Genomic DNA, 72,089 nt, shown 5'->3' on the forward strand with positions numbered 1-72,089 from the left:
CCCTCTTGACCCCCCTCCCTCTTGACCCCCCTCCCTCTTGACCCCCCTCCCTCTTGACCCCCCTCCCTCTTGACCCCCCTCCCTCTTGACCCCCCTCCCTCTTGACCCCCCTCCCTCTTGACCCCCCTCCCTCTTGACCCCCCTCCCTCTTGACCCCCCTCCCTCTTGACCCCCCTCCCTCTTGACCCCCCTCCCTCTTGACCCCCCTCCCTCTTGACCCCCCTCCCTCTTGACCCCCCTCCCTCTTGACCCCCCTCCCTCTTGACCCCCTCCCTCTTGACCCCCCTCCCTCTTGACCCCTCTCCCTCTTGACCCCCCTCCCTCTTGACCCCCCTCCCTCTTGACCCCCTCCCTCTTGAACCCCTCCCTCTTGAACCCCTCCCTCTTGACCCCCTCCCTCTTGACCCCCCTCCCTCTTGACCCCCCTCCCTCTTGACCCCTCTCCCTCTTGACCCCCCTCCCTCTTGACCCCCCTCCCTCTTGACCCCCTCCCTCTTTACCCCCCTCCCTCTTGAACCCCTCCCTCTTGAACCCCTTGAATCCTTCCCCCTTGACCCCCTCCCTTTGAACCCCTCCCTCTTGACCCCCTCCCTTTGAACCCCTCTCTCTTGACCCCCTCTTTCTGAACCCCCAAGTCTTGACCCCTTTGTTCTTGACCCCCTCAACTATTGTATTGCTGAGCACACCAACAAAAGCTTGCAGCACAGAAAGAGGCCATTCGGCCCATCGTGTCTGCTGGCTCTTTGCTGGAGCAATCCCAAATTAACCCCACTGCCCCGCTCTCTCCCCACTGCCCCGCTCTCTCCCCGCTGCCCCGCTCTCTCCCCGCTGCCCCGCTCTCTCCCCGCTGCCCCGCTCTCTCCCCGCTGCCCCGCTCTCTCCCCGCGGCCCCGCTCTCTCCCCGCGGCCCCGCTCTCTCCCCGCGGCCCCGCGCTCTCCCCACTGCCCCGCTCTCTCCCCACTGCCCCGCTCTCTCCCCACTGCCCCGCTCTCTCCCCACGGCCCCGCTCTCTCCCCACGGCCCCGCTCTCTCCCCACTGCCCCGCTCTCTCCCCACGGCCCCGCTCTCTCCCCACGGCCCCGCTCTCTCCCCACGGCCCCGCTCTCTCCCCACGGCCCCGCTCTCTCCCCACGGCCAGTGTTGCAGGTTTTTTTTTATACATCAAACCCTAAACTTGAATTAGAACCAACACTTTAAATTGGGTGTTAATTTTTTTTCCTCCATATGTAACTGGAAGGATAGTTGGAGTTTGTCCTCGGTTGGTGAATTTGCATCAGACTCTGCAAATATTAAAATATAAATATTTCATCTTTTATTAATATTGAATTGGCAACTTCAGCCCTGTGAGCCGCTCCCATCAAAGTACCAGCTGTGCTGGGATATTACCTCACCCCAATGAGTGAAACACGATAGCACTAGCAGATTTACAAGGTTGTTTCCTTTGGAACAGAGGAGGCCGAGGGGAGATTTAATTGAGGCGTATAAAATTATGAGGGGCCTGGATAGAGTGGATAGGAAGCACCTACTTCCCTTAGCAGAGAGGTCAATAACCAGGGGGCATAGATTTAAAGTAATTGGTAGAAGGACTAGAGGGAAGTTGAGAACATTTTTCACCCAGAGGGTGGTGTGGGTCTGGAACTCACTGCCTGAAAGGGTGGTCGAGGCAGAAACCCTCATCACGTTTAAAAAGTACTTGGATATGCGCTTGAAGTGCTGTAACCTACAGGGCTACGGACCAAGAGCTGGACAGTGGGATTAGGCTGGGGATAGCTCTTTATCGGCCGGCACAGACACGATGGGCCGAATGGCCTCCTCCTGCGCGGTAAATTTCTAGGATTCTATGACTATATTTACCGAGCTAGTCGGAGGCTAGCTGAACTCGTCTGAACAACTGAAGGCACACGCGTTGGAGAAGGAGACTTGCCAAATGGAATTAGATTGGCTCGTCTCTGTCAGAGTGCGTCTGTACTCCTGTGTAATTATATTTGTGCCTGCTGATTGAGGTGGCGCTCCAGGGGATATTTTGCACTGTTAAAATGGTTTTGACCCATCGAGCTCGGGGATTATTACTTATTTATTTACTGTGAACAGCAATTGTTTATGCAACTGTGCCTTGCAAGGCCACTTAAGAGGGCATCAGAAGTCAGCCAGATAGTGTGGGACTGGAGTCATATGTAAGCCAGATCGGGTAAGGGTGAGAGGCTCCTTTCCCTGTCGGCCATTAATGAACCTGTAGGGAGTTTTCCTGCAACAACAACTACAGCTTGTATTTATATAGCGTCTTTAAAAGAGTAAAACGTCCCAAGGCGCTTCACAGGAGCAATTATCAAACAAAATTTGACACTGAGCCACATCAGGAGATATTAGGGCAGGTGACCAAAGGCTTGGTCAAAGAGGGAGGTTTTAAGGAGCGTCTTAAAGGAGGAGAGAAAGGCGGAGAGGTTTAGGGAGGGAATTCCAGAGCTTGGAGCCCAGGCAGCTGAAGGCACGGCCACCAATGATGGGGCAATGGAAATCGGGAATGCACAAGAGGCCAGAATTGGAGGAGCGCAGAGATCTCGGAGGGTTGTGGGACTGGAGGAGGTTACAGAGATACAACCTGGCTGGTTTCCCCCCGCCCAGCTGTTTCTAACCCACACATTTCCAACTTTATTGAATTGAAATAACAACAGAAAACGCTGGAAAAACTCAGCACGCCAGGCAGCATCCGTGGAGAGAGAAACCGAGTTAACGTTTCAGGTCGAAGACCTTTCGTTCTGACCTGAAACGTTAACTCTGTTTCTCTCTCCACGGAGGCTGCCTGGCTTGCTGAGTTTTTCCAGCGTTTCCTGTTGTTATTTCGGATTTCCAGTATCCGCAGTATTTTGCTATTTCATTGAATTGAACTTGCTTTGATGGGATTTGAATTCGGATCTCTGGCTTTGGCAGTCCAGTGCGGCCCGCACCATCCAATGGGTCAGGATCCCAGCTGGGGTGCCCTGTATCGGGACCCCTACAATGTGGAGCGTGCCACCTCGAACCCGAGGAGAGCATCCTCAGTGCACCATGCTACAGTCACCTTTCCTAACTGGAGGTGAGTTTCACTGCTGCGGGCGTGGATGCCACACGAGACCGTTCTGAACTCGCCTCCAGATTATACGGAGTTTTGGCCTCGGCATCACTGAACTTTGGGAGAAGAAAATAAAAATACGGCAGCCAGGGGGTCCCCACTCCTGATTGCTGTTCACTGACCCACAAGTGTAAAGTATAAAATTATGAGGGGCCCTAGTTAGAGTGGATAGGAAGGACCTATTTCCTTTAGCAGAGAGGTCAATAACCAGGGGGAAGGATTAGAGGGGAGTTGAGGAGAACTTTATTCACCCAGAGGGTGGTGGGGGTCTGGAACTCACTGCCTGAAAGGGTGGTAGAGGCAGAAACCCTCATCGCATTTAAAAAGTACTTGGATATGCGCTTGAAGTGCCGCAACCTACAGGGCTGGAAAGTGGGATTAGGCTGGATAGCTCTTTTCCGGCCGGCACAGACACGATGGGCCGAATAGCCTCCTTCTGCGCAGTAAATTTCTGTGATTCTATGAAGTCTATCTGTGGGTGTCAGGTGGGCCAGAGCCATGATGCTCTTCATGGTCAGTCTGACCCACACACTGCCTGGACTTGCAAAGGAAGGAAGGCCATTTGGGTGAAGGTGACTGTTGAACCAGCTGTTGATGTAGGAGCAGGAGGAGGCCATTCAGCCCCTCGAACCTGTTCCGTTACTCAATTGGATCACGGCTGATCTGTACCTCAACCTCATTTACCCTCCAGGATTGGCCGGGTGTCTAAAGACTAATATCCGTGACGCTGCTGCCAACAACACCAGGAGAAAAATCATAGGCACATTAAAAATATTTAGTTTAAAATAAAACTTTCTGAACACTTTGGTTATTAGTTATAAACATCTCTGAGATGGGGGAAAAAAGTGCTGTTTGACAGTCAAAAATCATCCATTCGGACAATGGAGAGCCTGTCTACTCTCCAATTGGTGTGGGAAGGCGGGTCGCCATGGGGATGGACGTGCCGGATGACCAATGGTGGGGGGTGTGGTGTTTGGAGGCAGGAGGCCATGTGATGACACCTCCAGCAATACGTCCAACCAGAGTTGGCAACCCAACTGAAGACCAAAATTGGCCACAATGTAATGGTGCATGTTGGTTCAGTAATGTTACACACACGGTCGCCAGCCCTAAGAGGTGGATTGAGCACCTGTGAGAGATATCCCAGTCGGAGCGTGTGACTGACGATGCCCACCGGGGCCTGGGGGAATGCTTTTCCTGGAAGCCCATAAGAAATAGGAGCAGGAGGAGGCCATTCGGCCCTTCGAGCCCGCTCCGCCATTTAATAAGGTCATGGCTGATCTTCAACCTCAACTCCACTTTCCTGCCCGATCTCCATATCCCTCGATTCCTTTCGTGCCCAAAAATCTATCAATCTCAGTCTTGAATATACTCAACGACTGAGCCTCCACAGCCCTCTGGGGCAGAGAATTCCAAAGATTCACCGCCCTCGGAGTGAAGAAATTCCTCCTCATCTCAGCCCTAAATGGCCGACCCCTTATCCTGAGACTGTGACAACATATATATTTATATATACACACAACGTCTCCGCCCCTCAGCGAATGTGGGTTTGAAATACTGTTACAGTGAGAGGTTCCCCACCACCACCTTCAGCTGTTACACACTCCTCGAACGTGAAGCAGGTGTCACTGATCTGGTCCCTCCCTCAGAATTTGGAGGAACTAAAATTAACCCCGGCTTCAGCGCGAGTCTCAGTGCACATTCCAGCCCCGGGCTAATTTTAGATGTGAGACGTCTCCCCGGCCTGCAGCTTGTCCTTGGCAGCACAGCCATGTCCTGGGAATCTGTGGCAGGCAGATACCTAACCTGACCCGTGCAAGTGCTGCCGTGGAGGCACTGCTGTGTGTTAGCTGGCAATGACCTTCACATGACATTGGGCCAGTGATTCCGGTCCCAACGCGTGAGTACGGACGGTGTACTCACGCGTGGGCCCGTTGGAAGTGCCGGATTTCAGCATGCACAGCGCATGCGCGGGAAAACGGCATTTCCTCCAAGGGGTTCAGAGGTCCAACGCGTGCGCGCAGGACTCTGCACGCACGCGTTGAACTTCCTTCTTTTTGACAGGTTTGCCCGTGTGCAAGGGCCTGAACTTTTTAGACATATAAAAAGGAGGCGTAAGGACTGGATTCTTGAAGGTAAGTGGTCTATTATTTAAAATTATAACATTTTTTCCACAGCTTTATTGTTTTTAAGGACTTTACAGTAAGGTAAGTTTATTTTTAGGCCCGATTTCTTAAAAAATTATTTTTTGCAAAAATTTGATTAATTGTTTAAAATAGTTTTTTAAAGTTATTTATAGTTTATTTAATTATTGGGATGTTTTTTAAAATTTTATTTAAAGTTAAACTAGTCTTTTGGGCGCCCGTACTTTTCATGAGTTTGACAGTTAGAAACATAGAGATAGGAACAGGAGTAGGCCATTCGGCCCTTCGAGCCTGCTCCGCCATTCAATGAGATCATGGCTGATCTTCGTCTGAGATCTTAGCTGATCTTACCAGTTCAGTACCCCGTCCCCGCCTTTTCTCCGTAACCCTTAATCCCCTTAGCCTTCAGAAATATATCCAATTCTCTCTTGAAAATATTTATTGAATTAGCCTTCACAGCCCTCTGTGGCAGGGAATTCCACAGGCTCACCACTCTTTGAGTGAAGAAATTCTTCCTCATCTCTGTTTTAAATGATTTGCCCGCTATTTTTAGACTGTGGCCCCTGGTTCTGTGCTCCCCTGCCATTGGAAACATTCTCTCTGAATTCAGCCTGTCCAGGCCTGCCATAATTTTATATGTTTCGATGAGATCCCCTCTCAATCTTCTAAACTCCAGTGAGTACAAGCCCAAACTATTCAATCTCTCCTCGTAGGTCATTCCCGCCATTCCAGGTATCAGCCTGGTGAATCGCCGCTGCACTCTTTCCATGGCAAGAACATCCTTCCGCAGATGGGGCGACCAAAACTGTACACAATACTCCAGATGCGGTCTCACCAGCACCTTGTACAGCTGTAGTAAGGTATCCCTATTCCTATACTCGAACCCCCTTGATATGAAGGCCAACATACCATTTGCCTTCTTAATCGCCTGTTGCACCTGCATGCTCTCCTTCAGTGACTGGTGCACAAGAACACCCAGGTCCCTCTGCACTTCCCCATCTCCCAATCTATTGCCATTTAGATAATAATCTACCCTCCTGTTTTTACCCCCAAAGTGGATAACCTCGCATTTATCCACATTATAGTGCATCTGCCACGTATCCGCCCATTCCCCCAACCTGTCCAAATCGCACTGTAGCCTCCTGACATCCTCATCAGAGCCCACCCCTCCTCCTAGTTTAGTGTCGTCAGCGAATTTGGAAATATTGCATCCAATTCCCTGATCCAGATCATTTATATATATTGTGAACAGCTGGGGTCCCAGGACAGATCCTTGCGGCACCCCGCTGGTCACTGCCTGCCACTCCGAAAACGAGCCGTTTATTCCAACTCTCTGTTTTCTATCCGCCAGCCAGTTCTCTATCCACGTTAATACTTTGCCCCCAATCCCATGAGCCTTAATTTTGCATGATAATCTTTTGTGTGGAACCTTATCGAAGGCTTTCTGGAAGTCAAGGTACACCACATCCACTGGCTCTCCCCCATCTATTTTACCAGTTACTTCCTCAAAAAATTCCAGCAGATTAGTCAAACACGATTTACCCTTTGTAAATCCATGTTGACTCTGTCCGATCCTTTCCCCATTTGTCAAGTGCTCCGCTATTTTATCCTTAATAATGGACTCTAGCATTTTGCCCACAACCGATGTAAGGCTTACTGGTCTATAATTCCCTGCTTTCTCTCTACCCCCCTTTTTAAATATTGGGGTAACATTAGCTACCCTCCAATCCACGGGTACTGTTCCCGAGTCAATGGAGTTCTTACTATCAAACTCATGAATGAAGTTTCCCCTCCCCTGATTGGCGGCACACTGCTCACCTGATCCCAGCGACACATCGCACTAACTACGCCGCTTGATCAGGTTAGCACAGTGCGCCGACATCTGAACCGGGCCAGTGACAGGAATTCCAAGCAGGCCCAGGCTTCAGATGTCGGCGCGCCGGGTGAGTGCACATCGGGGGCTTGCACGCGCGGCAAGCCCCCGAACCTAATTTCTGGGCCATTGACTTGCCACGTCAGGAGAGGAAAAATGGCCAAGAGGATTCCCGTTTAAAGCGAGATTTCAGTTAATGCCAAAGAAAGGACTTGCATTTCTCCAGCGCCTTTCACTACCACCGGACGTCCCAAAGTGCTTCACAACCAATGAAGTACTTTTTGAAGTGTAGTCACTGTTGTAATGTAGGAAATGCGGCAGCCAATTTGCGCACAGCAAGCTCCCACAAACAGCAATTTGATAAATGCCCAGATAATCTATTTTTAGTGATGTTGATTGAGGGATATTCGGATGCTAATTTAGAGTTAGAATGGTTCTCTTTTATGCATCTACCCCTTCCCCCAGACTCTGACCAACTTTCGTTTTTGATCTTATAGAATCGTACAGCACAGAAGGAGGCCATTCAGCCCTTCGAGTCTGCGCCGGCTCTTTCGAAGAGCAATCCCGTTAATCCCGCTCCTTCCCCATATCCCTGCAATTTTTTCTCCTTCAAGTATTTATCCAATTCCCTTTTGAAGGTTACTATTGAATCTGTATCCACCGCCCTATCAGGCAGTGCAGTCCAAATCCTAAACACTCGCTGCGTAAAAACGTTTTTCCTCATGTCGCCTCTGGTTCTTTTACCTTCAATCTGTGCCCTCTGGTTATCAACCCTTCAGCCACTGGAAACAGTTTCTCTTTATTTACTCTCTCTAAACCCTTCATGATTTTAAACACCTCCATCAAATCTCCTCTTAACCTTCTCTGCTCCAAGGAGAACAACCCCAGCTTCTCTAGTCTATCCACGTAACTGAAGTCCCTCATGCCTGGAACCACTCTGGTAAATCTCCTCTGCACCCTCGCTAAGGCCTTCACGTCCTTCCTAAAGTGTGGTGCCCAGAATTGGGCCGAACTGGTGTTTTATATAGGCTTAGCATAACTTAATACATGTTAGTTACATTCTTATGAGTTTGATAAAGATATACGTGGAGACTGGGAGGGCAGCTGGTTTGCACACTATCACCGTGGGGTTGATCCCAGCCAGTCTCCGCCAGCTGTCCTCATGCACACGTGCAATTGGGACATTCTCAGCTAGTATTTGATGGGCATGGGTTAGCAATAGAAAACTGCCCACAAAGGGACATTAATTTGCCAATCTCACTCAGACAAGACATAAGGATGGGTGGTGCAGTAAATGGAACTATTCACCAAGGTGCTCCCCCAGTGGTTAAGAGGTACTTAAGAGTGACTTAAGATAGGATCCCTGCTGATACTCCAACAACCACAGCAGCAACTTGCATTTATATAGCGCTTTTAACGTAGTAAAACGTCCCAAGGTGCTTCACAGGAGTATTATATGAAAAAAAAATTGACACCAAGCCACATAAAGAGAAATTGGGGCAGGTGAGCAAAAGCTTGGTCAAAGAGGTAGGTTTTAAGGAGCGTCTTAAAGGAGGTTTAGGCAGAGAATTCCAGAGCTTAGGGCCTAGGCAACAGAAGACACGGCCACCAAAGGTTGAGCGATTATAATCAGGGATCCTCAAGAGGGCAGAATTAGAGGAGCGCAGATATCTCGGAGGGAGGGGCTTGTGGGGCTGGAGGAGATTACAGGGACAGGGAGGGGGCGAGGCCATGGAGGGATTTGAAAACAAGGACGAGAATTTTAAAATCGAGGCTTTGCTTAACTGGAAGCCAATGTAAGTCAGTTCCGACTCATCAGTTCAGCTTGTTTTCTAGATGACACTGAATTAGAGAGAAGCCTGCGATTCAAAGCCAGTTCTTGCTGGAGTCGGCCAGCGTGGCTGCAGACACGTTCACCCCCTTTATTTGGGCAGGAGGAGCGCTTTTTTTTTGGGAGGGGGGAATTACCCATGATATTACGTAAGAACGTAAGAAATAGGAGCAGGAGTAGGCCAGTCGGCCCTTCGAGCCTGCTCCGCCATTCAATAAGATCATGGCTGATCTGCCTCATTGCCACCTTCCCGCACTATCCCCATATCCCTTGAGACCCTTTGTCTCCAAAAATCTATCGATCTCTGTCTTGAATATACTCAACTAAAGGGGCTATATTATACCCCTTATAGTACCATCAGTGTCAATAGCGGAGTGCATATCAATCATATCACTGTTGGTTACATATATCACTACTTGATGATGGTTATAGGATGTACCAAATACTTAAACTAATTTGATAACAATTAATACCTAATAAATAAATAAAAAATCTCAGGGGGCAGCGTGTGATTAGCTGCCTCACACTTTGAGCTTCTTGAGCGAAGTCTGTCAATGAGGCCAAGCAGGCATTACAGCACCGAGATATCCCAGCAACTGGCAGTGGCCTCAAGTCCCAGTTATATTTATCCCTGGCCGCTCCCCTCAAGCACTTTAACCTCAAGTGCTTTTCCTTCACCTCCCATATAAGGACTAGAGAGTTCCCAACTCCGATCAAACTATTCCTGAAGGTTTCATCACATGACCTCCGGCCGCCAACCCCCCCCCCCCCATTGGCCGCCCGACACGTCCGTCCTCGCGGCGCTCCGCCTTCCCACGGCCAATTGGAAAGCCAGCAGACTCTTTGTCACCTGATTGGATGATTCTTGCCTTTCAGTCAAACAGCCTCCCCTTCTCCCCCACCCCGCCATCTCCAATATTTTTATAATTAATCAAAAAGAGAATGAAAAAAACTCTTTTTTTAACAAAGAATTACACAGGATATACGGCACAGAAACAGGCCATTCGGCCCAACCAGTCCATGCCGGTGTTTATGCTCCACTCGAGCCTCCTCCCGTCTTTCCTCATCCAAATCTATCAGCCTAACCCTCTATTCCCTTCTCCCTCATATGCTTCTCCCTTAAATGCATCTACACTATTCGCTTCAACCACTCCCTGTGGTAGCGAGTTCTTTGGGTAAAGAAGTTTCTCCTGAATTCCCTATTGGATTTCTTGGTGACTATCTTATATTGATGGCCTCTAGTTATGCTCTTCCCCACAAGTGGAAACATTCTCTCTGAATCCACTCTATCAAAACCTTTCATAATTTTAAAGACCTCAATTAGGTCACCCCTCGGCCTTCTCTTTTTTCAAGAGAAAAGAGACCCAGCCTGGTCATCCTTTCCTGATATGTATACCCTCACATTTCAGGTATCATCCTTGTAAATCTTCTCTGCACCCTCTCCAGTGCCTCTATATCCTGTGTATAATATGGTGACCAGGACTGTACGCAGTTCTCCAAGTGTGGTCTAACCAAGGTTAAGTTTAACACCCATATGATCTTTCTCCCCGGGGTGTTGCTAGCGGCAGTGTCCTGGGGATTAAGCTTCAATTCCTGGAGACTCCAGGGCCAATCCTGACAGTCTGGCAACAATGTTCCCTCTTATTTATTTTTTTTAACACGCAGTCCCTTTAACTGGCTGCACGGCCCATTCAAATTTTCACAAATGCGCGGTTGTGAGCGGCCTGGGCGGGACCTCCAGACTGCGGCGTGGCTGCGCAGCTTTTAGCGGGAGCCTTTTTTGGCAACACTACACAGCACTCCCAACAAAGAGGCCGCAGTGTTGCGCCAATGCCATTTATTAACCAACTGGCACAGACCACGCTAATTCTTCCTTCTCAGTTCCTCTCCTGTCGGTTCTGTGCCTCCCCAGATACCTCTAGTTGAAACTAGGAACTCTCCACCTGAGGTGCCTCTGGGGTAAGCTTACAACCTCTGGTCAGCTAAGGTGGAGGGTGAGCGCTTGCTGTTGGGGTTGGAACCTCGGTTTCTTTAGTTTTTATTCATTCTCGGGGTGTGGACGTCGCTGGTATGGCCTTCATTTATGTCTGTAGCCTCCTCCAGCCCTATAACCCCCTCCCCACCCCTCCAGAACTGTCCATTCCCCTGGCCTCATGTGTCCATCTTTTCCTCTGCCCCAGTATTGGCAGACGTGCCTTACGCTGCCCAGATCCCCCACTCTGGAATTCCCTCCCTCTTCTTTAAAACCCTCCTTAAATCCTAATTCTCTGACCACTCTGGGCCGATACTCTCTGGAGTTTAGAAGAATGAGAGGTGATTTCATTGAAACATACAAGATCCTGAAGGGGATTGACCGGGTAGATGCTGAGAGGCTGTTTCCCTTGACTGGAGAGTCTAGAACTAGGGGGCAGAGTCTCAGGATAAGGGGTCAGCCATTTAGGACTGAGATGAGGAGAAATTTCTTCACTTGGAGGGTTCTGAACCTTTGGAATTCTCTGCCCCAGAGGGCTGTGGATGCTGAGTCGTTGAGTATATTCAAGGCTGAGATCAATAGATTTTTGGACTCTCGGTGAAACAAAGGATATGGGATAGGGCAGGAAAATGAATAAAAACACATTCTCCCCGTGTTTGTGTGGGTTTCCTCCGGGTGCTCCGGTTTCCTCCCACAGTCCAAAGATGTGCGGGTTAGGTTGATTGGCTATGATAAATTGACCTTAGTGTTAGGCGGATTAAATACGTGGGGTTACGGGGATAGGGTGGGATATGTGTTGGTGTAGAGGTTACGGGGATCGGGTGGGATATGTGTCGGTGCAGGCTCGATGGGCCGAAATGGCCTCTATCTGCACTGTGGGGTTTCTGTGATTCTGAGTTGAGGTCGATGATTAGCCATGATCTTATTGAATGGCGGAGCAGGCCTGAGGGGCTGAATGGCCGACTCCTGCTCCTATTTCTTATGTTCTTATGTAATTGTGACAACAAAATGAATTAGCCGCTCCCTTGACAACAGATTGATAATGACCGTTATGCCAATTTATTTCTTGCTCAGCGACGGCCAGTGCTACTGTCGGAGGTGCCGTCTTTCGGGATGAGACGTTAAACCGAGGCTCCGTCTGCCCCCTCAGGTGGACGTAGAAGATCCCACGGCCACTATTTTGGAGAAGAGCAGGCGAGTTCTCCCCGGTGCCCCGCCCCAGTATGATATTTGCATTTCCCACAACAGGTCATGGACTCATGGTCTCTCTGATGGTGGCTGCCAATTCAACAACAACAACTTGCATTTACGTGGCGCCTTTAATATGGAAACGGTCCCGAGGCACCTCACAGAGGCCCAATCAGACAAGAATGGACAACGTGGCCAAAGAGGGAGACATTCGGAGGGGTGAGAAAAAGGATTAGGATTAGCAGAGAAGGTTGAGAGGAGATTTGATAGAGGTGTTCAAAATCATGAGGGGTCTGGACAGAGTAGATAGAGAGAAACTGTTCCCATTGGCAGAAGGGTCGAGAACCAGAGGACACAGATTTAAGGTGATTGCCAAAGGCGACATGAGGGAAAGACTTTTTTACGCAGCGAGTGGTTATGATCTGGAATGCGCTGCCTGAGAGGGCGGTAGAGGCAGACTCAATCTTATCTTTCAAAAGGGAGTTGGATAAATATCTGAAGGAAAAAAATTTGCAGGGCTACGGGGAAAGGGCGGGGGAGTGGGACTAGCTGAGAGTCGGCATGGGTTCAATGGGCTGAAAGGCCGCCTTCCGTGCTGTAACCATTCTATGATTCTATGACACACTGACTCTCGCTCTGTTTCCCCTCAGACTCGCTCTCACTGACTCTCGCTGTGTTTCCCTACAGACTCGCTCTTACTGACTCTCGCTCTGTTTCCCCTCAGACTCGCTCTCACTAACTCTCGCTCTGTTTCCCTACAGACTCGCTCTTACTGACTCTCGCTCTGTTTCCCCTCAGACTCGCTCTCACTGACTCTCGCTCTGTTTCCCTACAGACTCGCTCTTACAGACTCTCGCTCTGTTTCCCCTCAGACTCGCTCTCACTGACTCTCGCTCTGTTTCCCTACAGACTCGCTCTTACTGACTGTCGCTCAGTTTCCCCTCAGACTCGCTCTCACTGACTCTCTCACTGTTTCCCCACAGACTCACTCCCACTGACTCTCTCACTATTTCCCCTCAGACTCGCTCTCACTGACTCTCGCTCTGTTTCCCCTCAGACTCGCTCTCACTGACTCTCGCTCTGTTTCCCCACAGACTCGCTCTCACTGACTCTCGCTCTGTTTCCCCACAGACTCGCTCTCACTGACTCTCGCTCTGTTTCCCCTCAGACTCGCTCTCACTGACTCTCGCTCTGTTTCCCCACAGACTCGCTCCCACTGACTCTCACTGTTTCCCCTCAGACTCACTCTCACTGACTCTCGCTCTGTTTCCCCACAGACTCGCTCTCACTGACTCTCGCTCTGTTTCCCCACAGACTCGCTCTCACTGACTCTCTCACTGTTTCCCCACAGACTCGCTCTCACTGACTCTCGCTCTGTTTCCCCTCAGACTCGCTCTCACTGACTCTCGCTCTGTTTCCCCTCAGACTCGCTCTCACTGACTCTCTCACTGTTTCCCCTCAGACTCGCTCTCACTGACTCTCTCACTGTTTCCCCTCAGACTCGCTCTGTTTCCCCTCAGACTCGCTCTCACTGACTCTCGCTCTGTTTCCCCACAGACTCGCTCTCACTGACTCTCTCTCTGTTTCCCCACAGACTCGCTCTCACTGACTCTCGCTGTTTCCCCACAGACTCGCTCTCACTGACTCTCGCACTGTTCCCCCACAGACTCGCTCTCACTGACTCTCGCTCTGTTTCCCCTCAGACTCGCTCTCACTGACTCTCGCTGTTTCCCCACAGACTCGCTCTCACTGACTCTCGCTCTGTTTCCCCTCAGACTCGCTCTCACTGACTCTCGCTGTTTCCCCTCAGACTCGCTCTCACTGACTCTCGCTCTGTTTCCCCTCAGACTCGCTCTCACTGACTCTCGCTGTTTCCCCACAGACTCGCTCTCACTGACTCTCGCTCTGTTTCCCCTCAGACTCGCTCTCACTGACTCTCGCTCTGTTTCCCCTCAGACTCGCTCTCACTGACTCTCTCACTGTTTCCCCACAGACTCGCTCTCACTGACTCTCGCACTGTTTCCCCACAGACTCGCTCTCACTGACTCTCGCACTGTTTCCCCTCAGACTCGCTCTCACTGACTCTCGCACTGTTTCCCCACAGACTCGCTCTCACTGACTCTCTCACTGTTTCCCCACAGACTCGCTCTCACTGACTCTCGCACTGTTTCCCCACAGACTCGCTCTCACTGACTCTCGCACTGTTTCCCCTCAGACTCGCTCTCACTGACTCTTGCTCTGTTTCCCCACAGACTCGCTCTCACTGACTCTCTCACTGTTTCCCCACAGACTCGCTCTCACTGACTCTCACTGTTTCCCCACAGACTCGCTCTCACTGACTCTCTCACTGTTTCCCCTCAGACTCGCTCTCACTGACTCTCGCTCTGTTTCCCCTCAGACTCGCTCTCACTGACTCTCGCTGTTTCCCCACAGACTCGCTCTCACTGACTCTCTCACTGTTTCCCCTCAGACTCGCTCTCACTGACTCTCTCACTGTTTCCCCTCAGACTCGCTCTCACTGACTCTCTCACTGTTTCCCCTCAGACTCGCTCTCACTGACTCTCGCTCTGTTTCCCCACAGACTCGCTCTCACTGACTCTCTCACTGTTTCCCCTCAGACTCGCTCTCACTGACTCTCGCTCTGTTTCCCCTCAGACTCGCTCTCACTGACTCTCACTGTTTCCCCTCAGACTCGCTCTCACTGACTCTCTCACTGTTTCCCCTCCGACTAGCTCTCACTGACTCTCACTGTTTCCCCACAGACTCGCTCCCACTGACTCTCGCTCTGTTTCCCCACAGACCCGCTCTCACTGACTCTCGCTCTGTTTCCCCACAGACTCGCTCTCACTGACTCTCTCTCTGTTTCCCCTCAGACTCGCTCTCACTGACTCTCACTGTTTCCCCTCAGACTCGCTCTCACTGACTCTCTCTCTGTTTCCCCTCAGACTCGCTCTCACTGACTCTCTCACTGTTTCCCCACAGACTCGCTCTCACTGACTCTCTCACTGTTTCCCCACAGACTCGCTCTCACTGACTCTCACACTGTTTCCCCTCAGACTCGCTCTCACTGACTCTCGCTCTGTTTCCCCACAGACTCGCTCTCACTGACTCGCTCTGTTCCCCACAGACTCGCTCTCACTGACTCTCTCACTGTTTCCCCACAGACTTGCTCTCACTGACTCTCTCACTGTTTCCCCTCAGACTCGCTCTCACTGACTCTCTCACTGTTTCCCCTCAGACTCGCTCCCACTGACTCTCGCACTGTTTCCCCACAGACTCGCTCTCACTGACTCTCTCACTGTTTCCCCTCAGACTCGCTCTCACTGACTCTCTCACTGTTTCCCCACAGACTCACTCTCACTGACTCTCGCTCTGTTTCCCCTCAGACTCACTCTCACTGACTCTCGCACTGTTTCCTCACAGACTCGCTCTCACTGACTCTCGCACTGTTTCCCCACAGACTCGCTCTCACTGACTCACACTGTTTCCCCACAGACTCGCTCTCACTGACTCTCGCTCTGTTCCCCACAGACTCGCTCTCACTGACTCTCTCACTGTTTCCCCACAGACTCGCTCTCACTGACTCTCTCACTGTTTCCCCTCAGACTCGCTCTCACTGACTCTCGCACTGTTTCCCCACAGACTCGCTCTCACTGACTCTCTCACTGTTTCCCCTCAGACTCGCTCTCACTGACTCTCGCACTGTTTCCCCTCAGACTCGCTCTCACTGACTCTCGCACTGTTTCCTCACAGACTCGCTCTCACTGACTCTCGCACTGTTTCCCCTCAGACTCGCTCTCACTGACTCTCTCACTGTTTCCCCACAGACTCTCTCTGTTTCCCCACAAACTCGCTCTCACTGACTCTCGCTCTGTTCTCCTCAGACTCGCTCTCACTGACTCTCTCACTGTTTCCCCTCAGACTCGCTCTCACTGACTCTCGCACTGTTTCCCCTCAGACTCGCTCTCACTGACTCTCGCTCTGTTCCCCCACAGACTTGCTCCCACTGACTCTCTCACTGTTTCCCCACAGACTCGCTCTCACTGACTCTCGCTCTGTTTCCCCACAGACTCGCTCTCACTGACTCTCGCTCTGTTTCCCCACAGACTCGCTCTCACTGACTCTCTCACTGTTTCCCCTCAGACTCGCTCTCACTGACTCTCGCACTGTTTCCCCACAGACTCGCTCTCACTGACTCTCTCACTGTTTCCCCTCAGACTCGCTCTCACTGACTCTCGCACTGTTTCCCCTCAGACTCGCTCTCACTGACTCTCGCACTGTTTCCCCTCAGACTCGCTCTCACTGACTCTCGCTCTGTTCCCCCACAGACTTGCTCCCACTGACTCTCTCACTGTTTCCCCACAGACTCGCTCTCACTGACTCTCGCACTGTTTCCCCACAGACTCGCTCCCACTGACTCTCTCACTGTTTCCCCACAGACTCGCTCTCACTGACTCTCGCTCTGTTTCCCCACAGACTCGCTCCCACTGACTCTCTCACTGTTTCCCCACAGACTCGCTCTCACTGACTCTCGCACTGTTTCCCCTCAGACTCGCTCTCACTGACTCTCTCACTGTTTCCCCACAGACTCGCTCTCACTGACTCTCGCTCTGTTCCCCCACAGACTTGCTCCCACTGACTCTCTCACTGTTTCCCCACAGACTCGCTCTCACTGACTCTCGCTCTGTTTCCCCACAGACTCGCTCTCACTGACTCACGCACTGTTACCCCTCAGACTCGCTCTCACTGACTCTCGCTCTGTTTCCCCTCCGACTCGCTCTCACTGACTCTCACTGTTTCCCCTCAGACTCGCTCTCACTGACTCTCGCTCTGTTTCCCCACAGACTCGCTCTCACTGACTCTCGCACTGTTTCCCCTCAGACTCGCTCTCACTGACTCTCGCTCTGTTTCCCCACAGACTCGCTCTCACTGACTCTCGCTCTGTTCCCCTCAGACTCGCTCTCACTGACTCTCTCACTGTTTCCCCTCAGACTCGCTCTCACTGACTCTCGCTCTGTTCTCCTCAGACTCGCTCTCACTGACTCTCGCTCTGTTTCCCCACAGACTCGCTCTCACTGACTCTCGCACTGTTACCCCTCAGACTCGCTCTCACTGACTCTCGCACTGTTACCCCTCAGACTCGCTCTCACTGACTCTCTCACTGTTTCCCCACAGACTCGCTCTCACTGACTCTCTCACTGTTTCCCCACAGACTCGCTCTCACTGACTCTCTCACTGTTTCCCCACAGACTCGCTCTCACTGACTCTCTCACTGTTTCCCCACAGACTCGCTCTCACTGACTCTCTCACTGTTACCCCTCAGACTCGCTCTCACTGACTCTCTCACTGTTTCCCCACAGACTCGCTCTCACTGACTCTCTCACTGTTTCCCCACAGACTCGCTCTCACTGACTCTCTCACTGTTTCCCCACAGACTCGCTCTCACTGACTCTCTCACTGTTTCCCCACAGACTCGCTCTCACTGACTCTCTCACTGTTTCCCCTCAGACTCGCTCTCACTGACTCTCGCTCTGTTTCCCCTCAGACTCGCTCTCACTGACTCTCGCTCTGTTTCCCCACAGACTCGCTCTCACTGACTCTCGCTCTGTTTCCCCACAGACTCGCTCTCACTGACTCTCGCTCTGTTTCCCCTCAGACTCGCTCTCACTGACTCTCGCTCTGTTTCCCCACAGACTCGCTCCCACTGACTCTCGCACTCCCTCAGCACTGCACTGGGAGTGTCAGCCTGGATTATGTGCTCAAGTCTCTGGAGCGGGACCTGAATCCACAACCTTGGCTGGTTTCAATCTGGCTGTAATTGTGACAACAAAATGAATTAGCCGCTCCCTTGACAACGGATTGATAATGACCGTTATGCCAATTTATTTCTCGCTCAGTGACTGCCTGTGCTAATTAAAACATGGCCTTCGATCAACATTGCTGTAATCTTTAATAGTCTTCCGCTTTCGGCAGATGTGGGCAGTTTCAACTAATGGCATCTGCAAAAATTGCACGTTGGTACATTAATTGTTTTTAGAATTGTGGTATGGAAGCTCGCTAGTATTACTCATAGAGGATAAAGTATTTGCGAGTGTCTCCGCCTCTCAGTCAGCATGGCCTTCGAGTGAAGGTGAATTAAACTGAGAGGAACAATAATCGGCAAACCCTCAGAAGGACCAGCCTAGGTTGCGGAGGGAAGTAAGAGTTGAAATCACGGAGTTACTGGCCACAATCTTCTGATCCTCCTTAGATACGGGGGTGGTGCCAGAGGGTGGGGGGAGCATAAACCTGGCCATTAGAGGCCAGTCAGGTTAACGTCGGTGGTGGGGGAGCCTTTAGAAACAATAATCTGGGAGAAAATTAACAGCCACTTGGACAAGCATGGACTAATAATGGAGAGCCAGCACGGATTTGTTGAGGGCAAATCGTATTTGACTAACTTGATTGAGTATTTTGATGAGGTAACAGAGAAGGGTGGACGAGGGTAGTGCAGCTGATGTTGTGTATATGGAGTTCACAAGGTGTTTGATAAAGTGCCACATATTAGGCTTTTTAGCAAAATTGAAGCCCCTGGGATAAAATGGGCCGTAGCAGCACGGATACAAAATTGGCCACGGGACAGAAAACAGAGAGTTCATAGAGTTTTACAGCACAGAAAGAGGCCCTTCGGCCCATCGTGTCTGCGCCGCCCATCCATCCCTGTCCAGTCTAATCCCATTTTCCAGCATTTGGTCCATAGCCTTGTATGCAATGGCATTTCAAGTGCTCATCCAAATGCTTCTTGAATGTTGTGAGGGTTCCTGCCTCCACCACCCTTTCAGGCATTGAGTTCCACATTCCAACCACCCTCTGGGTGAAAAAGTTCCTCCTCAAATCCCCTCTAAATCTCCTGCCCCTTACCCTGAATCTATGCCCCCTTGTTATTGACCCCCCCACTAAGGGGAAAAGTTCCTCTTTATCAACCCTATCTATGCCCCTCATTATTTTGTACACCTCAATCAGGTCCCCCCTCAGCCTTCTCTGCTCCAAGGAAAACAACTCCAGCCTGTCCAGCCTCTCTTCATAGCTGAGGCGCTCCATCCCAGGTAACATCCTGGTGAATCTTCTCTGCACCCTCTCCAAAGCAATCACATCCTTCCTATAGTGAGGCGACCAGAACTGCACACAGTACTCCAGCTGTGGCCTCACCAGCGTTTTGTACAGCTCCATCATAACCTCCCTGCTCTTATATTCTATGCCTCGGCTAATGAAGGCAAGTATCCCATATGCCTTTTTAACCACCTTATCTACCTGCTCCGCTGCCTTCAGGGATCTATGTACATGTACACCAAGGTCCCTCTGACCCTCTGTACTTCCTAGGGTCCTACCACTCATTGTGTATTCCCTTGCCTTATTTGTCCGTCCAAAATGCATCACCTCGCACTTTTCAGGGTTAAATTCCATTTGCCACTTTTCCGCCCATCTGACCAACCCGTTTATATCGTCCTGTAGCCGGAGGCTTTCCTCCTCGCAATTTACCACCCCACCAATTTTCGTGTCATCTGCGAACTTACTGATCATACCTTTTACATTTTCATCCAAATCATTTATGTAGATCACAAACAATAAGGGACCCAGCACCGATCCCTGAGGTACCCCACTGGACACAGGCTTCCAGTCACAAAAGCAACCTTCGACCATCACCCTCTGCCTCCTGCCACTCAGCCAGTTTAGGATCCAACGCGCCATGGCACCCTGGATCCCATGGGCTCTTACCTTCTTGACCAGTCTCCTATGCGGGACTTTGTCAAAAGCTTTACTGAAGTCCATGTACACCACATCCACAGCATTTCCCTCATCCACCCCACTAGTCACCCCCTCGAAAAATTCGATCAGATTTGTTAGACATGATTTACCCTTGACAAAGCCATGCTGACTATCCCCGATTAATCCTTGCCTCTCCAAGTGGAGATTAATTTTGTCCCTCAGAATTTTTTCCAATAATTTCCCCACCACAGATGTTAGACTCACTGGCCTGTAATTCCCTGGTTTATCCCTGCTACCTTTCTTGAATAATGGTACTACGTTAGCTGTTCTCCAGTCCTCTGGTACATCCCCTGTGGCCAGAGAGGTTCTGAAAATTAGTGTCAGAGCCCCTGCAATCTCCTCCCTTGCCTCCCACAGCAGCCTGGGATACATCTCGTCCGGGCCTGGGGATTTATCCACTTTTTGGCCCGCTAAAACCGCTAGCACCTCCTCCCTCTCGATGCTAATATGTTCAAGTATGTCACAGTCCCCTTGCCCGATTTCTATGTCTGCATCGTCTTTCTCCATAGTGAACACAGATGCAAAAAATTCATTTAAAACCCCGCCTACATCCTCTGGCTCTACACACAGATTGCCACTTTGGTCCCTAATGGGCCCTACCCTTTCCCTGGTTATCCTCTTGCCCTTAATATACTTATAAAACATCTTAGGATTTTCCTTTATTTTGCTCGCCAGTGTTATTTCATGGCCCCTCCTCGCCCTCCTAATTTCTTTTTTAAGTATGCCCCTGCACTTTTTATACTCCTCTAGGGCTTCTTCTGTCTTTAGTCTTTTGTAACTGCCAAAAGCCCCCCTCTTATTTCTAATGCATTTCTGTATATCCCTTGTCATCCAAGGTTCCCTTTGCTTGTTGTTGGTCCCACCCTTGACCTTTACAGGAACATGTTGGCGTTGTACTCTCTCTATTTCCCTTCTGAAAGTCTCCCACTGTTTTGATGTGGATTTTCCTATAAGCAGCTGCTCCCAGTCCACTTTGGCCAGATCCTGCCTTATCATATTAAAATCGGCCTTCCCCCAATTTAGAACCCTTATTTCCGGGCCGTCTTTGTCTTTTTCCATGACCACCTTAAATCTCACCGAATTATGGTCACTGTCGCCAAAATGCTCTCCTACTGACACTTCCACCACTTGCCCGGCTACATTCCCCAGAATTAGGTCCAGTACCGCCCCCTCTCTTGTAGGACTTTCTACATGTTGGCTCAAAAAGCTCTCCTGGATGCACTTTAAGAATTCTGCACCCTCTAAGCCTTTCACACTCTGACTGTCCCAATTTATATTGGGGAAGTTGAAATCCCCCACTATTATTACCCTATTATTTTCGCACTTCTCGGAGATTTGCCTACATATCTGTTCCTCTATCTCCCCCTGACTGTTTGGGGGCCTATAGTACACTCCCAGCAAAGTGCTTGCCCCCTTTTTGTTTTTAAGTTCTACCCATATGGCCTCATTAGAGGAACCCGCTAATATATCATCCCTCCTTACAGCAGTAATTGACTCCTTAATTAATATTGCAACACCCCCTCCCCTTTTACACCCCCCTCTGTCTCGCCTGAAGATTCTATACCCCGGAATATTGAGCTGCCAGTCCTGACCCTCCCTCAACCATGTCTCCGTGATAGCAACAATATCGTACTCCCATGTGTTCAACAACAACTTCAGTTCATCCACCTTATTTGCAAGACTCCTTGCATTAAAATAAATGCCTTCCAGCCCTGCCATATTCTCTTTTGCCTTCACATATTTGCTCTGCCTTCCCAGCTGACTTGTTTTTCCCTCTGTATTTGGCCGTAAATCACCCCCTACTATAGCGCCACTCTCTACCCCAACCCCCTGCCAAGTTAGTTTAAACCCTCCCCAGCAGTGCTAGCAAACCTCCCCGCAAGGATATTGGTTCCCCCCTGGTTCAGGTGTAAACCGTCCGACTTGTACAAGTCCCACCTTTCCCAGAAGCAGACCCAGTGATCCAGGAAACTAAAGCCCTCCCCCTTGCACCATCCCTTTAGCCACGCATTCATCTGTTCTATCTTCCTATTCCTATACTTACTAGCACGTGGCACCGGGAGTAATCCAGAGATTACAACCTTTGAGGTCCTGCTCCTTAATCCTTCACCTAGCTCCCTAAATTCTTGCTGCAGGACCTCATCCCTCTTTTTACCTATGTCGTTGGTACCAATGTGGACCACGACCACTGGCTGTTCTCCCTCCCCCTCCAGAATGCCCTGCAGCCGCTCAGTGACATCCTTGACCCTGGCACCAGGGAGGCAACAAACCATCCTGGATTCACGTCTACGGCCACAGAAACGCCTATCTGTTCCCCTTACTATAGAATCCCCTACCACTATTGCTCTCCCACTCTTTTTCCCCCCTTCCTGGGCAGCAGGAGCACCCCCAGTGCCAGGAAGTTGGCCGCTGCTGCCTTCCCCTGGTGAGTCATCCCCCTCAACAGTATCCAAAGCGGTATACTTGTTTGAAAGGGGGGTGTCCGCAGGGGTTCCCTGCACTACCTGCCTGCCTTTGTTGCTCCGCCTGATGGTCACCCCCTGTGCTGCCCTACCCTGAGGCGTGCACAACTCGCTAAACGTGTTATCCACGAGCCTTTCAGCATCGCGCATGCTCCAAAATTCATCCACCCGCAGCTCGAGCGCCGCAATGCGGTCTACAAGTAGCTGCAGCTGGATGCATTTCCTGCACACATGGTCATCAGGGACACTGGCAGCATCCCTGACTTCCCACATAGAGCAGGAGGAGCAGAGCACGGGTCTGAACTCTCCTGCCATGACTTACCCCTTTAATTTCTTTAAAAATTTATTCAATACCCCAGTTACAGGTATGCTCTAGGGCGCTTTATTTACCAACTATCCCCACTACACCACAGAAATTTAACACCACAGAATTCAAGCTTGTATTGAAAAAAGAGAAATACTCACCAACCAATCACCTACCTGCTCCCTGGTGACGTCACACACTGATTACTTTTTACCTCTCTCCCCGCTGCTGAGTTGGTATGCCTCGCCTCTCTCCGGTTTTTATACCAGTCTCACCACACTGCTCCCGACTGGTCTCGGGCCTCGCCTCTCTCCGGTTTTTATACCGGTCTCACCACACTGCTCCCGACTGGTCTCGGGCCTCGCTGGTCGCCGGGTTTTCTCCCGAGCTCCTCCTCGCTGCTCCCGCTGGTCCCGACTGGTCTCGGGCCTCGCCTCTCTCCGGTTTTTATACCGGTCTCACCACACTGCTCCCGACTGGTCTCGGGCCTCGCTGGTCGCCGGGTTTTCTCCCGAGCTCCTCCTCGCTGGTCCCGACTGGTCTCGGGCCTCGCCTCTCTCCGGTTTTTATACCGGTCTCACCACACTGCTCCCGACTGGTCTCGGGCCTCGCTGGTCGCCGGGTTTTCTCCCGAGCTCCTCCTCGCTGCTCCCGCTGGTCCCGACTGGTTGTGGCGAATGGCTGTTTTTCGGACTAGAGGGAGGTTGACAGTGGCGTTCCCCAAGGTTCAGTACTAGGATCAGTGTTTCTCCTAAGGAGCACGGCCTTCGCACCGATCGGGAGGCCCCGCGCAGGACGCTCACCAGCCGCTGCCGCTGGAAGAGATACCGCGCGTGCTCAGCCGCGCAGAAAATTTAAAGGGACCGCGCACCAAAAAAAATTAACGAGAGGGAACATTGACTGCTGATTTTGATATATTAACGACTTGGACTTGGGGTGGGTGGGGGGTACCGAGCACAATGTCGGAATTTGCAGATGACACGAACCTTGGAAGTGTAGCAAGCAGTGAGGAGGATAGTGAGAGACCTCAAGAGGACACAGACAGACTGGTGGAATGGGCGGACACATGGCAGGTGAAATTCAACACAGAAAAGTGTGAGTTGATACATTTTGGTAGGAAGAATGAGGAGAGGCCATAGATAGTAAACGGTCCCATTTTAAAGGCGGTGCAAGAACAGAGAGATCGGGGTATGCACACACCTTTGAAGGTGGCAGGACAAGTTAACAAAGCAATTAATAAAGCATATGGGATCCTGAGATTTATTAATAGAGGCATAGAGTACAAAAGCCAGGAAGTTATGCTAAACCGATATAAAACACTAGTTTGTCCCCAGCTGGAGTATTGTGTCTGGTTCTGGGCACCGCACTTTAGGAAGGATGTGAAGGCCTTCGAGAGGATGCAGAAGAGATTTACAAGAATGGTTCCAGGGATGAGGGACTTCAGTTACATGGATAGACTGGAGAAGCTGAGGTTGTTCTCCTTAGAGCAGAGAAGGTTGAGAGGAGATTTGATAGAGGTGTTCAAAATCATGAAATAGAAACTATTTCCAATGCCTGAAGGGTCAATAACCAGAGGGCACAGATTTGAGGTGATTGGCAAAAGAACCAGAGGCGACATGAGGAAAAACTTTTTTATGCAACGAGTGGTTAGAATTTAAGAACATAGGAATTAGGAGCAGGAGTCGGCCATTCGGCCCCTCGAGCCTGCTCCGCCATTCAATAAGATCATGGCTGATCTTTGACCTCAACTCCACTTTCCCGCCCGATCCCCATATCCTTTGATTCCTTTAGTGTCCAAAAATCTGTCGATCTCTGTCTTGAATATACTCAACGACTGAGCCTCCATGGCCCTTTGTGCTGTAAATACTATGTAACTACAGCAACTTGCATTAATATAGCACCTTTAACAAGCTAAAATGTCCCATGGCGCTTCACAGGAACGTAATCAGGCACAATTTGACAGCAAGTCAAAGAATGAGGTATTAGGGCAGGTGATCAAAAGCTTGATCAAAGAGGTAGGTTTTAAGGAACGTCTTAAAGGGGGAGGGAGAGGTAGAGAGGCGATGCAGAAACCACTTTGCACTCGGCATGATCCCACGAGCAACAAAGAGATAACAGACCAGCTAATCAGTTTTTGGTGATGTTGGTTGATGGAGGAATGTTGGCCAGGACACTGGGGAGAACTTCCCTGCTCTTCAAATAATGCCACGGGATCCTTAATATCCACCCGAAAAAGCAGGCAGGGCTTTGGTGGTGACATTTTCGTCACAGATTGGCACCCACAACTGTGCAGCACTCCCGCAGTACTGCTCTCAAATTTCAGCTAGCTTTTGTGCTCAAGTCTCCGGAGTGGGGCTTGAACCCACACCCTTCTGACCCAGAGGTGAGAGTGCTGCCCACTGAGCCGCAGCTGGCATGGCAGCACAGGAACATAAATTACATCGTTAGTTTGGGGACGGAGAGAGGGGCGGATTGATTGACAGTTTGTGTGGATGGGTAAAAATAGACCAGAATTTGAAAATGGAGTTAGTTTGTTGCTTAGTCTAGAAAGGAGTGCATGCTCTTGATGTAGAAACCTTAAAGGAGGCAAGGCAAACTCTCGTCATCTGATTCGACTGTACTTACCCCAAATCCTCTCCATCATCATCACTGTCTACTTCCACCTTCGTAGCATTGCCCGTCTCCGCCCCTACCTCAGCTCATCCGCTGCAGAGACCCTCATCCATGCCCGTGTTACCTCTAGACTTGACTATTCCAACGCACTCCTGCCCGGCCTCCCACCTTGCACCCTCCGTAAACTTAAGCTCATCCAAAGCTCTGCTGCCCCCGTGTCCTAACTCGCACCAAGTCCTGTTCACCCATCACCCCTGTGCTCGCTGACCTACCGACAGCACCTCCATCTTAAAGCTCTCATCCTGGTTTTCAAATCCCTCCATGTCTCACCTCTCCCTATCCCTGTAACCTCCTCCAGCTCGACAAACCCTCCAAGATCCCTGCGCTCCTTCAATTCTGGCCTCTTGCGCATCCCCCGATTTCCTTCGCTCCACCATTGGCGGCCGTGCCTTCAACTGCCTGGGCCTCGAGCTCTGGAATTCCCTCCCTAAACCTCTCTGCGCCTCTATCTCGCTCTCTCCTCCTTTAAGACGCTCCTTAAAACCTACCTCGTTGACCACGCTCCTGTCCTAATATCTCCTTATGTTGCTCGGTGTCAGATTCTGTTTGATAATTGCTCCTGTGAAGTGCCTTGGGAAGTTTGATAATGTTTAAGGCGCTATATAAATACAAGCTGTTGCTGTGGAAAACTGGCTCGATTGCTGCGCTCAGGTAATTGCTCCATCTCCTCACACCCGCCTTAACCATGCAGCGCGGGGAATAACGGTGACGATTTACTGAGAGTCCCGAGACTTTTATTTTTGCACATTTTTTTAATTTATTCTTCTCAAAGAACATTTTTTTTGCAGCTGTCACAGCTTCAGATGAAAACAGACCCATTCTAGATTCAAGTGTCAACCGCGAATGCTGCAGTTTATCACAGTAATGGTAACATCTCCAAGCTCCAAGCAAAAACTTTGCAGCCACATAATTCAATAAATAACAATGCAGACTTGAAGAATGATTACCCTGAACACTGTTCTTATTTGTGATGCTCAACAAGGGCAGGGGGGCGGCGGGGCAGGGAGGGGCACGGGGAGACGCGACTTGATGCATTGCATCATTATCAACACCTCGGTGTCTGACACAGGGGATTCCACCATTTCCGAAACAAATGCCCTGGGTATCTTACCCATGACTGACGTATTGTAATTTGATGCCTCAAAGTCTTCTTTGCCCCTGTCACATCATCCCAGGCACATTTTGGCTGTAAGTTCCTCACTGAAGACCCTCTTCTCAGTGCAGTATGTGAGGGGTGACCCGATGGAGGTCTGTAAAATTATGAATGGGGTTTGATAGGGTAGACGTAGAGAAGATGTTTCCACTTGTGGTGTGGGGGAGTCCAAAACTAGGGACAATATAAGATAGTCACTAATAAATCCAATCGGGAATTCAGGAGAAACTTCTTTACCCAGAGAGTGGTGCGAATGTGGAACTCGCTACCACAGGGAGTGGTTGAGGCGAATAGAATAGATGCCTTTAAGGGAAGCTGGATAAACACACGAGGGAGAAAGGAATGGAAGGATATGTTGATGGGGTGAGATGAAGAGGGGTGGGAGGAGGCTCGTGTGGAGCATAAACACCAGCATAGACCAGTTGGGCCGAATGGCCTGTTTCTGTGCTGTACATTCAATGTAATTCTATGATTGGAATGGGGTGTGGAGAGGAGGAAGAGTAACGCACATATACACACACAGGCACACATACGCACATATATCCCTGCGGCAAACATGTAGGAGAATTGACATTATGTTCACCCTGCCTAGTGTGGACAAGTGTAACTGTCCCAGTCTTACCCAGAGACATTGACACACTGGCCTTGGAAGAGCCCCTTAATCCTGTCGATCCATGTCGCTGAGCTCATTACCTCATGGTACCAGCTGTAATACGGACTGTTGAAGCTACAACAGCCGTTAATCCTCATGAAAATGGAAAATATATCATAGTATAAAAACATCTCAGTAACCCAACAGATGTTCAAATAGGTGGTCCTCAGGAACCCAGATGTTGGAAAATTGAGGTCTACTTTGGTTGGACTGGGTTGACCATTTATTTGAAGCCCGACCTATTCCGGACACGGTCATCTTTCATTAGAAGTAATGATAAGTGGATTTTGGGCCTGGTTGATTAGGTTCCCCATCGGAACACATTTTTTGGGACCTCCCCACTTACAATAATGAAAACTATTCAGGTTCATTGATGAAAGAAAGACTCCAGAGATTGGGAACAGGCTGGTTTACAGTCGCAGCTTGTAATGAGACAGTATTCAGTTTATATTCACGATGAAATACTTTGACCCTTTTTTTTAAGGCAAACGTTTGCAATGAGATGCTTTCACTAACTTAAGGCAGCATGGCTAGGAGATAGTTTTTTTTAAACAAAAACAAAAAGAATTCGCAAAAGTTGTTCATGTGCAAGTGCATTCCAGTTTCGACCGACATTCGATAAAAGTTTCTCTGAGTTGTGCAGTGCTTCAACAGAGGAGCAGAAGCTAAAACCAAAAGTCTTGAAGATGTGATGATTCCACAGTGCGATGGCCTTTAGCTCAGCAAACAAATCAGCTTTCAGCACAGTGATGTATCCCCCATCATTTCAGTTCAAGGTAGAGCAGTTGTATTTCTTGCATGGTTTAGTGCACGCGTGATTGATTTGGGCGCCTAGTTCCCCGTGTTGTGTTTCACGAGCGTCAACACGTCGCCGGCGATTGTCGCCGGCGTCAGTTCTTCGACGGGATGACCACCTCGGGGTCCCCGTCCGTCGGCCGCCACATCAGCACCTGGGCGTCGTTTGCGTTGGGTTTCCTCAGCGCGTTGAGCGCGATGGACTCGTTCTTGGTGAGGATCAGAGGACGCTCTTGCTGGACGGGTTCCATCAGCGTGGCCCGCTTCCCCAGCGTGTTCCTCGGATCCACTGCAATGTGAAGCTTCATCCTCCATTTGATGGTTTGCAAGACAATGATCTCGCCGGTCCTTTGATTGGAGGCCACCAGCCAGGTGGTGAAACTTTGGTCTCTCGTGATACTGGTTAGTTGGGGTATGTTGGACTTGCTGATGGGGACGGCCCAGGTGACACTCGGATAGAAGTTGTCGTTCATGCTGACAGTAAAGCGGACCTCCCTTTTGGTGGGCCCCACTATGGTGTGGGTTTCGGTGGTGTTGCCATACCAGGGATAATTCACCCCATCAGAGTCACTTATTGCCCAAATATTTCCATTGCGGAGATCTGGCAGTTCCCAACTGGACCTTTTTAAAAAAAAAAAAGAAACAAGAGTAAAGTTACGTCACATACAAAATCCTTTAATAAGAACATAAGAAATAGGAGCAGGAGTCGGCCATACGGCCCCTCGAGCCTGCTCCGCCATTCAATAAGATCATGGCTGATCTTCGACCTCAACTCCACTTTCCCACCCGATCCCCATATCCCTTGATTCCCTTCGAGTCTAAAATCTATCGATCTCAGTCTTGAATATACTCAACGACTGAGCCTCCACAGTCCTTTGGGGTTGAGAATTCCAAAGATTCACCACCCTCTGAGTGAAGAAATTCCTCCTCATCTCAGTGGATGGTAGCGGCTGGAGTCACCAACCTTCACATCTTTCCTTCTGCCTCCCTCTCCTAGGAGCAGTGAGGGACAGGAAAATACGACCTACTGGTCCATCCAGCAACTGTTTGCCTCGTCCATCACAATATATTCCTACATCACAACAGTGACCTCACTTCTAAATTGGCTGTGAAGCGCTTTGGGACGTCCTGAGGCCGTGAAAGGCGCTATAGAAATGCAAGTCTTTCTTGCTTCTACCAAAGTTGCAAGCCGGAGCAAGACTCAACGCGCACATACGGATTCTACAGCAATGGCCCTAGTGTCGATGGTGGAGGCAGACAGTCATCGGCCTACATGTGGGAGCTGATGATGTTCCTGGTCGCTCCACCATTGGCGGCCGTGCCTTCAGCTGCCGGGGCCCTAAGCTCTGGAACTCCCTCCCTAAAACTCTCCGCCTCTCTCTCCTCCTTTAAGAAGCTCCTTAAAACCTCCCTCTTTGACCAAGCTTTTGGTCTCCCGTCCCAATATCTCCTTATGTGGCTTGGTGTCAAATTTTGTTTGATAATCGTTCCTGCGAAGCACCTTTGGACGTTTTACTACGTTAAAGAAGCTATATAAATGCAAGTTGTTCTTGTAATATATAGCTGACAAATGAGAGCGGGACCAAGGATTGAGCCCTGGGGCGCACTGGAGGTAACCGTGTGGGTACGGAAGGAACCGTTGAGAGTGGGACACCGTGGGGGCAGACTGTGAAGAGATGAGGTTAGTGAAATGGGCGACAGTGTTAAAGGTGGCAGAATGGCCAAGGAGGATGAAGAGGGGCAGCAAGCCACCAAAAGGTGCCAAGTTCTGGTCTCCATATCACAAAAAGGATATCGAAACACTGGAGAAGGTGCAACATTTTTTTTTTTACAAGGATGATACCAGAACTGAGAGGTTATATTGGTCAGGAAAAATTGAACAGGCTGGGGTTCGTTTCTCTAACAAAGAGAAGGCTGATAGAGGTCTTTAAAATTGTGAAAGGGTTTGGGAGGGTAGACGTTGAGAAGATGTTTGCACTTGTGGGAGAGACCAGAACTCAGACCAGACCATAAATCGTCACTAATAAATCCAATCGGGAATTCAGGAGAAACTTCTTTACCCAGAGAGTGGTGAGAATGTGGAACTCGCTACCACAGGGAGTGGTTGAAGCGAATAGCAGAGATACATTTAAGGGGAAGCTGGATAAACACATGAGGGAGAAAGGAGTGGAAGGAATATGCTGATAGGGTGAGATGAAGAGGGGTGGGAGGAGGCTGGTGTGGAGCACAAACACCGGCACGGACCAGTTGAGCCGAATGGCCTGTTTCTGATGTAAATTCGATGTAAATCTATGTTTCGGTGCCGAGAGCTGGTTGAAGACTGAATGGGAGGGAGTGGGGAGAGAGCCAAGTGTATAGTTGGGAGGCAATGAGATATTCAAGGAGCTCTGAGAGAAAGAACAGGTTAGAGCTGGACTAGTTGGGGGAATAGAGGGAGTCAAAGGCAGACTTTCTCAGGAGGGTAGGTTCTGGTGATTTTGAAAGGGGTGAGGTCAAAACCTGACTAAGGTTTAGAATTCTGCACAGTGACCATTAGTGTTACAGATACCAAGAAAAGAGCCACTTCTCTAATTATCATCGAAATCTTGACTCAGTATGAAGACCGCACAAAGCAACATGAACTGTTTGGATGGTTAATCAATTAAAAAACCCAAGCACGATAAAATATCACATTGATGTTCTGACAAGTTTTAAATGCAGTTTCTGCTGCTGAAAGTGTATTTAGGGGAAGTTTACAACGAGGTGTCCTCAAATACTGGACCTGTGGTTAACACAAAGTGATGAATCGCTGTCCCTGGCCCTACTTTAAAGGTCATACCTGACATGACTTCAGACCATCTCGATCCATCTCTCAGAGGTCACCAGGTCACAATGCAATACTCCACAAGTGTGAGACTAATTGGCACTGAGACAAAGGGCAGCGCTGCCCCTTTAAGAGGTAGTCCCAGTCCCAGTCAAACAGACTCCACCTGAAGATGCCATATTCCCCGTAGAAGTGTTCCTTCTGCTCATGCTCACACGCTCCCCACCATTACAACCCTCACTTACCCCACAACTTGCATCTATCAGCTATTCCAGGATGGCAACCAAACATCTCACAAGCAATGTTCCCGCTAACTTTTTTTTTTGGGCTGCGTGCCCCATTCATTTTCTTGCGCAAGCGTGGTTATTTCAATAGTAAAGCCATCAAACGGCCTGCGCGAGACCTCCAGACCGCTGCGTGGCTTAACAGGAACATTGCTCACAAGACTCTCACTGACACACTCATAAGAACATAAGGAATAGGAGCAGGAGGAGGCCACACAGCCCCTCGAGCCTGCTCCGTCATTCAATAAGATCATGGCTGATCATCAACCTCAACTCCACCTACCCGCCCGATCTCCATATCCCTTGATACTCTTACCTAACAAAAATCTATCACTCTCAGTTTTGAAATTTTCAATTGACTCCCAGCCTCAGCAGCTTTTTAGGGGAGAGAGTTCCAGATTTCCACCACCCTCTGTGTGAAGAAGTGCTTCCTGACATCACCCCTGAACGGCCTGGCTCTAATTTCTCCAATAGCCCAATCTCAGTTAAATATTTTATCCTTCTGCCATTTGTGATTTTACAAAGTTAACACCCTGACCCACAGCACCGAAAACAGATTCATGAGCTTGTATTTCTACAGGGCCTTTCACAGCCTCGGGACGTCCCGAAGCGCTTTACAGCCAACGAAGCACTTTTTGAAGTGTTGTCACTGTTGCAATGTAGGAAACGCGGCAGCCAATTTGCGCACAGCAAGCTCCTGCAAACAGCAATGAGATAAACGACCAGATCATCTGTTTTTAGTGCTGTTGGCTGAGGGATAAACATTGGCCCAGGACTCCCCTGCCAATAGGAACAAAGTCTCTATGCCAAAGCACGTGAATAAAACCAGCTTGCTGCCTGACATTGTCTTTGAACAATAGAAAACGCTGGAAAAACTCAGCAGGCCAGGCAACATGCGTGGAGAGAGAAACAGAGTCAACGCTTCAGGTCGAAACCCTTCGTCAGGACTGAGAAAAAAGCAGGAAATGAAACAGATTAAAAGGCCAGTTTGGGGGCTGGGAAATGGGGGAGGGGATGAAAGAACAAAAGGGAAGGTCTGAGAGGAGAAGAAACATTAGGAGATATTCAAGACGAGACGAGATGGTAATAGGACAGGTAAAGAGACAAAGGATGGCTCTAGATGAAGTGTGAAATGCGCTGGCAGAGTGAGAGACAGCTGCCATGTGGGAGAGAGAAAGAAAAAGGAACAAACCAAAGGTGTGGATAAAAAATTGAGATGTGTCAACGAAGGGTTAAAATAGGCAGCTTTGAATACTATGCAAATACCATTAGTCACACTTAAGTCAAAGTCCAGCAACATTACTTACTGAAGATATCTGAGCACTGAAGAGGGATTAAGTACCATTTATATTTTGAAGCAACGTCCATCTCGATTCTATTATTTGTCAGAGACAGTGAGCGAGATGCAAACCTGACTCTCTGCTCTGGGCACATTGACCCCAGCGCTTTAATTTGTCGTCAAAATAGTTGTCGAGATTCTAATGTTTTGGAGGTTGGTTTCAAAATAAAGTAAGTTTGCAATACACAAAATAAATTTGTCTTGTCAAGATGTCACTTCCAGTTTGCCCCTCCCCATTTGCGAGGAGGCCCATTCGACTCCCTCCGACGCTGTAAACCCTCATCTACGGTTCCGCCGTCTCAATCCGACTGCTCCAGTCGGCCTTCCGAGCTCCTCCCTACAAAAAGTCCAAAACTCTTATCCGCGCTCCGCCGATTCCGGCCTCTTGCGCATCCCCGATTCCCATCGCTCCACCATTGGCGGCCGTGCTTTCTGCCATCTAGACCCTAAGCTCTGGAATTCCTCCCCTAAACCTCTCCGCCTCTCTCCTTTAAGACGCTCCTTAAAACCTACCTCTTTGACCAAGCCCTGTCCTAATATCTCCTTATGTGGCTCGGTGTCAAATTTTGTTTGATAATCGCTCCTGTGAAGCGCCTTGGGACGTTTTACTACGTTAAAGGCGCTGTGTAAATGCAGGTTGTTGTCCAACTCACTGATCACCCTGTTCCCGTTGACCTTGTCTTCCAACACCCCAACCTTCCTCTGCAACCTCCTAATCCTGCATTGCAGTCCAAGTCTTCACTGTCCTGCGACTCTGGGCTCTTGTGCAACATTCTTCTTCCCCCGGTATTCCTCACTTGGTGCCAGAGCTGCCAGATATCTAGGTCCTGCCCTTTGGACCTCCCTCCCAAAACCCCTCCACCTTCTGACATCACCCCCCTCCCTCGAAAAGCTTCCTCAAACCCTATTTTTTAGACCATGCTTTGAGTCACCTGTCTTAATTCTCCTTGGTTCATCCCCGCCCACCCCCTTCAATATGTGAAGTGCCTTGGGACGTTTTATTAGGTGCGAGTTGCACGTTGGTGTTGAAGACCTGGTTGGAGAGTTGATGAAGATTGTGAGCTGAAGTTTGATGGATTGAAAACCAGCTGGGCGGGAATCAGACCACGCAGAGGAAGTGGAGGTAACGGTGTAAGAAGAATGTCTGGTGGCTGGTTTCAAACTCAGCCCACACCGGGGAAATGATGACGAAGGACCACGGGGGAGATTTATTTGGGACATCACCATAGCCGTCACTTGGTAAGAGCTGAGCGTCAAGGCAGCGATCTCATGCAGTTCACAGCAAGTCAAGTGATGGTGGTGCTGGACTGGAGCAGCGAGTAATCTTCCAATTATGGGTTCCAAGGAGTTAGCTTGTATTTTTATCAACTCTATGGAGGTCTTTAAAATTATGAAAGGTTCTGATAGAGTGGATACAGAGAGAATGTTTCCACTTGTGGGGAAGAGCATAACTAGAAGCCATCAACATAAGATAGTCACCAAGAAATCCAATAGGGAATTCAGAAGAAACTTCTTTACCCAGAGAGTGGTGAGAATGTGAAACTCGCTGCCACAGGGAGTGGTTGAAGCGAATAGTATAGATACATTTAAGGGGAGGCTAGATAAACACATGAGGGAGAAGGGAATAGAGGGTTATGCTGATAGTTAGATGAGGAAAGACGGGAGGCGGCTCGAGTGGAGCATAAATGCCGGCATGGACTGGTTGGGCCGAATGGCCTGTTTCTGTGCTGTATATCTTATGTAATCTCCGAGATCTCTGCACTTCTCCAATTCTGACCTCTTACACATCCCCCACTTCCTTCGCTCTACCATTGGCGGCCATGGTATAAAAGATGTGCCTTTCCTTATTTTTGAAAATGTATCTACAAGTTATTCATGCAGACCCAAATACCTGCTGTTAGTTTTTTTTTAATGTTCATGCAGTGTTAAACTCGCCAAGGCTTCTTCGGCAGCACCTCGGAACCTGCGACCTCTACCACCTAGAAGGACAAGGGCAGCAGGCGCATGGGAACACCACCACCTCCAAGTTCCCCTCCAAGTCACACACCATCTTGACTTGGAAATATATCGGCCGTTCCTTCATCGTCGCAGGGTCAGAATCCTGGAACTCCCTCCCTAACAGCACTGTGGGAGCACCTTCACCTCACGGACTGCAGTGGTTCAAGAAGGCGGCTCACCACCACTTTCTCGAGGGCATTTGGGGGTGGGCAATAAATGCTGGCCAATAAATGCTGGCCTTGCCAGCGACGCCCACATCCCAGGAACGTGTAAAAAGAAATGAATTACCATTTATAATAACTGTTCGGCCCATCATGCCTGTGCCGGCTCTTTGACAGAGCTCTCCAATTAGCCCCACTCCCTCCCTGTTCTTTCCCCGTAGCTGTTGCATTTTCCTGCATTACTACAGTGACTACATTTGAAAAGTGCTTCATTGGTTCTGAAGCGTTTGGGATGTCCTGAGGATATAAACCGTGATATATAAGAATGTACGTTCTTTCTCTTTCTTCCTTTGTGATATTTGGCTTCTTGATTGTCTTTTCTTAAAAATGTATTAAATATTTTACAAAGTAAATATTGAAATGCAAGTATTGTGGCTCGCCCCAATATAGATTTTAATAGGAAATTTCCACCGTTTTTTTTTTAATGAAGCTCTTTTATTTTAAAAATAAAACCAGCTGTGCCAAGTAATATTCTGAAGCACAGAGCCTCCCCGGCTTGGCAAAGCTACAGAGGGAGACAGTCTTTTAATGTGTTTACACTCTTGAGAGGAGGGGACACACAGCAGCTCTTTCCTGCCTTGTTCATTTTAGGGGGTAGGTTTCTCTGGTCCTATTGGCCCAGCACGAAGAGCGACAACTCCATTTAAGCATCAGCCCACAATGTTAACTGGGGTCTTCCAGAAACCTTCGAGAAGGTTGATTACCCCACACAGAGTTGGGAAAAAATACAAAAATAACTCCCTGGAACCCCTAATTGGAGGATGATAATGTCCCAGTGCTTGTTTTATATTAGTGGATGATGGTCTAAGAAAGAATGAACTGCCCCTGCTCTTCTTCAAAATAGCGGCCATGGGATCTTTTACGTCCACCTGAGAGGCCTTGGTTTAACGTCTCATCCGAAAGACAGCACCTCCGACAGTGTAGCACTCCCTCAGCACTGCACTGGTTGTAAAAGTCAGGTGGACGTAAAAGATCCCATGGCCACTATTTTGAAGAAGAGCAGGGGAGTTCTCCCCGGTGTCCTGCCCAATATTTATCCGTCAACCAATATCACTAAAAACAGTTTATCCGGTCATTTATCTCATCGCTGTTTGTGGGAGCTTGCTGTGCGCAAATTGGCTGCTGCGTTTCCTACATTACAACAGTGACTACACTCCAAAAAGTACTTAATTGGCTGTAAAGCACTTTGGGACGTCCAGTGGATGTGAAAGGCGCTATAGAAATGCACATCTTTATTTTAATGGAGGGGTGGTGGGAGGAAGCCTCTGAACAACCGAAGATTCAAATTAGGAACATTTGTAAAAGTGGAAGAGAAGATTTCTTTTTGGTATTTTCTGTGGCGGCCTCGACATGTCCCTCTCTAGTGCCATGTGTCCAAATCGATGATGGGCTCTTTAGTGAGTCACACATTGGCATCACAGGGGGTCTTTATGGCCTTGATCGACTGTCGCTCCCACTGGACTCCAGCAGTGATCCGGTGCCAGATGTTCCTGAACAGCTGTGTCCAGGTGCTGGATCACATCTGCGATGGGTGCGTCCAAATGCACTTGAGCTGCGATGGTCCTCTTCACTGCCACTCGCTGGGCGATCTGCTGCAATTAGCATTCCCTTTCTGCTCACGATGCGGTCTCCTCTACATTGGGGAGACCAAACGCAGATTGGGTGACCGCTTTGCGAAACACCTCCGTTCAGTCTGTAAGGGGGACCCCGAGCTGCCGGTCGCCTGTCACTTTAATTCTCTGCTCCACTCCCACTCTGATCTCTCTGTCCTCGGCCTCTTACACTGTTCCAGTGAAGCTCGAGGAACAGCACCTCATCTTTCGATTAGGCACTTTACAGCCTTCTGGACTCAACACTGAGTTCAACAATTTCAGACCATAACCTCTGTCCCTATTATTTTTTTCAGATGGCAGCTGTTGATAATTCAGCCATTCCCATTTACACCTCATCTAAACTCATCTTTTGTTTCTTTACTTGTCCCATTACCATCTCCTTTCACCTTGCACCATCATCCCATTTGTCTTTTAATCTCTCCTGCCTTCCACCCTATCACAGACCTTCCCTTTTGTTCTTTCCTCCCCTCCCTCCCCATTCCCTGCCCCTACACTTGCTTAAAACCTGTTACATCTCCAACTTTTTCCAGTTCTGACGAAGGGTCATCGACCTGAAACGTTAAAACTCTGTTTCTCTCTCCACAGATGCTGCCCTGATCTGCAGAGTGTTTCCAGCATTTTCTGTTTTTATTCTCTTCTATTGTTGTCCTCTTTTCTGTTGACTGCTGAAGGAGTTGAGAGTTGTTGTGGAGAGTGAGCACCTTTACCAGAAAGTACTAACAGCCAGTCAGAAATTCGATTTGATTTGATGCACGAGTGTGTTTTCTGCTCTGTATTAGATGGAGTGCGTCTAGTCTGTGTTTACTACTGAGCCGGGCAATTTAAAATTGAAAGTCGAGTCAGTAATTAGTCATAAGCAGACAGATTGCAATAAATCATGAGGTTTACATACTGTATGCAGTGTACAAGCTGTGCCTTTAAGTGTTTGGTGCCGCTCAACTCCTTCGATACTGCCAGTGAAAGGAAAGAAGAACAAACTTGGATTTATATAGCGCCTTTCAGGATGTCCCAAAGCACTTTACAGCCAATGAAGTGTAGTCACTGTTGTAATCTGGGAAACGCGGCAGCCAATTTACGCACAGCAAGCTCCCACAAACAGCAATGTGATCATGACTAGATCATCTGTTTTTTTGGTGATGTGGATTAAGGGATAAAAATTCGCCTTGGCGGAGTGAGCCCAGCTGTTAGACCTATAAAGGCAAGTCTGTCTGTCTTTCTTTTCTCCTTTGCAGAAAGAACTACATAGAATGTACAACAAGCCATTCGGCCCAACTGCTCTACTCCATTCAGGGCGCTATATAAATGCAAGTTGTTGCCCAATTTTAAGTGGCAAGATTTTTAGGCTGGCTGTAATCTACATTTTTTTTTCAGTTTAATGTAAGGATTTGCCCCAGGTTCTGATGGAGCTCAGATTGGGGAAACAGTACAAGTACAAAGAAAGACTTCCATTTCTATAGCGCCTTTCACGACCACCGGACATCCCAAAGTGCTTTACAGCCAATGAAGTACTGTTTTGAAGTGTAGTCACTGTTGTAATGTAGGAAAACAGGGCAGCCAATTTGTGCACAGCAAGCTCCCACAAACAGCAATGTGATAATGACCAGATCATCTGTTTTAGTGATGTTGATTGAGGGATAAATATTGGCCCAGGACACTGGGGAGAACTCCCCTGCTCTTCTTTGAAATAGTGCCATGGGATCTTTTACATCCACCTGAGAGGGTAGACGGGGCCACGGTTTAACGGCACCTCCGACAGTGCGGCGCTCCCTCAGTACTGCACTGGAGTGTCCGCCTGGATTTTTGTGCTCCAGTCTCTGAAGCAGGACTTGAACCCACAACCTCCTGACTCAGAAGGTGCGAGTGCTGCCCACTGAGCCACAGCTGACACCTAATGACATAACCAGTTTTGGAGGGTGTCTGCACCGCTGTATTAAAGCCCACCTTAGCTTGACCTGTGTGCTAAACATGATAGGCCGAGGGCAAGCTTTAAATTCCTAGTGGTGGATTGGCTGAACAACAGAGACGTAGACTGAGTTTTCGGCCAATCTAGCACCAAATTTCAAGGATGTGGGTCCTAGGCAGTTTGGGAATGGGGGTCAGGTCCATGCCACTGTGGGAGAAAGGGCAACTGTGTATTTCTTCACATCAAAATAAATTCAGAGTCCAAGGATATTTCTTTAAAAAAAAGTGCAATAATGATGATGAGACAGAATAGAGAAAAAGGGACCAGATACTGTTGGCCAACTTGCCCCGAGTTCACAGAGAGACTCACAAGAACACAAAGCACAAAATGAGGAAAGATCATTCGGCCCATCAAGCCCACTCTCCGTGTAGGACTAGCCCAGTCATGGACTCCCACCCCCTTCCCCCGCTGCCAAGATCTGGTACTAACCCCCAAGTGAATCAAACGGATATATTTGTCTCTTGTCCTTTCTGTCCCTCAGGGTCGAGACGTGGCTTGCGTTGGGTCATGTTCAGAAATGAGTTGCAATGTGAGAGTTGAATGAAATGGGATTTCATTGAGCGGGTTATCATTTATAAACGGCATGAACCAGCCATAGAAACATAGAAGATAGGAGCAGGAGTAGGCCATTCGGCCCCTTGAGCCTGTTCCGCCATTCAATGAGATCATGGCTGATCATCCAAATTCAGTACCCTGTCCCTGCCTTCTCCCCATACCCCTTGATCCCTTTAGCCTTAAGAAATATATCTAACTCCTTCTTGAATATATTTAATGAATAGGCCTCAACTGCCTTTTGTGGTAGAGAATTCCACAGGTTCACCACTCTCTGGGTGAAGAAATTCCTCCTCATCTCTGTCCTAAATGGTTTACCCCTAATCCTTAGCCTGTGACCCCTGGTTCTGGACTCCCCCGCCATCGGGAACAGCCTTCCTGCATCTAGTCTGTCTAGTCCTGTTAGAATTTTATAAGTTTCAATGAGATCCCCTCTCATTCTTCTAAACTCTAGCGAATGTAAGCCTAATTGACCCAATCTTTCTTCATACGTCATTCCTGCCATCCCAGGTATCAGTCTGGTGAATCTTTGCTGCACTTCCTCCATGGCAAGAACATCCTTCCTCAGATAAGGCGACCAAAACTGCACACAATACTCAAGATGTGGTCTCACCAAGGCCCTTACAACTGCAGCAAGACATCCTTGCTCCTGTACTCGAATCCTCTCACTATGAAGGCCAACATACCATTTGCCTTCTTAACTGCCTGCTGCACCTGCATGCTTACCTTCAGCGACTGGTGCACAAGGACACCCAGGTCTCGTTGCACTTCCCCTTTTCCCAATCAATTGCCGTTCAGATAATAATCTACCTTCCTGTTTTTGCCACCAAAGTGGATAACCTCGCATTTATCCATATTATACTGCATCTGCCATGCATCTACCCAATCACCCAACCTGTCCAAATCATACTGGAGTTTCTCGGCATCCTCCTCACAGCACACATGCCCACCCAGCTTTGTGTTGTCTGCAAACTTGGAGATATTACATCTAGTTCCCTCATCTAGATCATTAATATATATTGTGAATAGCTGGGATCCTAGCACCGATCCCCACTAGTCACTGCCTGCCACTCAGAAAAAGACCCGTTTATTCCAACTCTTTGCTTTCTGTCTGTCAAATAGTTCTCTATCCAAGTCAGTACCTTACCCCCAATCCCATGTGCTTTAACTTTGCACGCTAATCTCTTATACGGGACCTTATCGAAAGCCTTCTGAAAGTTCAAATACACCACATCCACTGGTTCCCTCTTATCTATTCTACCAGACACATCCTCAAAAAATTCCAGTAGATTAGTCAAGCATGATTTACCTTTTGTAAATCTATGTTGACTTTGTCCGATCCTGTCACTGTTTTCCAAGTGCTCTGCTATTACATCTTTTATAATGGACTCTAGCATTTTCCCCACTACCGATGTCAGGCTTACCGGTCTATAATTCCCCGTTTTCTCTCTACCACATTTTTTAAATAGTGGGGTTACATTAGCTACCCTCCAATCCATGGGAACTGTTCCAGAGTCTATCGAATGTTGGAAGATGACCAGCAATGCATGTTCCCAACACTCTTATTTATTGATGCATGGACCGTATAAGAGATCGAACAGTAAGTGCATCTTAAGCCTGGTCCAAAATGTAGCGTTACTTAAGTTGATTGGATCTGTTCCCTCAATGTCCCCAAAACTAGAGGCCATAAATATAAGATAGTTGCTAACAAATCCAATGGGGAATTCAGGAGAAACTTCTTTACCCAGAGAGTGGTGAGAATGTGGAACTCTCTGCCACAGGGAGCGGTTGAGGCGAATAGTATAGATGTGTTTAAGGGGAAGCTGGATAAACACATGAGGGAGAAAGGAATAGAAGGTTATGCTGATGTGGTGAGATGAAAGAGGTGGGGGAGGAGGCTCGTGTGGAGCATAAACACCGGCACGGACCAGTGGGGCCGAATGGTCTGTTTCTGTGCTGTAAATTCTATGTAATAATTTTGTAACCAAGTGTTTAGCACAACATTAAACCCTAGTCGGAAGCTACAAAGTGACGTTGAAATATGGACAAAGGACTTTACATCGAAGCTGGTATTCTCCAATCTGCGCCAATTTGGCAGAACACAAACGGTCACTGAAATCGGCCCTTTGATCATCGGAGGTTGAGGCCACTGGAATATTTTGTTGTGAGGTCTTTAAAGAAATTGATTAGATAAAGTGCTTTATTCTCGGTGTTGCTGAACTGGCCAAGCCAGATAGTAGATCCTTCCAGTCACAGACAGATGTGACATGCAATTCAACAAACACTACTTGAGCAATGTATGATAATATCATCAGGCAATGTTCCAGTGACGTTACCTCACACTGGAAAAGGCGATAATAATTAAATCTCTGTAACACATGCGGAAGCCGATTCAACCCACGTTGGTGTAGGTTCCGGTTAGAATCACTCCCCAAGGTTGATTCGAGACGCGGGTTAATAAACTAGCGCTGTTACTATCCGTACCTCGCTCACCCTGGGCTCGCTGCATAAAAGCCACACACAACCTAGCTCTGGTTTTCAAACCTTTCAGTAATCCGCAAGGTCCCGCACAGGCCACTTACCGGCTTTTCCATTGGAAACACAGGCAGAAATTTAAAGGGACCGCGCACTGAAAGAAACAGGCCGCGCAGAACCGAGCGCAGCTCACAGGGGGACATTGAGTGGGACGCCGCCCGCCAGTATTTGTTGGTCAGGAAGCCAAGACGGATTGACGTAAGAAAACTACTAGGCACTTGTCTGAGTATTAAACAAGGCTTTAATCAACTGTTTTTCACATGGAGATCTAGTTGTGTCCTTCACTAGTTCCTGTTAAAGAATGTCCTGAGCAAGCTGGGCCCGTGCCCGAGTATTTATACTCTCCCTGGACAGCGCCACCAGCAGGTCGCCCAGTATTACTTCACAAGTCATTTCCACATAAATGACCAGATTCATGTCACAGATACCACGCATTAATGTGAGTTAGACTGTTGTTGTTTTGAACCTGCGCTTCCTCTCGTACTGAGCAGGATTCCTTGTGCAGCAACAACACATCATCAGTAGGGTAAAGCTAACCTGTCTCACCAAGGTCTAAACCCAGCTCACATTCCCCTATTCATGGGTGAACAATCCAACGTTTGGTGAATTCTTTCAGGTTATTTCAGGACCTGCCCCACCGCACATCCCCCCTGCGCCCCCACTCCCCCTTCCAAATCTAACTTCTGAGGGACTGTGTCAGCTACCCAAAGGGAAACACGTGCAGTCACTGCGGAAAATGTAAAACAAGTTGGTAAGAAGTAAGCTGGCAGTAGAGCAGACATCTGACGCTGCCAGGGGACTCCCCGGGATCCTCATTACTGCCTCGGTCCAAAGGCGGAGGCAAGCTGAATTCCAGAGGGGAATCGAGAGTGACTGCCCTCAACATCAAGACAGCATTCGACCGAGTGTGGCACCAATGCACCCGAGGAGAACTGCAGTCAATGGGAATCAGAAACTCAACTGGACCAGCCACATGAATGCCTTGCTACTAGAGCAGGTCAGAGGCTGGGTATTCTGCGGTGAGTGTATTTACAGGGGGTCCCCGGGAGTGTGTCGATATTTACAAGCGCGTCTCCGGGAGTGTGTCAGTATTTACAGGGGGTCCCCGGGAGTGTGTCAGTATTTACAGGGGGTCCCCGGGAGTATGTCCATATTTACAGGGAGTCCCCGGGAATGTGTCAGTATTTACAGGGGGTCCCCGGGAGTGTGTCAGTATTTACAGGGGGTTCCCGGGAGTGTGTCAGTATTTACAGGGGGTTCCCGGGAGTGTGTCAGTATTTACAGGGGGTTCCCGGGAGTGTGTCAGTATTTACAGGGGGTTCCCGGGAGTGTGTCAGTATTTACAGGGGGTCCCCGGGAGTGTGTCAGTATTTACAGGGGGTCCCCGGGAGTGTGTCAGTATTTACAGGGGGTCCCCGGGAGTGTGTCAGTATTTACAGGGGGTCTCCGGCACAGAGAATCTCCTGATGTTGTTGATCTTTTCTCTGCCTTGTAGTGTCTAACTTTGTATCAGTCCTAGTACTTGTTTTGATGCAGGGTTTATTAATATTAAAGCACCATTTGGTCAGGAGTACACAAAAATGTATTAACAATCAAACTTGAGGAGAGGCACAGCAGCTGGCTATTTTTAGTACTTCAGCATCACTCCAATTTCAACGGGGCTTCCAGAAAGCAGACTGAACTTTGAGAGGGTTGGCCATCTCACATTGAGCTGCGTAGATGGTATTTTATACCTTTGGAATCCGAGCCAGAGACTGAAATGAATCTGGATATCCTCTACCTCTATTTGGGTGCATTACAATCCACCTTGTCAGCCGGGGCTCAAGGGGCAGCATTCTCTCTCGCCTCTGAGTCAGAAGGTCGTGGGTTCAAGTCCCACTCCAGAGACTTAAGCGCAAGATCTAGGCTGACACTCCATTGCAGTGCTGAGGGAGTGCCGCACTGTCAGAGGTGCCGTCTTTCGGATGAGACGTTAAACCGAGGCCCCGTCTGCCCCCTCAGGTGGATGTAAAAGATCTCATGGCACTATTTCAAAGAAGGAGTTTCCCCAGTGTCCTTGTCAACATTTATCTCTCAGCCAACATCACTAAAACAGATTATCTGCTCATTTTTCTCATTGCTGTTTGTGGGAGCTTGCTGTGCGCAAATTGGCTGCCGCGTTTCCTGCAGTACAACAGTGACCACACTTCAAAAAGTACTTCATTGGCTGCTAAACGCTTTGTGACGTTCCTCGTTTAATGTCTCAGCCAAAAGACAGTGCGGCGCTCCCTCAGCACTGCCCCTCCGACAGTGCGGCGCTCCCTCAGTACTGCCCCTCCGACAGTGCAGCGCTCCCTCGGTACTGCCCCTCCGACAGTGCGACGCTCCCTCAGTACTGCCCCTCCGACAGTGCGGCGCTCCCTCAGTACTGCTCCTCCAACAGTGCGGCACTCCCTCAGTACTGCCCCTCCGACAGTGCGGCACTCCCTCAGTACTGCCCCTCCGACAGTGCGGCGCTCCCTCGGTACTACCCCTCCGACAGTGCGGCACTCCCTCAGTACTGCCCCTCCGACAGTGCGACGCTCCCTCAGTACTGCCCCTCTGACAGTGCGACGCTCCCTCAATACTGCTCCTCCAACAGTGCGGCACTCCCTCAGTACTGCCCCTCCGACAGTGCGGCACTCCCTCAGTACTGCCCCTCCGACAGTGCGGCGCTCCCTCAGTACTACCCCTCCGATAGTGCGGCGCTCCCTCAGTACTGCCCCTCCGACAGTGCAGCGGAGCGTCCCTCAGTACTGCCCCTCCGACAATGCAGCGCTCCCTCACTACTGCCCCTCCGACAGTGCGGCGCTCCCTCAGTTCTGCACTGGAAGTGTCAGCCTGGATTATGGGGTCAAGTCCCTGGAGTTATGTGAAAGGATTTATGTAATTACAAGTTCTTTCTTTCTTTCATATGCTAAACGTACAAGAACCTTCCAATTTGCATGGACTGTTCCTGCTTTTGATCACTTATGTCCTGTATCTATATGTTGCTATGGAAAGGGACCAACAAAGGCAGAGATTCGCTCAATTCCCATGTAGTCATCTGGAAAAATCAGATTGTGTTCCTAGCCCAGTGCCAGGGGACCTGTTAATCTGCACGGGGATGAGTTGCAGAGTCATTCTCGTCAAGTGGGAAACGAGCAGCATTCCATGATTCCCATCTTTTAGATTCCAGGGAAACATTCACATTGAATCATACAGCAGGGAGGGAGGCCATTTGGCCCATCGTGCCAGTTCTTTGAAAGAGCTCTCCAATTAGTTCCACACTCCCCTCTGCTCTTTCCCCGCAGCCCTGCAACATTCTCCAAACTTTTCAAAAACTAATCCAATCCCCTGTTGAAAGCCACGATTGAATCTGCCTCCACCGCCCTTTCAGGCAGCGCATTCCACATCACAACAACTCGCTGCATTAAATAATTTCTCCTCCGAACCTACTGTAACGAATGTTTTTTCCCCCCCAAACTAGTCAAATTATAGGATAGGGAAAGGGCTCCACCCAGCTCTCAACTACATGGGATGGTTTGGAGTTCCCATATTGGCTCTAGCCTATATGTTTAACAGTATGTGTCCTGGGGCCAATATTTATCCTTCAACCAACATCACTAAAAAAAACATTATCTGGCCATCATCTGATTGCTGTTTGTGGGAGCTTGCTGTGCGCAAATAGGCTGCCGCGTTTCCTACATTACAACAGTGACTGCACTTCAAAAAAGTAATTAATTGGCTGTAAAGCGCTTTGAGACACCCTGAGCTCATGAAACAGGGTGATGCCGATACAAAAGACTGTTTTTGTGGTTGTCCATTTATTCCCCTTTCACTGACGCAACGGGGCTGTGGAAACCAACACTTTTTTGATGTCATAAAGTGACTGTTGTGTGACATCAAAGGAAATATGGTTACCTGGGCGATGATCAGACGTCAACATTCCATTGGTGGTGGTGTGGCCATTGCTTGCTAACCTGCCAACTACCTGCAGCCACGATGGTAACCAGGTGAATGGTGAGTGGTTTATTGCTTCAGGTATTATAATCAGTCTCTGCCCAACAACAACTTGTATTTATATAGCGCCTGTAACGTAGTAAAACGTCCCAGGGCGCTGCACAGGAGCGTAAATCAGACAAACTTTGACACCGAGCCACATAAGGAGATATTAGGACAGGTGACCAAAAGCTTGGTCAAAGAGGTCGGTTTTAAGGAGCGTCTTAAAGGAGGAGAGAGAGGCGGAGAGGTTTAGGGAGGGAATTCCAGAGCTTGGGGCCCAGACAACAGACGGCGCGGCCACCAATGATGGAGCAATTAAAATCGAGAATGCGCAAGAGGCCAGAAATGGAGGAGCGCAGAGATCTCGGAGATTTGTAGAGCTGGAGGAGGTTACAGAGACAGGGAGGTGATGAAGCCATGAAGGGATTTGAACCTGGGGATGAGAATTTTAAATTCGAAGCATTGCCGGACCGGGAGTCAGTGTAGGCCAGCGAGCACAGGGGTGATGGGTGAACGGGACTCGTTGCGAGTTAGGACACAGGGCAGTAGAGTGCCCAGGGCACGGTCTGTTTTGTTTGGCATTTGGGGGGGTGGGTGGGGATTGGGGGAAATGATTTCTTTGTATCCTAGTTCAAAGCGCTTTGTGATGTGATGTTACTAATAACGACACACCAATGGAAGTCAGTGGGATTTTATCCTTTCCCATTCGTATGTTCTCCACACATCTCCCGTTGCACAAGATTGAGTTTTAAGGTTGTAATTTTGGTTTTGAGGTTCAGATGATGTCACACCCTCGCTCGGGAGCAGCGCCCGAGTAGTTTACAGGGTGTCTGCACTCCCTGGATCCTGAGATTAATTACAGCCTGCTGCCATCCTCATTTCCTACCATCCACCATTTTGATAAATTGTATTTCCTATAAGCTAAATTAAAATAGAATGATTTTTTGATAGTCGATGGTAAGGTGGTGCTGAAATGAAAGGGTGTATAAAATTCTGACAGGGCTAGACAGACTGGATGCAGGGAGGATGTTTCCCCTGGCTGGGGAGTCTAGAACGAGGGGTCACAGTCTCAGGATACGGGATAGGACATTTAGGACTGAGATGAGGAGAAATTTCTTCACTCAGAGGGTGGTGAACCTGTGGAATTCGCTACCACAGAAGGCTGTGGAGGCCAAGTCCCTGAATATATTTAAGAAGGAGATAGATAAATTTCTAGACACAAAATGCACCAAGGGTTATGGGGAGAGAGCGGGAATATGGTATTGAGATAGAGGATCAGCCATGATCATATTGAATGGTGGAGCAGGCTCAAAGGGCCGAATGGCCGACTCCTGCTCCTATTTTTCTATGTGTCTCTCCTTAGGCTGTCCAAGTCCTTCACTCCCCACCAGGGGTGGACTGGCTCTCCCAAAAGGGCGTGGAATTCTTCGGGATTCTCACGGAAAAACAGGGCGGGGGGGAGTGCCCCAATAATACAGCGCTATGGAACCACTCACAGGAACAGGAGTCGGCCACTGAGCCCCTTGAGCCTGTTCTGCCATTCATTGAGATCATGGCTGATCTGGGACCTAACTCCATATACCCACCTTTGCCTCATATCCCTTAATACCTTTGGTTCACAAAAATCTATCAATCTCAGATTTAAAATTAACAACTGATCCAGCATCAATTTCCATTTGTGGAAGAGAGTTCCAAACTTCTACCACCCTTTGTGTGTAGAAGTGTTTCCTAACTTCACTCCTGAAAGGTCTGGCTCTAATTTTGAGGCTGTGCCCCCCTAGTCCGAGACTCCCCAACCAGCGGGAGTAGTTACTCCCCTTATGGCTCTGCTCCGGCCTAAGCGAGCCCACCCAAGTACTCCAGCTCCGCTCGGGGCTCAGGTGGATCCTCACACCACCCAAGTGCTCTGGGGCTTGGAGCAGCAAAGTGTTGGGGAGCTGAGTGAAACTGGGTCCACAGTGGTGTCCGAGTAATCCCGAGGCTCTGTAAGCATCGCCACGGGAGCGCCGGTAAGTTGAGCATTGCTGCCGGTGATATATCTTTGAGTGAATCGCACGGACTACATTCGTCCACTTGTAACACCATCACACGCCAGAAGTAACATATCCCAAGGAAAATATCTAAATACATGTGGTATAAATGTCAGTGACCTCTACCTTATATGGAGGGAATTTACTCTATTGGCTCCCGGTTAAGCAACGCCTCGATTTTAAAACTCTCATCCTTGTTTTCAAATCCCTCCATGGCCTCGCCCATCCCTATCTCTGTAACCTCCTCCATCCCCACAACCCCTCCCGATATATCTGCGTTCCTCCGATTCTGGCCTCTTGAGCACCCCTGATTTTAGTCGCTCCACCATCGGCGGCCGTGCCTTCAGTTGCCTAGGCCCTGAGCTCTGGAATTCCCTCCCTAAACCTCTCCGCCTCTCTCTCCTCCTTTAAGACGCTCCTTAAAATCTCCCTCTTTGACCAAGCTTTTGGTCACCTGTCCTAATATCTCCTTATGTGGCTCCCTATAATACTCCTGTGCAGCGCCTTGGGACGTTTTACTACGTTAAAGGCGCTATATAAATACAGGTTGTTGTTGTTATTTCCAGTAATTCTATCTTATTTTCTGGTATTATTTGTTTTCTCACCTATCCCATTTCTGGAGGTGTTTAAAATGTTTAAGGGATTCGATAGGGCAGATAGGAGAAACTATTTCCTTTGGTGGGGGAGTCCAGAACGAGGATACATAATCTTACAATTAGAGCCAGGCCGTTTAGGCGGGAAATCAGGAAGAACTTCTTCAGACAAAGGGTAGTCGAAATCTGGAACTCTCTCCCCCCCCCCCCCCCCCCACAACGACTGGGTCAATTGCAGTTTTTATGTCCGAGTTTGATAAGGTTTTTGTTGGGTCAGGGTATCAAGGGATACAGAGCAAAGGCGGGTAAATGGAGTTGAGGTGCAGATCAGGCCTGATCTAATGGTGGAACAGGCCCGAGAGGCTGAATGGCCGCCTCCTGTTGCTATGGCACCCGGGTGCTGGTCATGCCCTCACCCGACCTAGTTCAGCAGGGGCCAGGGATCAAACCCGCCATCTTCCTGATCGGTGGGATTCAGCGAGGTGTTGGATAAATGCGCTGCGCCATAATCAGGCAAGCTTGGGACTGTACTCTTGCTGGATTTCCATCTACATTATTTTACATTCTGCACCAGACAGTGTAGTTTCAGTTTAATTCACTGGGCTATGCAGAAGCTTCGAGGGCTGTTTTATCTGCTCTAGTTTAACCTCTTGTTTCAGTAAAACTGATCCGTGAGCATTTCAATATAGGCTTCATCTCTTGGGAAATTATTTTACAAAATGCAGGCCAACAGTGTAATGTTATTTTACTTCCGAGGAGGTGAAGAGGCATTTGCTTCACATTCAGTATTCATTCCCTGACTTCAGATACTTACGGGACACTTGATTAGAAAGGGGTTTGGTATTTTCCTGCCAATCTGCTATTAAGGTGCGAGCGTGCTTAATTTGAAATATATTCCACCTTCCGCAGCGAGCAAGGAGGCGGGAGCTCTCAGTTGTGCGACTGTAACGTCACAGGTCACAGAGAGCACGATGGAATCCGAGATCAGCCAGTAACTAGCACTAGGCAAGATTAATAAATCCAATGGGGAATTCAGGAGAAACATAGAAACATAGAAGATAGGAGCAGGAGTAGGCCATTCGGCCCTTCGAGCCTGCTCCGCCATTCAACGAGATCATGGCTGATCATCCAAACCCTAGCACCCGGTCCCTACACCGACAGCCATCCCACCCAAGCCCTATCCCCGTAACCCCACGTATTTAATCCCCCCTAACACTAAGGGCCAATTTTTATCATGGCCAATCAACCTAACCCGCACATCTTTGGACTGTGGGAGGAAACCGGAGCACCCGGAGGAAACCCACGCAAACACGGGGCGAATGTGCAAACTCCACACAGACAGTCACCCGAGGCCGGATTTGAACCCGGGTCCCTGGCGCTGTGAGGCAACAGTGCTAACCACTATGCCACCGTGCTGCCCAGTACAAACTTCTTGTACCGAGAGAGTGGTGAGAACGTGGAACTCGCTACCACAGGGAGCAGTTGAAGCGAACAGCGTAGATGCATTTAAGAGGAAGCTCGAGCAACACAATGGAAGCAGATTCAAGAGTAACTTTCAATAGGGAACTGGATAAATAGTTGAGGGGATAAAATTTAAAGGGCGGTGGGGAAAGAGGCTGGGTGAGTGGGACTAACTGGAGAGCTCTACCAAAAAGCCGGCACAGGCACGATGGGCCAAATGGCCTCCTTCTGTGTTGTGTCATTCTATGAGGGAGAAAGGAATAGGAGGAATGTGCTGATGGGGTGAGATGAAGAGGGACGGGAGGAGGCTGGTGCATAAACACCGGCACGGACCAGTTGGGCCGAAGGGCCTGTTTCTGTGCCGTCCGTTCTCTGTAATTCTCTGACTGGTTCTATACCGGCATCAGAACTCATTAAAACAGGAGGGGGGAGAAAAAAAATAAATCAAAAGACAAGAAAAGGCCATTCGGCCCATCTAACTCATCATTCTAGTACTCAATCGGCCCGATTCATTCGGCACTTCCTTCATTTTCCACCGCCTTAGCGGGTAAAAGTGGCAATTTACAAGACTGAGATTGGCAGATTTTTGTTCGGTCTAAGCGAATGGTGGAACAGGCTCAAGGTGCTGAATGGCCTCCTTCTGTGTCTATGTTTCTCTGGTAGATCAGTCCAAAAACATAAACTGACATCATGCCAGCTTGTCGCGCTTTGCAGTGATATTGTGACCTTACCTTATTTATACTATTCAGTGCTTTACAAACCTCGGAGAACTATCCCGCCACCTCCTTCCCACTTCACCAGTGATAAAGCTTCTCTAACCTTTCCTCCCAGGTCGTTTCCTATGCTTTGGGATCATTCCTAGCCTCCGTTAGACCCTCTCCAATCCCTGATATTCTCTTTTTATAGTGTTTTATCATTCTAGCGTGTCAGCCGTGGCTCAGTGGGCAGCACTCTCTCTCGCCTCTGAGTCAGAAGGTCGTGGGTTCATGTCCCACTCCAGAGACTTGAGCACAAAAATCCAGGCTGTCACTCCAGTGCAGTGCTGAGGGAGTGCTGCACTGTCGGAGGTGCCGTCTTTCGGATGAGACGCTAAACCGAGGCCCCATCTGCTCTCTCAGGTGGACGTAAAGGATCCCACGGCCGCTATTTCGAAGAAGAGCAGGGGAGTTCTCCCCGGTGTCCCGGGGCTAATGTTTATCACTCAACCAACATCACTAAAAACAGATTTTCTGGTCATTATCACATTGCTGTTTGTGGGAGCTTGCTGTGCGCAAATTGTCTGCCACGTTTCCTACATTACAACAGTGACTGCACTTCAAAAAGTACTTCATTGGCTGTAAAGCGCTTTGGGCCGCCCCGAGATGGTGAAAGGTGCTGTATAACTCTGGTGAAAGGTGCTGTATAACTCTTCTTTCTTGAGGGAGCGCTGTGCTGTCCTTCAAATGAGACAGTAAGCCGAGCCCCTCTCTGCCTGTTCAGTGGCTGTAAAAGATTCCCTGGCACGATTTGAAAAACAGGGAGTTCTCCCAGCGTCCTGGTCAAAATTTATTCTTAAACAACACCGCTAGAAGCTGATTAATTGGACAATCTTTCCGTGGCTGTTTGTGGGGACCTCCCAGCGACTGTCCCATTTCCCAGCAAAACAACTACTACACGTCAAAAGGACCTCACTGACTGTGAGGCTCTTTGGGACGTCCCGAGGTCATGGAAGGTGCTGGAGAAATATAAGTTGGTTCGTTCTTCTAGGACCCCATGAGATTAAAAGTCAGGAGAATGCAGCCCCAGAATCTACAGTCTCAGAATAAGGGGTCGGCCATTCAGGACTGAGATGAGGAGAAATCTCTTCACTCCGAGGGTGGTGAATCTTTGGAATTCTCCACCCGAGAGGGCTGTGGATGCTCAGTCGTTGAGTATATTCAAGACAGAGATCGATAGACTTTTGGACTCTAAGGGAATCGAGGGATATGGGGATAGTGCAGGAAAGTGGTGTTGAGGTCGATGATCAGCCATGATCTCATTGAATGGCGGAGCAGGCTCGAGGGGCCGAATGGCCAACTCCTGCTCCTATTTCTTATGTTCTTATGAACTCATTCCCACAACTGAGCAGGAGGGCTCGGTCTGTCTGTAACGGAGGAATTACATTGGAAGCATGGAGCCTGGGGTGGGGTGGTTATGACATTCGGAGATCTCTAGGTCTGTCTGACGATTTTTTAAATCCAAAATTTCCCTCCCCCTGCCTCCTGCATCTTTTCAATGTTACTGCAGTGGGGGGGGGGGGGGGGCACATGTTTGTTGTTGTTGGGGGGGGGGGCAATGTTTTGAAGCCCTGTTTCAGACCAGTTTGGCTGGATTGGATGGAGCTGGGTCCTCACACTGCGGGGATCCAGCGCTAGGCAGTGTGCTCACTGTGCCTCTTGTATAGACTGCACCGCCTCTGTATCATTAATTGTGGGCCCGGGAGGCGCAGTGTCAGAGACTTGCTATCTGATCAGACCCCGGGCGGATGTGGCTGCAAGCTTCATCTCTGCTGCTGGAGAACGATTCCGCTGAGTCGAGTTTCTAACCAAGTCGAGATATCAAGTTGCGTTCTGCAGCCAGTCTCCAATGCTGGTGTATTACAGCAGTAAAGGCACATACACAACGTGGGTAGAAGATATACACGATCGGGGAGTGGAGCTGAGCATTAATGATCTCAATCTAGTCACACTACTTATACAGGGACTGTACTGTGCCTGTATATATCACTGGTTATACAGGGACTGTACTGTGCCTGTATATATCACACTGGTTACACACGGACTGTACTGTGCCTGTATATATCACTGGTTATACAGGGACGGTACTGTGCCTGTATATATCACTCTGGTTATACAGGGACTGTACTGTGTCTGTATATATCACTCTGGTTATACAGGGACAGTACTGTGCCTGTATATATCACTCTGGTTATACAGGGACGGTACTGCGCCTGTATATATCACTCTGGTTATACAGGGACTGTTCTGTGCCTATATATATCACACATAGAAACATAGAAGATAGGAGCAGGAGTAGGCCATTCGGCCCCTCGAGCCTGCTCCGCCATTCAATGAGATCATGGCTGATCATCCAAATTCAGTACCCTGTCCCTGCCTTCTCCCCATATCCCTTGATCGCTTTAGCCTCAAGAAATATATCCAACTCTTTCTTGAATATATTTAATGAACTGGCCTCCACTGCCCTCTGTGGCAGAGAATTCGACAGGTTCACCACTCTCTGGGTGAAGAAATTCATCCTCATTTCAGTCCTAAATGGCTTACCCCTTATCCTTAGACTATGACCCCTGGTTCTGGACTCCCCGGCCATCAGAAACATCCTTTCTGCATTTAGTCTGTCCAGACCTGACAGAATTTTATAGGTTTCGATGAGATCCCCTCTCAATCTTCTAAACTCCAGTGAGTATAAGCCCAATTGACACAATCTCTCCTCGTACGTCATTCCTGCCATCCCAGGTATCAGCCTGGTGCATCTTCGCTGCACTCCCTCCATGGCAAGAACATCCTTCCTCAGGTAAGGTGACCAAAACTGCACACAATACTCAAGGTGCGGTCTCGCCAAGGCCCTGTACAACTGCAGCAAGACATCCTTGTTCTTGTACTCGAACCCTCTTGCTACGAAGGCCAACATATCATTTGCCTTCTTAACCGCCTGCTGAACCTGCATGCTTACCTTCAGCGACTGGTGCACAAGAACACCCGGGTCTCTTTGCACTTCCCCTTCTCCCAATCTATTGCCATTCAAATAATAATCTGCCTTCCTGTTTTTGCCACCAAAGTGGATAACCTCACATTTATCCACATTATAGTGCATTTGCCATGTTTCTGTCCAATCACCCAACCTGTCCAAATCGTACTGGAGTTTCACGACATCCTCCTCACAGCTTACCCTCCCACCCAGCTTTGTGTCGTCTGCAAATTTGGAGATATTACATCCAATTCCCTCGTCCAGATCATTAATATATATTGTGAACAGCTGGGGTCCTAGGACTGATCCTTGCGGTACCCCACTAGTCACTGCCTGCCACTCGGAAAACGACCCATTTATTCCAACTCTTTGCTTTCTGTCCGCCAACCAGTTCTCTATCCAAGTCAATACCTTGCCCCCAATCCCATGTGCCTTAATTTTGCACGCTAACCTCTTATGCGGGACCTTATCGAAAGCCTTCTGAAAGTCGAAATACACCACATCCACTGGTTCTCCCTTATCTATTTTACCAGTTATGGTTATACAGGGACTGTACTGTGCCTGTATATATCACACTGGTTACACACGGACTGTACTGTGCCTGTATATATCACTCTGGTATTATACAGGGACTGTACTGTGCCTGTATATATCACTGGTTATACAGGGACTGTATTGTGTCTGTATATATCACTCTGGTTATACAGGGACTGTACTGTGCCTGTATATATCACTGGTTATACAGGGACTGTACTGTGCCTGTATATATCACTCTGGTTATACAGGGACTGTACTGTGCCTGTATATATCACACTGGTTACACATGGACTGTACTGTGCCTGTATATATCACTCTGGTTATACAGGGACTGTACTGTGCCTGTATATATCACACTGGTTACATAGGGACTGTACTGTGCCTGTATATATCACTGGTTATACAGGGACTGTACTGTGCCTGTATATATCACACTTGTTATACAGGGACTGTACTGTCTCTGTATATATCACACTGGTTATACAGGGACTGTACTGTGTCTGTATATATCACTGGTTATACAGGGACTGTACTGTGCCTGTATATATCACACTTGTTATACAGGGACTGTACTGTGCCTGTATATATCACACTGGTTATACAGGGACTGTATTGTGTCTGTATATATCACTCTGGTTATACAGGGACTGTACTGTGCCTGCATATATCACATTGGTTATACAGGGACTGTACCGTGCCTGTATATATCACTCTGGTTATACAGGGACTGTACTGTGTCTGTATATATCACTCTGGTTATACAGGGACTGTACTGTGTCTGTATATATCACTCTGGTTATACAGGGACTGTACTGTGCCTGTATATATCACACTGATTATACAGGGACTGTACTGTGCCTGTATATATCACTCTGGTTATACAGGGACTGTACTGTGCCTGTATATATCACTCTGGTTATACAGGGAGTCTGTTGTGACTGAATTTCAGATGGGTTCCTCGAGGTTTGTATTATGACGGTATGTATCACACTGATTATATAGGCTTTATATAATGCAGTAAAAATCCACTTTAATATATATATTCTGACACCTGGCACACTCTACACAGGAAGGTGTAATATAATCTAGTCGGTGCATCACTCTACATGATTATTAAGCAGGGACAGACTCCGAGAGCCACTCTTTGCCTGAATTATTTCATTAATTATACCTTATATACTCATAAATCATTCAGAGTAACAGGAACGCGAGTCCGTGGATGGAAAGGTGGGTCGATATAAGTTTGAGAATAGCAATGAAATTCCAACCAACGATCCTTTACATCCTCACACAGGTACTGGAGTGATCGAATAACATGATACTAAAAGGAGAACCGGGTTATGCCTGGGAGCTCAGCTCCCCGTTCTGTTCCAGCGTGTGTGAAGCAGCCGGGGCTGAGGCCGAACCCCAGGCAGCAGGTCCAGTCCCAGCGACTGTGAGGGGCTCTGGCTCTGGGATACATTTCATTTAAGTTAAGTTAAATCCTACCCTTTGCTGCCCAGTAACCGTGGAGAGAGGCAGCTGCTGGCTTTTGTAAAGCACGGCCTGGTCTCCCCTGCTAGTCCGACATTAGCCGAGCTCCCTGCCAATTGCCCCACTCCATTACACACACTCGTACACACACTCACTCGCACACACTCACAGACACTACTCACTATCACACACTCACTCGCACACTCACTATCACACTCACAGACACACTCACTATCACACACTCACTCGCACACTCACTCGCACACTCACGCACACACTCACTCGCACATACTCACTTTCACTCGCACACACTCACAGACACACTCATTCGCAGACACACACACTCACTCGCACACACTCAGACTCACTCGCACACACTCACAGACACACTCACTCGCACACACTCACTCACACACTCAGACACACTCACTCGCACACACTCACAGACACACTCACTCACACACACTCACTCACACATTCACTCACACACTCACAGACACACTCAGACACACACTTGCACACACACTCAGACACACACTTGCACACACTCAGACACACTCGCACACTCACTTGCAGACACAATCGCACACTCAGACACACTCACTCGCACACTCAGACACACTCACAGACACACTCACTAGCACACTCACTCGCACACTCAGACACACTCAGTCGCACACACGCAAACACTCACTCGCACACTCACTCGCACATATTCACTCTCACTCGCACACTCACTCGCACATACTCACTCTCACACTCACATACTCACTCTCACTCGCACACACTCACTCGCACACACTCACAGACTCACTCGCACACACTCACAGACACACTCACTCGCACACTCAGACACACTCAGACACACTCACTTGCGCACACTCAAACACACTCACGTACACTCACTCAGACACTCACGCACACTCACTCAGACACTCACTCGCACACTCAGACACACACTCACAGACACACTCACAGACACACACTCGCACACACTCAGACACACACTCGCACACTCAGACACACTCACTCGCACACACTCAGACACACTCGCACACTCACTTGCAGACACACTCACTCGCACACACTCAGACACACTCACTCACACACACTCAGACACACTCACTTGCACACACTCACAGACACACTCACTCGTACTCACTCAGACACACTCGCACACTCACTCGCAGACACACACTTGCGCCAGACACTCACTCGCGCACACTCAGACACTCACTTGCACACTCAGACACACTCACTCGCACACACTCACTCGCAGACACACTCACATTCGCACTCACTCACAGACACACTCACTCGCAGACACACACACTCGTACACACTCAGACACACTCGCACACACTCAGACACACTCGCACACACTCACTTGCACTCAGACACACACACTCACAGACATATACACACTCGCAGACACACGTGCGTACAGACACATTCAGACACACTCGCAGACATACACATTCAGACACACTCGCACTCACTCACACGCAGACACACATACTCATAGACACACTCAGACACATACTCACATGCCCAGGTCCCCGTATGTGTTGTAAAACTCCATGTAGTTGCAGGCTTGTATCCAGCCCACCACCCAGGTGTCCGCCTTGAGAATCGGGGGCACGCAGACCCGGGCCGAGGCTCGGAAGTAAGGGGTCCGGTACCGCAGCACGATGTCCGACGTCTCGTCGATGCTGGTGGGGCTGCTGTCGATGCTGGCCGAGACCTCTTGTAGGGAGATGGAGTCGCGGCAGATCCTGGGCTTGCAGGCGAGGCTGTTGATGCAACCCATTGCACTCTGGAAGAGGACGAGGAGAGCGAGAGACAGAAGCCCCCAGGTCACCAGGCGAACCATTGAAATCAGCACCCAGGAAAGAACTGGGTCCAAGTTCCAGCAAACTGGAGACCCTCCTCAGACCCGCTTGCATTCACCCAACACTCTCCAGCATCCGAAGGTGCAATCTCCTCCAACAGATCTTCGGGACAGTCCTGTAAGGTTTTGCTTGTAAAACACACACACGCTGTCATTAAATACAAAATGTTGAAAAAATCTTCAACCTCAGGGTTTTTTTCTCTCTTGCAAATTAAAGTTTCTGTATTGACTCCTTTAGGAGGAGGGGTGGGAAGAGGAGATAGATCCCAATCTCTCTCTTCCTTCCCTCCCCCCTCCTTTGTTGAATCCCCCCCCCAACCCGAAAATAAATCAGCAGCAAATTAATAATTCTTGTTCAGTAAGAGGGTTTCAACCTGTCCCGACTGCACGGTTGCTGGGTTGCAGCTTCTTCTGCTCCGGGCCATGTCCCAGAGAGGTGGTGGTGGGGTTTGAGGAGGAGGAGCGGGTGGTTGGTTGGTTGCTTGGTGGGTTTCCCAGTTCCTGCTGATTGATCCTCCTCAGCTCAGGGTAACAACAGGCGCCGGCGGTGGAGGGTGGAAAGAGGATGTACAAACTCGTGTGTGTGAGAGAGAGAGAGAGAGAGACTTGGGGGCTGTCAGCTACAGTCTAGAGGATGTTGCTGTCTTCCTCTCTCTCTCTCTCTGCTCCCACCCCCTCTGCGGCTGCTGACTGTATTCATGGGCCAGCCTGCCAGCCAGCTCCAGACTGCCGCTGCCGCTCACAATACTTTAGCATTATTAGCCCATAACAACCCGGCGCTGGCGTTAGGTCACTGCACAGAAAGCAAAATAAAGTCCCTGAACTCCACAGTGCTGAGGTCAGTTTCCAATCCCCCACTCCCCTCCTCTTTTTAAATAAATAAATGATTATGAAATCATATTCTTCCTCCTCCCCACTTCTAGCTCCAGGGAGGTTTTGCTGCCTGACATGGAAGGAACTGACCTTCAGCACTCTTGATGTCCTGGCTGAAGGTGATTTGAAATAGAATCTCTCTGTGTCTCATCGTCTTAGTGGATGGTCCCTTTTTATCTTCATTCGGGGCGATTTCCGGGGTTTACCATCTTCAAGCATTGTGGGAGTTGTAGTTTTAATCTCTTTCCCCTCCCTTGTTTTAGTTCACCCCCTCCCTCTTACCCCACCCAGTGCGCCAGGTGATTGATGTCCTGCCCTTGCTCCGAATAAGTCAGGATTGGATTGCAAGCTTTATATATATATCTATAAATAAATAAATGCCGCTTCTCTAAAGTTCTTTAAACATCTCCCAATCTGTCCCAGTCGCTCTCTCTTTTCCCCACAGTCGCTCTCTTTCCCCCCCAGTCGCTCTCTCTTTTCCCCACAGTCGCTCTCTTTTCCCCACAGTCGCTCTCTCTCCCCCCCCAGTCGCTCTCTCTCTCTCTCTGTCTCCCAGTCTCTCTATCTCTCTCTCTCCCCAGTCTCTCTCTCCCTCCCCCTGTCTCTCTCCCCCAGTCTCTCTCTCTCTCTCCCCCGTCTCTCTCCCCCAGTCTCTCTCTCTCCCCCAGTCTCTCTCACTCTCTCTTTCTCTCCCCCATCTCTCTCTCTCTCCCCCAGTCTCCCTCTCTCCCCCTCAGTCGCTCTCTCTCTCCCCCCTCAGTCTCTCTCTATCTCCCCAGTCTCTCCCTCTCTCTCCACATCTCTCTCTCTCACCACTCAGTCGCTCTCTCTCTCCCCCTCAGTCTCTCTCTCTCTCCCCCTCAGTCTCTCTCTCTCTCTCTCTCTATCTCCCCATTCTCTCTCTCTCCCCCCAGTCTCTCTCCTCTCTTTCCCCCCAATCTCTCTCTCTCACACTCCCAATCTCTCTCTCACACTCCCAATCTCTCTCTCTCTCTCACTCCCAATCTCTCTCTCTCTCTCACACTCCCAGTCTCTCTCTCACATTCCCAATCTCTCTCTCTCACACTCCCAAGCTCTCTCTCTCACACTCCCAATCTCTCTCTCTCTCACTCCCAATCTCTCTCTCTCACACTCCCAGTCTCTCTCTCTCGATCTCACATTCCCAATCTCTCTCTCTCACACTCCCAATCTCTCTCTCTCTCACACTCCCAATCTCTCTCTCTCACACTCCCAATCTCTCTCTCTCTCTCTCACACTCCCAATCTCTCTCTCTCACACTCCCAATCTCTCTCTCTCTCACACTCCCAATCTCTCTCTCTCTCACACTCCCAATCTCTCTCTCTCTCACACTCCCAATCTCTCTCTCTCTCACACTCCCAATCTCTCTCTCTCTCACACTCCCAATCTCTCACACTCCCAATCTCTCTCTCTCTCACACTCCCAATCTCTCTCTCTCTCACACTCCCAATCTCTCTCTCTCACACTCCCAATCTCTCTCTCTCTCACACTCCCAGTCTCTCCCTCTCTCACACTCCCAGTCTCTCTCACACTCCCAATCTCTCTCTCTCACACTCCCAATCTCTCTCTCTCTCACACTCCCAATCTCTCTCTCTCACACTCCCAATCTCTCTCTCTCACACTCCCAATCTCTCTCTCTCACACTCCCAATCTCACTCTCTCTCACTCCCAGTCTCTCTCTCTCACACTCCCAATCTCTCTCTCTCACACTCCCAGTCTCTCTCTCTCTCACACTCCCAGTCTCTCTCTCTCACACTCCCAGTCTCTCTCTCTCTCACACTCCCAATCTCTCTCTCTCACACTCCCAATCTCTCTCTCTCTCACACTCCCAGTCTCTCTCTCTCTCACACTCCCAATCTCTCTCTCTCTCACACTCCCAATCTCTCTCTCTCTCACACTCCCAATCTCTCTCTCTCTCTCCTTCCCTCTCTCTCTCTCTCTCCTTCCCTCTCTCTCTCTCTCCTTCCCTCTCTCTCTCCTTCCCTCTCTTTCTCTCTCCTTCCCTCTCTCTCCTTCCCTCTCTCTCTCTCCTTCCATCTCTCTCTCTCTTTCCTTCCATCTCTCTCTCTCTCTCTCTCTCCTTCCCCCTCTCTCTCTCTCTCTCTCTCTCTCCTTCCCTCTCTCTCTCTCCTTCCCTCTCTCCTTCCCTCTCTCTCTCTCTCTCCTTCCCTCTCTCTCATTCCCTCTCTCTCTCCTTCCCTCTCTCTCTTCCCCCCAGTCGCTCCCTCTCTCTCTTCCAACAACAACATGCCCTCAAAAAGCCTCGGCACCGCCGGGCTCCCCCAGCTAGTATATCTATAAATAAATAAATGCCGCTTCTCTAAAGTTCTTTATCCATCTCCCAATCTGGTGGTTTTTCAAACTCTTTTTATTTCCCCTGTCTGGGGGCATGCTGCAAATCATTGACACCAACCTTGTAAATATCGACACACTCTCCCGGGGACCCCTGTAAATACTGACACACTCTCCCGGGGACCCCTGTAAATACTGACACACTCTCCCGGGGGACCCCCTGTAAATACTGACACACTCTCCCGGGGACCCCCTGTAAATACTGACACACTCTCCCGGGGACCCCCTGTAAATACTGACACACTCTCCCGGGGACCCCATGTAAATATCGACACACTCTCCTGGGGACCCCCTGTAAATATCGACACACTCTCCCGGGGACCCCCTGTAAATATGGACACACTCTCCCAGGGACCCCCTGTAAATACTGACACACTCTCCCAGGGACCCCCTGTAAATATCGACACACTCTCCCAGGGACCCCCTGTAAATATCGACACACTCTCCCTGGGGACCCCCTGTAAATATCGACACACTCTCCCGGGGACCAACTGTAAATATCGACACACTCCTGGGGACCCCCTGTAAATATCGACACACTCTCCCGGGACCCCCTGTAAATATCGACACACTCCCGGGGACCCCCTGTAAATATTGACACACTCTCCTGAAGACCCCCTGTAAATATCGACACACTCCTGGGGACCCCCTGTAAATATCAACACACTCTCCCGGAGACCCCATGTAAGTATCGACACACTCTCCCAGGGACCCCCTGTAAATATCGACACACTCTCCCGGGGAGCCCCTGTAAATATTGACACACTCTCCCGGGGAGCCCCTGTAAATATTGACACACTCCTGGGGACCCCCTGTAAATATCGACACTCCGGGAACCCCCTGTAAATATTGACACTCTCCCAGAGACCCCCTGTAAATGTCGACACACTCCCGGGGACCCCCTGTAAATACTGACACACTCCTGGGGATCCCCTATAAATATTGACACTCTCCCGGGGACCCCCCTGTAAATATTGACACACACTCCCGGAAATCCCCTGTAAATATCGACACTCTTTCCTGGGGACCCCCTGTAATTACTGACACATTCCTGGGGATCCCCTGTAAATATCGACACACTCTCCTGGGGACCCCCTGTAAATACTGACACACAGAGTCCTGGGGACCCCCGGTAAATAGCAGCACACTCCTGGGGACTCCCAGTAAATATCTACATACACACTCCTGGGGACCCCCTGTAAACATCAACACTCTCCCGGGGGACCCCCTATAAATATCAATGCACTCTCCAAGGGACCCCCTGTAAATATCAGCGCACTCTCCTAGGGACCCCCTGTAAATGTCGACACACTCCCGGGGACCCCCTGTAAATACTGACACACTCCCGGGGACCCCCTGTAAATATCGACACAGTCTTGGGGACCCCAAATATTGACACACTGACAGGGACCCCCTGAAAATATTGACACACTCCCGGAGACCCCAGATACCGACACACAAACAGCAATGTGATAATGACCAGATAGTCTGTTTTGGCACTGTTGGCTGAGAGATAAATATTGGCCAGAGCGAGGGTATTAAGGGTTACGGAGCCAAGGCGAGGAGATGGAGTTAAGGTACAGAACAACCATGATCTCACTGAAGGGCGGAACCGGCTCGTGGAGCTGAATGACCTCCTCCTGTTGCTATGTTCCTATGAAAGAGCAGGAGAATTAAGGAGTGAAAAGGCTTTCCAAAAAGACAAATGAGAAGACCTATCTATCTTCCGAACAAAATTATCATTATTTAACAGATCATCAGAACAAACTCCTCGAGAATCTCTCCACAGATGCTGCCTGACCTGCTGAGTGTTTCCAGCATTTTCTGTTGTTATTTCAGATTTCCAGCATCCGCAGTATTTTGCTATTGTATCGGAACAACCAATCCTGCTCTGCAGAATGGTCGTTGCTGCTCTGGTCATCTGTCCTACTTGACATTGGACAGCTCCGTCTCCCTCCAGGGGTTCCGATGATTGGCCCCAAGCTGTTGCCGCCTTTGATCGACAAGCCATTAATCATCCCGTTAATTATTGCTGTCTCTCTCTTCCCAGCGGTTGGCAGCGGGCTGCCCCTGCCTCCGCTGAATAAGGTTGCCAAAACCTCCGGGATTGGCCTGGAGTCTCCAGGAGTTAAAGGCTAATCTCCGGGACGCTGCTGCAAGCCACAGCCGGGAGAAAAGTCATAGCGGCGTTCAAAAAAATGGTGCTTCTAAAAAAAAAAAAATTCTTTGAACACTTTTGTTTGTTCGTTATAAACATATCGGACCTGGGAATTAAAGGCTGTTTGACTGACAGTCGCGAATCATCCAATCGGCCAATGAAGAGTCTTATCCGCCATCCGATTGGTACAGGAAGCTGGTGCACCGTGAAGAGGGACAGGTCGGGCGGCCAATGGCGGGAGTGTGTGGGGGGGCGGGGCGGGGCAGTCGGTCATGTGATGAAATCGCCAGGATTATATCCCACCAGAGTTGGCGACCCCACCCACAAGCCATGTTTAGCAAACAGGAACAAACTCTAATTTACAGATAGCCCAATGAAACGAGAGCAGGGTTGACCGACATTGTGCGCAATTATTCTTGTCGCACTGAAAGGAGAAACTACACTCCCCAAAATGTTGACAGAGAAAAAAATTGCATTTTTCTCCAGCACCTTTCACGACCTCAGGATGTCCCAAAGCGCTTTACAACCAAGTGAAGTGTAGTCACTGTTGTACTGTAGGAAACACAGCAGCCAATTTGTGCACAGCAAGTTCCCACAAACAGCAATATGATAATGATCAGATAATCTGTTTTAGTGATATTGTTTGAGGGATAAATATTGGCCCAGGACACCGGGGAGAACTCCCCTGCTCTTCTTTGAAATAGTTCCATGGGATCTCTTACGTCCACCTGAGAGGGCAGACGGGGCCTCGGTTTAACGTCTCATCTGAAAGACGGCACCTCCGATAGTGTAGCACTCCCTCAGTACTGCCCCTCCGACAGTGCAGCGCTCCCTCAGTACCACCCCTCTGAAAGTGCGGCGCACCCTCAGTACTGCCCCTCCGACAGTGCAGCAGTCCCTCAGTAATGCCCCTCCGACAGTGCAGCATTCTCTCAGTACTCCCCCTCCGACAGTGCAGCACTCCCTCAGTACTGCCCCTCCGACAGTGCGGCGCTCCCTCAGTACTGCCCCTCCAACAGTGCGGCGCTCCCTCAGTACGGCCCCTCCGACAGTGCGGCGCTCCCTCAGTACTGCCCCTCCGACAGTGGAGCGCTCCCTCAGTACTGCCCCTCCGACAGTGCGGCGCTCCCTCAGTACTGCCTCTCCGACAGTGCGGCACTCCCTCAATACTGCCTCTCCGACAGTGCGGCGCTCCCTCAGCACTGCCCCTCCGACAGTGCGGCGCTCCCTTAGTACTGCCCCTCCGACAGTGCGGCACTCCCTCAGTACTGCCCCTCTGACAGTGCGGCGCTCCCTCAGTACTGCCTCTCCGACAGTGCGGCACTCCCTCAGTACTGCCCCTCCGACAGTGCGGCACTCCCTCAGTACTGCCCCTCCGACAGTGCGGCGCTCCCTCAGTACTGCCCCTCCGACAGTGCGGCGTGCCCTCAGTACTGGCCCTCCAACAGTGCGGCGTGCCCTCAGTACTGCCCCTCTGACAGTGCGGCACTCCCTCAGTACTGCCCCTCCGACAGTGCGGCGCTCCCTCAGTACTGCCCCTCCGACAGTGCGGCACTCCCTCAGTACTGCCTCTCCGACAGTGCGGCGCTCCCTCAGTACTGCCCCTCCGACAGTGCGGCACTCCCTCAGTACTGCCTCTCCGACAGTGTGGCGCTCCCTCAGTACTGCACTGGGAGTGTCAGCCTGGAGTTTTGTGCTCAGGTCTCTGGAGTGGGGCTCGAACCCACAACCTTCTGACTCAGAGGCAAGGGTGCCACCCACTGAGCCACGGCTGACACATTCGAGAGTGGGTACTCTTCACGGAGAGGGGGAATTTCGCTCCATTCTCTCGGTCTTGCTTCCGGTCAGGGTGTTGGGGGGCCAGGTGACGTGCAATAGGTTCTCTTATGGCCTCTTGCACATCCCCGATTTCACCATTGACAGCCGTGCCTTCAGTTGCCGAGGCCCCTAAGCTCTGGAAATTCCCTCCCTAAACCTCTCCACCTCTCTCTCCTCCTTTAAGACGTTCCTTAAAACCTACCTCATTGACCAAGCTTTGGGTCACCTGCCCTAATATCTCCTTATGTGGCTCGGTGCCAAATGTTGTTTGATAATCGCTCCTGTGAAGCACCTTGGGACATTTTACTATGTTAAAGGCGCTATATAAATATAAAAGTTGTTGTTACATAAATACAAGTTGTTGTTGATTTAATTCGGAATCTGGGAGACCAGGATCCTTGAGCGATGACACGACTAAATCCGGCTCCCTTACCCAACTCGAAAGACCTCATTTCTCAAGGCTGCCGGGATAAGGGAACCTGGGAGTCGGCTAATTGACACCATTCATCCAAACGGAAGCGAGAAACTGAGTATTAAAGCAAATGAAGACTTTCCAAACTCATTTGGTAGAGGAGGGAGGCCCTCGCCCAATTCAGAACCAAATCCCCAGAGGGACAAGGAGAGCCTTCCAGACTGACTGTGAAACCCAGTTCCCCTCCCAATTATATCTGAACCAAAATGGAAGATTCTTAAATTAATTTGAATTCCCTGGGACAAGAGATTTATATAAAGAACATACGCCAGGGCCGTGGAGATGTTTCTCATTAGACCAGTGAAGTTATTGCACACGGCAGGACACAACAAGGCATCAAATAGACTTGCTGGATCTATTTTTACTTGTAGTTCTTATCTTTGGAGAAACTAAAATTCAATAAAACGACAAAAACAAGCATTCATGTTCATTACTTAAATTGAAACGTGTGATGATGCTATTTACTTACGATTAGAGCAGAGAAGTTTAAAGGGGGAGATTTGATGGAGGTGTTCAAAATTATGAGTTTTTTTTTTTGATCGAGTAAATAAGGAGAGACTGTTTCCAGTAGCAGGAGGGTCGGTGACCAGAGGACACAGATTGAAGATCATTGGCAAAAAGACCCTGAGGGGGGGGAGATGAGAAGAATTTCTTTAACGCAGCCAGTTGTTGTGATCTGGAACGAGCTGCCTGACCGGGCGCTGGAAGCAACGTTCCTGTTAAACTGCACAGCCACGCGGTGGTCTTGAGCTCCCGCGCAGCCGGCTCACCGGCTTCTAAATGTTAAAAACGCGCGAGGGCGGAATTTTGAATGGGCTGCGCGGACCGTTAACGGGCCACGCGGACCCCCCCCCCAAAAAAATTCGAGGGAACGTTGGGCGGAAGCAGATTCCACAAGAACTTTCAAAAGGGAATTGGATAAATACTTGAAGGGGAGAAAATTGCAGTATCATAGAATCAATCGACTCGCACAGCTCAGAAGGAGGCCGACATGAATCTTGCCATTCATCTAGAAATGACTTATGAAATAATACTGGGCGGCCTGCTGGTGGCGCTGTCCAGGGAGAGTATAAATACTCGGGCACGGGCCCAGCTTGCTCAGGACATTTTGTAAACAGGAACTAGTGCAGGACAACTAGACCTCCATGTTGTGAAACAGTTGATTAAAGCCTTGTTTAACACTCAGACCAAGTGACTAGTAGTTTTCTTACATCAGAGGCCATCCAGCCCATCGTGCCTGTGCCCTCGTGGGGGGGAATCTAGAACCAGGGGGCATAATTTCAGGATAAGGGGGCACCCATTTAAAACGGAGATGAGGAGGAATTTCTTCTCTCAGAGGGTCGTGAATCTTTGGAATTCTCTTCCACAGAGAGCTGTGGAGGCTGGGTCATTGAATATATTTAAGGTGGAGATAGACAGATTTTTGAATGGTAAGGGAGTGAAGGGTTATGGGGAGCGGGCAGGGAAAGTGGAGTTGAGGCCAAGATCAGATCAGCCATGATCTTATGGAATGGCGGAGCAGGCTCGAGGGGCCAAATGGCCGACTCCTGCTCCTACATAGAAACATAGGAGATAGGAGCGGGAGTAGGCCATTCGGCCCCTCGAGCCTGCTCCGCCATTCAATGAGATCATGGCTGATCATCCAAATTCAGTACCCTGTCCCTGCCTTCTCTCCATATCCCTTGATCCCTTTAGCCTTAAGAAATATATCCAACTCCTTCTTAAATATATTTAATGAATTGGCCTCTACTGCCTTGTGTGGTAGAGAATTCCACAGGTTCACCACTCTCTGGGTGAAGAAATTCCTCCTCATCTCTGTCCTAAATGGCTTACCCCTTATCCTTAGACTGTGACCCCTGGTCTGGACTCCCCCGCCATCGGGAACATCCTTCCTATAGAAACATCCTTCCTATGGCCTCCTACGTCTTAAGTCTATGTCTTATGTGCTGGCTCTCTGAAAGAGCTGTCCGATTAGTTCCACCCCCGAAGCCCCCACCCCCCACCCCCCCCCACTCTTTCCCCACAGCCAAAGAAATTCATGGTGAAGACAGGAAAGGGAGAAGGTGGAATCTGGCGTCAGAAGGAGTTACGATGCCCATCGCCCCTCCCTCTGCACGAGATCCAGGGGGCAACTGGTATAAACAAAACCAATTTATTCCGCAAAGTGCCCTTTCTGTCCACCCCATAATTAGAAACGCGCTGTTGGAATGAAATAGGAGCGCAGCTGCTATTAATAGTAATATCTAGAGTTAAATAAACAACGTGTGCAATTTAGTCTAATTGCATAAGTTGTTTTTAATCTGCAGTCTTGTCCTATTTATAGATCAGAACATTGCCAGAGTTCAGACTGGATCCTGTACCTGACTGGAGCTGTGCAATTTGTTTTCGAGTCAAAGGCAGACAGAACTACGCATCAGTGGTGCTGAGGCGTTACAGTCCCGCTTTGTGCTCACGGTGGTTACACAGTTTTGTTGCCAGTTTAGCAGAGGGCTGAGGTTAAGAAGACTTCTCAATCGCTGATGCCAAAAAGAGGAGGGGGGAGGTAAAACCATTTGCAGGGCTACCGGGGGAAGAGCGTGGGGGTGGGAGCGGGACTAATTGGAGAGCTCTACCAAAGAGCCGGCACAGACACGATGGGCCGAATGGCCTCCTCCTGTGCTGTACGATGCTATGGTCCGAGGTGTCGGCCGTGGCTCAGCGCGGGGCGCTCTCGCCTCTGAGCCAGAAGCTCGTGAGAAACATTCCCTGTAAGCTGCACGAGCCGTGCGGCGCTCCAGCTGTCCCGCGCGGCCGGCTTTTAAATCAAAAAAGCCGTGGACGCGCAGCATCTTGAATGGGCCGCGGGGAACCTTGGTCGTGAGTTCACTCCAGATGGGCCCCCCCACTCCAAGAACTTGAGCCCATAATCCAGGCTGACACTCCCGGTGCAGTGCTGAGGGAGCGCTGCGCTGTCGGAGGTGCCGTCTTTCGGGTGAGACGTTAAACTGCAATCTCAAGTGGACGTAGATGATCCCGCTGCACTATTTGGAAGAAGAGCAGGGGAGCCCCCAATCTCTTGGCCAATATTTATCCCGCAATCAACGTCTCAAAAACAGATTATCTGGTCATTATCACATGGCTGTTTGTGGGAGCTTGCTGTGCACAAATTGGCTGCAGCGTTTCTCTACATTACAACAGTGACTCCACTTCAAAAAGTACTTCATTGGCTGTGAAGCGCTTTGGAACGTCCTGAGGTTGTGAAAGGTGCTGGAGAAATGCAGGTCTGTCTTTGGTCCTCAAAAAAGTATCTTTTAGTGGCTACAGAAAACACTGGAAAAACTCAGCAGGCCCGGCAACATCCGTGGAGAGAGAAACAGCGTCAACGTTTCAGGTCGAAACCCTTCATCAGGACTGAGAAAAAAGCAGGAAATGAAACAAGGTTGAAGAGCCAAACGGAGATCCCGTCGAAGAGAAGAGCAGAACTTCTTCAAGGTGGGTATCCCTAGAAGAGAGGTGGCAGTGAACCAAACACTAATACGATAGCAAAATACTGCGGATGCTGGAAATCCGAAATAACAACAGAAAACGCTGGAAACACTCAACAGGCCAGGCAGCATCCGTGGAGAGAGAAACAGAGTTAACGTTTCATGGTCGAAACCTGCTCTTCTCTTCGACGGGATCTCCGTTTGGCTCTTCAACCTTGTTTCATTTCCTGCTTTTTTCTCAGTTCTGAAGAAGGGTTTCGACCTGAAACATTAACTCTGTTTCTCTCTCCGCGGATGTTGCCTGGCCTGCTGAGTTTTTCCATCCTACATGCAGAATTCTGTAAAAGTATCCTCCGGACGCAAAGGAAAACAGTAAACAATGCATGCAGGGCGGAACTAGGCCAATATCCATTAATAATCACTATCCAAAAAAGAGCCACCAAATTTTGGAATCACCTACAAATGAGCAACCCCCAATGCTATCACTACGACGCCCTGAAAAGCCAAGAGCTGACCATAAAGAAGAATACCCTCAGTCAACTAGTCCTGGGACTCAGTGAAGTAACTACTAACACTACTAACAATAACCAGCCACAGGACAGTGACAGCATAACACAAAGAATTCGACCCAACACAATCGTCGCTAAGCAAAAGGAAAAATATCTGACATATTGGGCAGAAACAACAAAAACCCAAAGCAAACTCAATTGCTACTTGGCCCTAAACAGACAATACAACATAGCTGATTACCTGACCATGGTAAAGGACAGCAAACTGAGAAAAATCCTGACAATGTACAGACTTAGTGAACATAGCCTGGCGATCGAAAAAGGTAGACACAGGCAGACCCGGCTACCAAGGGAGGACAGGATATGCTCTCACTGCAGTCAGGGAATGGTGGAGACAGAGATGCACTTCCTCGCAGCTTGTAGAAAATATCAGGGCATAAGGGAGAATTTCTACCCAAAATTTACAAAAATATGCCCAGAATTCAGAAAATTGAATGACGACCAAAAACTCCCATACCTACTAGGGGAAGAGAGAAGTTGCATAACACTGGCGGCACACTATGTTACAGCTTGCCATAAACAGAGGGACAACCACTAAAGATAAGATAAGAGTATATATAAATTATATGAAAGTATATTTATACACTCAGGGATATATCTGTTTATACACTGTATGGATAGATCTGTATTTTTGTGAACAAACATGAATGTTTTCCAATGCTTTGGCAACATAAGATGTAACTTGTCATGCCAATAAAGCGATTTGAATTGAATTGAATTGAATTGATTGGTTGCTTGATATTTACACAGTGTTTTCCTGCGTGATTCCCGAGACAGGTTTTATGTGAAGCTGAGAGAGATTCACAGCTCCTGGCTACGGAACTCAGGCGAGGAGGGAATGGGGGCCAGGTGGGGGAGGGTACGAGAAGTTTCGAAAAAGAGCTGAAGGAGGGGCAAGAAACGGAGGGGGTGGGAATGGCGGGATCAGGGATGAACAGAAGGAGACGGTGAATGGGAAGGTTAGGGAAACAAGGGGCAACGGTAAGGGGGGAAACGGTAGGGGGGTTCGAGGGGAAAGCAGAGTGGTGGGAGAAGAGACGGGGAAAGGGAAGAGGAGTACAGGGGCAAGGAAGAGTTGCTGGGGAAGGGAAGGGGAGTGTTCAATGGAAGATTTTCACGTAGGCAATGATGAGCAGGAGGAATGAACGAGAGCAGCAGGCCGAATGGTCTCTGGGGAACTCACTGAGGGGGGAATACACAATGCCATTGTGGGGGGGGCAGTGGCATTGGAGTGCAGGGCAGGAGCAGTACATCAGTATGAGAGGGAGGTGAGGGAGTGAAGCACAAAGACTTGGGTAGCTCTTTCTCCGCCAGCACAGACAGGATGGGCCGAATGGCCTCCTTCTGTGCCATAAACTTCTATCATTCTGTGAAGAGCGTGTGGGAACACTTGGTGGAGAGGGGCTGGAGCAACATCTCTTGGTTTTGGTTTCTGCTCCCTTCCTGTGCCTCAGGACTTGTCTCCTCAACCCATGAGAATGTAAAAGAAGAAAAGCGAGAGCGAGAGAGAGAGAGAGAAGCAAAACGCAAAGAGACGACCAGAATGCAACATAAAAGAAAGAAAGACTTGTACTTCTCCAGCTCCTTTCACGACCACCGAACGTCTCAAAGCGTTTACAGCCAATGAAGTACTTTTTGGAGTGTAGTCACTGTTGTAATGTGGGAAACGCGGCAGCCAATTTGTGCACAGCAAGCTCCCACAAACAGCAGTTAGATAATGACCAGATAATCTGTTTTTGTTATGTTGGTTGAGGGATAAATATTGGCCAGGACACTGGGGAGAACTCCCCTGCTCTTTCCTCAAAATAGCAGCTAAGGGATCTTTCACATCCACCTGAGAGAGCAGACGGGGCCTCGGATTAACATCTCATCTGAAAGACAGCACTCCCTCAGTACTGCACTGGGAGTGTCAGCCTGGATTTTTGTGCTCAAGTCTCTGAGAGTGGGACTTGAACCCACAACCTTCTGACTCAGAGGCGAGGGTGCTGCCCACTGAGCCACAGCTGACGCAAAGAAACAGAAAGAACCAGGAGAAGCACAGCGACACAGCCAACATCTCAAAGACAACACAGCCGGGTAGCAGACAGATAAATGACGCGTGTGTGGCGCATGTATGGGTCTGTATCACCCCTCAGGTACTGCACTTCGAAGCTTCCCAAGTATTGAAGCAGAAAGAAAGCCAGTCATTTCATCTTATATTTTTTGTTCTGACCCGGATCGGGAAATTTACCAGCACCTCCCAGTCTGCAAACATTCCTCACCGGACAACAACTGACCTCCGATTGACCTCAGGCTGCAGTTTTTTTTCCACTTTGCGGCCTTCAAATGGGGCAATTCGACTAAACTCGGGTCCGCCGTAGCAGCAGAATAATACGTTGCGCGGTACATGTGGCGGGACTCGCGTCATAAAATGGTGTTTTCAAATCGCTCCGCGGCCTCACCCTGTCCCTATCTCTCGTTAACCTCCTCCAGCCCTACGACACTCCCCCACCACCCCCCCCCCCTCCCCGAGATCTCTGCGCTCCTCCAATTCTGGCCTCTTGCGCATCACTCCACCATTGGCGGCCGTGCCTTCATCTGCCCGGGCCCTGAGCTCTGGAATTCTCTCCCTTAAACCTCTCCGCCTCGCTGTCCTTCTTTAAGACGGCTCCTTAAAACCTCCCTCTTTGACCAAGCTTTTTTTTTGTCCTAATAGCTCATGTGGCTCGGTGTCAGATTTTGTTTGATAATCGCTCCTGTGAAGCGCCTTGGTTTTACTGCGTTAAAGGCGCTATATAAATGCAAGTTGCTGTTGTTGCTGAGACACTCAACTTAGCACGAGCATCGACACAGGGGGTACGGGGCAACGTCGCGAAGTCAAAGACGTGGGGGGACAAAGTACACACAGAGCAAAGGCTGTTGGGTGGAGAACAATACTGCTTGAAAAGGGGGAGGGCAAACCAGACTCTCCCAATGTCATTCTTACTCTCCAGATTGTGCTGGGGAAGATTTTTTTTCCATCTATATTTAATTATTTAACATGCCGGCTGCATTCTGAATGCTGTCTGCAGCAGGCTTTGATATGTGAAGCACAAGACAGATTGGATGCCTGATTATCTGTAGCTTTAGCCCAGGAACATGGTTGTATCACAAAGAAGAAAAAGAGAGACTTGCATTTCTCCAGCGCCTTTCACAACCTCAGGATGTCCCAAAGTGTTTCACAGTTAATGAAGTACTTTTGAAGTGTAGTCACTGTTGTAATGTAGGAAAGGCAGCAGCCAATTTGCGCACAGCAAGCTCCCACATACAGCAATGTGATCATGACCAGATAATCTGTTTTTAGTAATGTTGGTTGAGGGATAAATATTGGCCCCAGGACACCGGGGATAATTCCCCTGCTCTTCT

At 49.4% G+C, this 72,089-nt stretch overlaps 1 protein-coding gene across 1 annotated transcript; it reads right to left on the bottom strand.

Annotated features, from left to right (window-relative positions):
• Window positions 1-26,095: 26,095 nt before the first annotated feature.
• Window positions 26,096-58,102, bottom strand: fam78ab (family with sequence similarity 78 member Ab). Its single transcript, XM_085965323.1, has 2 exons — window positions 56,638-58,102; window positions 26,096-28,584 (listed from the first exon to the last, which is right to left on the bottom strand). Exons 1-2 carry the CDS (start codon window positions 56,961-56,963, stop codon window positions 28,059-28,061), a joined length of 852 nt encoding a protein of 283 aa, XP_085821449.1. The 5' UTR covers window positions 56,964-58,102; the 3' UTR covers window positions 26,096-28,058.
• Window positions 58,103-72,089: the final 13,987 nt, after the last annotated feature.

The sequence above is a fragment of the Somniosus microcephalus genome, chromosome 23 (assembly GCF_052327205.1).
Source record: "Somniosus microcephalus isolate GS21.2 chromosome 23, FLI_Smic_1.0, whole genome shotgun sequence".
Lineage (NCBI taxonomy): Eukaryota > Metazoa > Chordata > Chondrichthyes > Squaliformes > Somniosidae > Somniosus > Somniosus microcephalus.

Bases quoted from the DNA above. Each gene is read 5' to 3' on its own strand.
- fam78ab (XM_085965323.1), bottom strand. From the start codon at position 56,963: ATGGTTCGCCTGGTGACCTGGGGGCTTCTGTCTCTCGCTCTCCTCGTC. The intron at 28,585-56,637 runs GTGAGTATGTGT...TTTTTTAAAAAG, and splicing joins ACATACGGGGACCTGGGCAT to GTCCAGTTGGGAACTGCCAG.